Consider the following 72,089-nt stretch of genomic DNA (forward strand, 5'->3'; position numbering starts at 1 on the left):
TAGTGGTTGAATCTTGGAATTTTTTTGGTGTTTCTCTGATTAAATAGATACTTATGTATCTAGAAATGATTTTTGGAAAAAATAAATAGAAACTATGAGGCAGCTGCAGTTCAAATTTGACCCGCTTCCAGCTGAATCGGCGGAAATTTGTCTTTTTCACGAGAGGTGGATCAAAACTTTTTACACCCCAAGCATTTTGTCATTTGTGCATTAAATGTGGCCTAGTACTTGAGAAAAATTATTTGGTCCAATTTTGCAACAATTATTTTGGAGGTCCTTCACAAAAAAACCTCCTTTTGGGCACTCGAAAAATGGAAAATGGTTTTTTCGTCGAAAGAAAATGAAAACTTCCTTAGGCAACATTGTTTGCCATTCCAATATGCACCCTTGTGCACAATATAAGATCATTTGAACAAACTATGCCATGAATGTGGCCATAAGATTGATCATTTGGCTTGAAAGCCATTGATCTCCACACGTGATAGCTCGTTTTTGAGAACACTTTTTTAAAATAAATGCTTTATTACAAGTTTGTTATTTTTCCTGGGAACTTGGCCACATATAATGACACAATGCGAAGGTTTCCCAATTTTTTATTTTTTTTGAATTTTTAAGCCCGTTTCAAAATGCGGTTAAAACGACGGGTATGACCGTTCCTAGCTAGTGGTTGAATCTTGGAATTTTTTTGGTGTTTCTCTGATTAAATGGATACTTATGTACCTAGAAATGATTTTTGTTAAAATAAATAGCAAACTATGAGGCAGCTGCAGTTCAAATTTGACCCGCTTCCAACTGAATCGGCGAAAATTTGTCTTTTTCACGAGAGGTGGATCAAAACTTTTTACACCCAAACCATTTCGTCAATTGTGCATTAAATATGGCCTAGTATTTTCGAAAAATGATTTGGTCCAATTTTGCAACAATTATTTTGGAGGTCCTTCACAAAAAAACCTCCTTTTGGGCACTCCAGAAATGGAAAATGGTTTTTTCGTCCAAAGAAAATGAAAACTTCCTTAGGCAACATTGTTTGCCATTCCAATATGCACCCTTGTGCACAATATGAGATCATTTGAACAAACTATGCCATGAATGTGGCCATAAGATTGATCATTTAACTTGAAAGCCATTGATCTTCACACTTGATAGCTCGTTTCTGAGAACACTTTTTTAAAATAATTGCCGTATTACAAGTTTGTTATTTTTCCTGGGAACTTGGTCACATATGATGACGCAATGCGAAGGTTTCCCAATTTCTTAATTTTTTTTGAATTTGACCCGCTTCTAGCTGAATCGGCGAAAATTTGTCTTTTTCACGAGAGGTGGATCAAAACTTTTTACACCCAAACCATTTTGTCAATTGTGCATTAAATATGGCCTAGTATTTTAGAAAAATTATTTGGTCCAATTTTGCAACAATTATTTTGGAGGTCCTTCACAAAAAAACCTCCTTTTGGGCACTCGAAAAATGGAAAATGGTTTTTTCGTCCAAAGAAAATGAAAACTCCCTTAGGCAACATTGTTTGCCATTCCAATATGCACCCTTGTGCACAATATGAGATCATTTGAACAAACTATGCCATGAATGTGGCCATAAGATTGATCATTTGGCTTGAAAGCCATTGATCTTCACACTTGATAGCTCGTTTCTGAGAACACTTTTTTAAAATAATTGGCGTATTACAAGTTTGTTATTTTTCCTGGGAACTTGGCCACATATAATGACACAATGAAAAGGTTTCCCAATTTTTAATTTTTTTTGAATTTTTTAAGCCCGTTTCAAAATGCGGTAAAAATGGCGGGTATGGCCGTTCCTAGCTAGTGGTTGAATCTTGGAATTTTTTTGGTGTTTCTTTCATGAAAAGGATACTTATGTACCTAGAAATGATTTTTGGAAAAATAAATAGCAAACTATGAGGCAGCGGCAGTTCAAATTTGACCCGCTTCCAACTGAATCGGCGAAAATTTGTCTTTTTCACGAGAGGTGGATCAAAACTTTTTACACCCAAACCATTTCGTTAATTGTGCATTAAATATGGCCTAGTATTTTAGAAAAATGATTTGGTCCAATTTTGCAACAATTATTTTGGAGGTCCTTCACAAAAAAACCTCCTTTTGGGCACTCGAAAAATGGAAAATGGTTTTTCGTCCACAGAAAATGAAAACTTCCTTAGGCAACATTGTTTGCCATTCCAATATGCACCTTTGTGCACAATATGAGATCATTTGAACAAACTATGCCATGAATGTGGCCATAAGATTGATCATTTGGCTTGAAAACCATTGATCTCCACACGTGATAGCTCGTTTCTGAGAACACTTTTTTACAATAATTGTCGTATTACAAGTTTGTTATTTTTCCTGGGAACTTGGCCACATATAATGACACAATGAAAAGGTTTCCCAATTTTTAATTTTTTTTGAATTTTTTAAGCCCGTTTCAAAATGCGGTAAAAATGGCGGGTATGGCCGTTCCTAGCTAGTGGTTGAATCTTGGAATTTTTTTGGTGTTTCTTTCATGAAAAGGATACTTATGTACCTAGAAATGATTTTTGGAAAAATAAATAGCAAACTATGAGGCAGCGGCAGTTCAAATTTGACCCGCTTCCAACTGAATCGGCGAAAATTTGTCTTTTTCACGAGAGGTGGATCAAAACTTTTTACACCCAAACCATTTCGTTAATTGTGCATTAAATATGGCCTAGTATTTTAGAAAAATGATTTGGTCCAATTTTGCAACAATTATTTTGGAGGTCCTTCACAAAAAAACCTTCTTTTGGGCACTCCAAAAATGGAAAATGGTTTTTTCGTCCAACGAAAATGAAAACTTCCTTAGGCAACATTGTTTGCCATTCCAATATGCACCCTTGTGCACAATATGAGATCATTTAAACAAACTATGCCATGAATGTGGCCATAAGATTGATCATTTGGCTTGAAAGCCATTGATCTTCACACTTGATAGCTCGTTTCTGAGAACACTTTTTTTTAAAATAATTGCCGTATTACAAGTTTGTTATTTTTCCTGGGAACTTGGTCACATATGATGACGCAATGCGAAGGTTTCCCAATTTTTTAGTTTTTTTGAATTTTTTATGCCCGTTTCAAAATGCGGTCAAAACGGCGGGAATGACCGTTCCTAGCTAGTGGTTGAATCTTGGATTGTTTTGGTGTTTCTCTGATTAAATAGATACTTATGTACCTAGAAATGATTTTTGGAAAAATAAATAGCAAACTATGAGGCAGCTGCAGTTCAAATTTGACCCGCTTCCAACTGAATCGGCGGAAATTTGTCTTTTTCACGAGAGGTGGATCAAAACTTTTTACACCCCAAGCATTTTGTCATTTGTGCATTAAATATGGCCTAGTATTTTAGAAAAATGATTTGGTGCAATTGTGCAACAATTATTTTGGAGGTCCTTCAAAAAAAAACCTCCTTTTGGGCACTCGAAAAATGGAAAATGATTTTTTCGTCCACAAAAAATGAAAAGTATCTTAGGCAACATTGTTTGCCATTCCAATATGCACCCTTGTGCACAATATGAGATCATTTGAACAAACTATGCCATGAATGTGGCCATAAGATTGATCATTTGGCTTGAAAGCCATTGATCTCCACACGTGATAGCTCGTTTCTGAGAACACTTTTTTTACAATAATTGTCGTATTACAAGTTTGTTATTTTTCATGGGAACTTGGCCACATATAATGACACAATGAAAAGGTTTCCCAATTTTTTATTTTTTTTGAATTTTTTAAGCCCGTTTCAAAATGCGGTCAAAACGGCGGGAATGACCGTTCCTAGCTAGTGGTTGAATCTTGGGTTTTTTTGGTGTTTCTCTGATTAAATGGATACTTATGTACCTAGAAATGATTTTTGGAAAAATAAATAGCAAACTATGAGGCAGCTGCAGTTCAAATTTGACCCGCTTCCAACTGAATCGGCGGAAATTTGTCTTTTTCACGAGAGGTGGATCAAAACTTTTTACACCCCAAGCATTTTGTCATTTGTGCATTAAATATGGCCTAGTATTTTAGAAAAACGATTTGGTCCAATTTTGCAACAATTATTTTGGAGGTCCTTCACAAAAAAACCTCCTTTTGGGCACTCGAAAAATGGAAAATGGTTTTTTCGTCCACAGAAAATGAAAACTTCCTTAGGCAACATTGTTTGCCATTCCAATATGCACCCTTGTGCACAATATGATATCATTTGAACAAACTATGCCATTAATGTGGCCATAAGATTGATCATTTGGCTTGAAAGCCATTGATCTCCACACGTGATAGCTCGTTTCTGAGAACACTTTTTTAAAATAATTGCCGTATTACAAGTTTGTTATTTTTCCTGGGAACTTGGCCACATATAATGACACAATGCAAAGGTTTCCCATTTTTTTATTTTTTTGAATTTTTTAAGCCCGTTTCAAAATGCGGTAAAAACGGCGGGTATGACCGTTCCTAGCTAGTGGTTGAATCTTGGAATTTTTTTGGTGTTTCTCTAATTAAATGGATACTTATGTACCTAGAAATGATTTTTGGAAAAATAAATAGCAAACTATGAGGCAGCTGCAGTTCAAATTTGACCCACTTCCAATTGAATCGGCGAAAATTTGTCTTTTTCATGAGAGGTGGATCAAAACTTTTTACACCCAAACCATTTTGTCAATTGTGCATTAAATATGGCCTAGTATTTTAGAAAAAAATATTTGGTCCAATTTTGCAACAATTATTTGGGAGGTCCTTCACAAAAAAACCTCCTTTTGGGCACTCGAAAAATGGAAAATGGTTTTTCGTCCACAGAAAATGAAAACTTCCTTAGGCAACATTGTTTGCCATTCCAATATGCACCTTTGTGCACAATATGAGATCATTTGAACAAACTATGCCATGAATGTGGCCATAAGATTGATCATTTGGCTTGAAAACCATTGATCTCCACACGTGATAGCTCGTTTCTGAGAACACTTTTTTACAATAATTGCCGTATTACAAGTTTGTTATTTTTCCTGGGAACTTGGCCACATATAATGACACAATGAAAAGGTTTCCCAATTTTTAATTTTTTTTGAATTTTTTAAGCCCGTTTCAAAATGCGGTAAAAATGGCGGGTATGGCCGTTCCTAGCTAGTGGTTGAATCTTGGAATTTTTTTGGTGTTTCTTTCATGAAAAGGATACTTATGTACCTAGAAATGATTTTTGGAAAAATAAATAGCAAACTATGAGGCAGCGGCAGTTCAAATTTGACCCGCTTCCAACTGAATCGGCGAAAATTTGTCTTTTTCACGAGAGGTGGATCAAAACTTTTTACACCCAAACCATTTCGTTAATTGTGCATTAAATATGGCCTAGTATTTTAGAAAAATGATTTGGTCCAATTTTGCAACAATTATTTTGGAGGTCCTTCACAAAAAAACCTTCTTTTGGGCACTCCAAAAATGGAAAATGGTTTTTTCGTCCAACGAAAATGAAAACTTCCTTAGGCAACATTGTTTGCCATTCCAATATGCACCCTTGTGCACAATATGAGATCATTTAAACAAACTATGCCATGAATGTGGCCATAAGATTGATCATTTGGCTTGAAAGCCATTGATCTTCACACTTGATAGCTCGTTTCTGAGAACACTTTTTTTTAAAATAATTGCCGTATTACAAGTTTGTTATTTTTCCTGGGAACTTGGTCACATATGATGACGCAATGCGAAGGTTTCCCAATTTTTTAGTTTTTTTGAATTTTTTATGCCCGTTTCAAAATGCGGTCAAAACGGCGGGAATGACCGTTCCTAGCTAGTGGTTGAATCTTGGATTGTTTTGGTGTTTCTCTGATTAAATAGATACTTATGTACCTAGAAATGATTTTTGGAAAAATAAATAGCAAACTATGAGGCAGCTGCAGTTCAAATTTGACCCGCTTCCAACTGAATCGGCGGAAATTTGTCTTTTTCACGAGAGGTGGATCAAAACTTTTTACACCCCAAGCATTTTGTCATTTGTGCATTAAATATGGCCTAGTATTTTAGAAAAATGATTTGGTGCAATTGTGCAACAATTATTTTGGAGGTCCTTCACAAAAAAACCTCCTTTTGGGCACTCGAAAAATGGAAAATGATTTTTTCGTCCACAAAAAATGAAAAGTATCTTAGGCAACATTGTTTGCCATTCCAATATGCACCCTTGTGCACAATATGAGATCATTTGAACAAACTATGCCATGAATGTGGCCATAAGATTGATCATTTGGCTTGAAAGCCATTGATCTCCACACGTGATAGCTCGTTTCTGAGAACACTTTTTTTACAATAATTGTCGTATTACAAGTTTGTTATTTTTCATGGGAACTTGGCCACATATAATGACACAATGAAAAGGTTTCCCAATTTTTTATTTTTTTTGAATTTTTTAAGCCCGTTTCAAAATGCGGTCAAAACGGCGGGAATGACCGTTCCTAGCTAGTGGTTGAATCATGGGTTTTTTTGGTGTTTCTCTGATTAAATGGATACTTATGTACCTAGAAATGATTTTTGGAAAAATAAATAGCAAACTATGAGGCAGCTGCAGTTCAAATTTGACCCGCTTCCAACTGAATCGGCGGAAATTTGTCTTTTTCACGAGAGGTGGATCAAAACTTTTTACACCCCAAGCATTTTGTCATTTGTGCATTAAATATGGCCTAGTATTTTAGAAAAACAATTTGGTCCAATTTTGCAACAATTATTTTGGAGGTCCTTCACAAAAAAACCTCCTTTTGGGCACTCGAAAAATGGAAAATGGTTTTTTCGTCCACAGAAAATGAAAACTTCCTTAGGCAACATTGTTTGCCATTCCAATATGCACCCTTGTGCACAATATGATATCATTTGAACAAACTATGCCATTAATGTGGCCATAAGATTGATCATTTGGCTTGAAAGCCATTGATCTCCACACGTGATAGCTCGTTTCTGAGAACACTTTTTTAAAATAATTGCCGTATTACAAGTTTGTTATTTTTCCTGGGAACTTGGCCACATATAATGACACAATGCAAAGGTTTCCCATTTTTTTATTTTTTTGAATTTTTTAAGCCCGTTTCAAAATGCGGTAAAAACGGCGGGTATGACCATTCCTAGCTAGTGGTTGAATCTTGGAATTTTTTTGGTGTTTCTCTAATTAAATGGATACTTATGTACCTAGAAATGATTTTTGGAAAAATAAATAGCAAACTATGAGGCAGCTGCAGTTCAAATTTGACCCACTTCCAATTGAATCGGCGAAAATTTGTCTTTTTCATGAGAGGTGGATCAAAACTTTTTACACCCAAACCATTTTGTCAATTGTGCATTAAATATGGCCTAGTATTTTAGAAAAAAATATTTGGTCCAATTTTGCAACAATTATTTTGGAGGTCCTTCACAAAAAAACCTCCTTTTGGGCACTCAAAAAATGGAAAATGGTTTTTTCGTCCAAAGAAAATGAAAACTTCCTTAGGCAACATTGTTTGCCATTCCAATATGCACCCTTGTGCACAATATGAGATCATTTGAACAAACTATGCCATGAATGTGGCCATAAGATTGATCATTTGGCTTGAAAGCCATTGATCTTCACACTTGATAGCTCGTTTCTGAGAACACTTTTTTAAAATAATTGCCGTATGCAATGCGAATGTTTCCCAATTTTTTATTTTTTTTGAATTTTTTAAGCCCGTCTCAAAATGCGGTCAAAACGGCCGGTATGACCGTTCCAAGCTAGTGGTTGAATCTTGGAATTTTTTTGGTGTTTCTCTGATTAAATGGATACTTATGTACCTAGAAATGATTTTTCGAAAAATAAATAGCAAACTATGAGGCAGCTGCAGTTCAAATTTGACCCGCTTCCAACTGAATCGGCGGAAATTTGTCTTTTTCACGAGAGGTGGATCAAAACCTTTTACACCCCAAGCATTTTGTCATTTGTGCATTAAATATGGCCTAGTATTTTAGAAAAATGATTTGGTACAATTTTGCAACAATTATTTTGGAGGTCCTTCACAAAAAAACCTCCTTTTGGGCACTCGAAAAATGGAAAATGATTTTTTCGTCCAAAGAAAATGAAAACTTTCTTAGGCAACATTGTTTGCCATTCCAATATGCACCCTTGTGCACAATATGAGATCATTTGAACAAACTATGTCATGAATGTGGCCATAAGATTGATCATTTCGAATTTTTTATGCCCGTTTCAAAATGCGGTCAAAACGGCGGGCTTGACCGTTCCTAGCTAGTGGTTGAATCTTGTAATTTTTTTGGTGTTTCTATGATTAAATATATACTTATGTACCTAGAAATGTTTTTTGGAAAAAATAAAGAGAAAACTACGAGGTAGCTACAGTTCAAATTTGACCCGTTTCCAACTGAATCAGTGGAAATTTGTCTTTTTCACGAGATGTGGATCAAAACTTTTTACACCCAACCATTTGGTCAATTGTGCATTAAATATGGCCTAGTATTTTACAAAAATGATTTGGTCCAATTTTGCAAGAATTATTTGGTAGGTCCTTCACAAAAAAACCTCATTTGGGGCACTCGGAAAATGGAAAATGATTTTTCCGTGCACAGAAAATGAAAACTTCCTTAGGCAACATTTGGTGAACTGAACATTAAATATGACCTAAGATTTTATAAAATTGATGTGGCCCAAATTTGCAACAAATATTTGCTAGGTTCTTCATAAAAAAATCATTTTGGGCACTCGAAAAATAATTCTCTTACAGAAAACTTATTTCTGAGAACACTTTTTTATGATATTTGCATTATTCAAAGTTTGTTATTCTTACTGAAAAGTAGGTCACACTTGGTGACACAATGCAAGGTTTTTTGATTTCAATTTGTTTTTATAAATTTTCTAGGCCGTCAAATAGCAGACATGTTTTAACATCTTATTTTCAATCGATTATGACCAATTTAAATGGTCTTAAAATCATCAAAGGGGTACTGCGTTTTGATTGGTCCAAAACCATCTCACGCGGATCATGGATTAGCACCGTCGGATGCGCCCGGATCCAACTGCAGCCCACACACCCCCCTAGTCGCTCTCCCCCTCCCTCTCACCCTCATCCACCCACGAAAACCCTAGCTCACTTATCCCCATCGCCGCTGCCGCTCCCGCTCCCTTTTCCCCCGCCGCCGCTTGTCTTCTTCCATCGTACTCCTCCTCCCTCGTCCTTATCTCGTCGCCGCCGCCACCTCCTCCCTGTCCCCGGCCTCCTTTCCTCCCCGTCCCCGGCCTCCTCCCGCGGCGCGCGATCCCCTCTCCCCTCCCCTCCCCTCCCGATCCCACCTGCCGAACCGATCCCGACCGGATCTGCCACCGGCCTACGCCCCCCTCCCACATCGCCGCTGCCGCCACACACCGCCGATCCCCTCACATCCGGCCGGTGGCCATGGCCTCCCATATCTCGCCGACAGCCACCACTCCCGTACCCTCTCCAGACCCATCCCCTCCCCTTCCCTCACCAGAAGAGGAAGATAAGAGGTAGGGAGACCGAGCGGCCGCCATGGCGCGACCAGATCCGCCACGGTTGCCCATGGTTTCTTCGACCTGGGCCTCGATGGAGGTCGCCATGGCCTGCTCCATGCCGATCCTCTCTTCCTCACCTCACATCAGGCGGCGGCCAGATCGAGGCGGATTCGCGCCATCGTCAATGGTCTCGACGGAGGTGCTCGCGTGCCGGCTTCTTCCTCCTGCTTCTGCTCGGCCGTTGCCGACGACACGGAGCTTCCTAGCCTACCAGGAAGGGGGAAGAAGAGACAACGGCATGGAAGGAAGGAGGCAGCCGGGGATCGACATGTTGTACTCGATGGAGATAGCTGACGCCTGGGTAACCCCATCCTCCCAAGGTAACCCCTTCCTCTTCTCCTCCGGTCCATTCCCCTGCATTGCAACCTATCGCTAGCACTATTAGATTAATCAACACTGTTAGATTAATTACGGATTTGCTTGGGTGACGTATGACGCCCATGACTATGTGTTTCATAGTCTGTTTGTGTAATACAGAGGTCTGCTCTGCCGCTCATAGTTATACCTTACCATCTCTTTTAGATTAACTCTGTAAGTGGACAAACGACCATGGGTTATGGATGGGATCTTGTTTGTACCCTCGCCTCCCATCCATGGCAGCCTCTTTCTCCTAACACAACTAGTATTTGTCTATTATTTACAATTCTAAATGGCTTCTTGTGGCATTGTTTGTTGAATAAGGGATTGCCGATCTGTCGATGACTCAACTGAGTTGGGCTTTGGTTTGTGTGTCCCTTTCAGGTGGCTCGATTAGTATTGCTGCAAGTCATCCAGTTTCTGTGTGATGGATGGTGGCGACGTTATCTATGCTGTTGTAGAGTTGTTTATAGGGTTGAAAATTTAGGAACGAAAGATTCATTTAATTTGGTAGTACCAGTAAGTATTGTTATTAAAATACCTGGGAATTTCTAGGTTCTGTAAACTGACGCATGTGAGATATTACGGTATTTATGACGTGAACTTGTAAAATCTCAACTTATTTGTTATTTCTCGTGAGTAGTTGGCAGATGAATACATATGTGGGAATGTGAGTCTTCTTACAAATAGTTCTCTACCATGCCAGAATAGTGGTACTGAGGCCTGTTCATTTAGGGATATTTGCTGTTTTGAATAGAAACTCATTTCCACATATGTTTTGTATGTTTATTATGTTCTGATTCTTGTTGATCCGACCATGAGCTTGAATGGTCTAGTAGCAGAACAACATCAAGTTAATTTGTAGCAGCGAGGTCATGGAATTGTTTTCTATGCCATGGTACAATTATGATTGGAATGAGCCACTTTACAGAATGCACAAGTTTATTACATTCTATCTAGGTTTGTCAGCAATGGATGATTGGCACTGATGATCGTTTACATTTGAAAGATATATGGCATGTTCCTAGTTCTCACCTTTGTTGCGCCTGAGTGATTGGAACCAAATCTGAACCTCTTGGTCTAAAGAGCCACATCTCACTTTTTTCTTTCTTTCACCGTAGCTTGCATTGACCATAGAGGCGCCCCACAGAATCCAGCCAGGACCTACATCCTTGAATCAGAAGGTGAAGCCATACACGTAAGTTTGGCCGCGGCCATACAATATCTACAGCACATGATCATGCATTACTATTCTCTAGGAATGTTGCCATGGCTAGCAATGTGTGACCTTTCTGAGACTTGTTGCACCTTCAAATGTGCTCTTGTTTGCTTGAAGGAGTAATTAACTGAAACATTTTCAGTTAATTAAAATTTGGTGTATACTGCTTGCTTGCATCAATAGTGCACTACTCTTATTGCTTGCACTTGTTTATACTTGGAGCGCGCGCGCACACACACACACTTGGGCTAAATCTAGTAGCTTGGAATTAACCGGAACTCTTTTAAAACTAAATGAATCTTTTCATTTAAATGGAACCTTTTTCTTCAATTAATTTGTTTGGTTCCAGTAATTTAGTGTAGGACATCAATAGTATAGCACTTGCTGATGGTTGCATCAGTACAACTCTTTTTTGCACTATTAGTCTGCCTAGTGCATCGTTAAGATTATAAGCATCATTTTCATGGAATCCTGGTTACATATTTGTGTGTACTCAAGCTGAAAATGGGACTTGGAATAATATGCAAGTTTCATCTTTTTTATTGCAGCGAGTGTGTCAATTATGCACTGGCAACATCGTTGATACTAGCGGTGTGCGCGATGGTCCGGGCCAAGCAGAGAAAGATAGGTGAGATATGCAAGGCCTCTGCCACGATGACTACACGTTGTACAAGTGTGTGTCCTGATTTACATGCTCGCCATTGTACATGATGTAAGTGATACTGAGATGCTCATGGGAGTGGTGGTTCTTAATCTGTCAATGGTGTGACTATGTGTTTACGTTGTATCCTGGTAGAATTATTATGTTTAGCTCTCTACTCTAGTATAGTGCTGCCTGTAGAGGCCACCGTGATTTTGTTATACACATGATGATGATGCAAGTATGGACTGCTGGTTGTTTCATATGTAGTTATGTACTGCCATCATATAAATGCCTGCCATGTTCTTCATCTCCCCTCCCTCTGATTCCTCCTGCGTGCGTTTTGTTTTGTGTCTCGGATCTATAGAAGCTGCCACCACCACCGTTGCCGCTATTGCAGGTGGAACAGGAAGAAGCCCTCATGGCTGCTGCACATCCGAAGTGGTGAGCGCCACCCCATATTTTTGGTACTGTGAAGTGTTAGTTGGTACTATGAAGTGTTAGTTGATGATCGATTAGTCTATTAATCCAAGTATTCTTACATGCTGTGAATATATACGGCAATCCTATTTTTTGTGTGAAAAATGTACTAGTTATCTGCAATACAAGCTAGACATGAACCAACTCTTGCTACTAAAGGAACATAGTCTACTAAACTGGTGTAGCTAGCTGGACTATGCAGCCATGAATCAGGAAGTACCATATTCAGTTTTGCTAATAGAAAATAAATGTATTAAAAACTTTAAAAACTGCATAATAAGTGCTTGTTCATGTTTGGTTTTCTCTAAACTTTGTTTGTATGATTGAGGGCAAATTTACTTGGTTCTTTTCTCTAAACTGTGCTTGGAACATTCGTTTTTATGATATAAAACTGCCTTCCTGTGATGATGCATGTGCCCAGTTTGTGCTCGCTACCGAAGGAGCTCCATGTTGAAGAAGATTGAAGACACTTGTAGAGCTACAAGGTTAACACCAGGGCACCGTATCACGTGTAGAGCTTGTAGAGCTTGTATATGTTAGAGCTTATTATGTGTAGAGCTTGTAAAGTATATGTTATTTGTACAATAGGAGCTCTGTACTGAATCTGGCTGATAATATTTCGAGTATTATGTGTGTGTTTTGTTTGTGCAAATTTATATACTGGTTATTTATTTACTGTTAAATTGAAATATGAATAATATGAACTTGCTAGCTGGGACCCACGTACCTGAACCTGACATCTGGGACCCATTTGGCTAGTGGACCATTTTTATATTACAAAAAAACTAAAACTTTCTAGCGGAAAAGGCCACGGCCTAAAAATGAGAAGGCTTAATTGTTGGGCTTGGCCCATCTACCTAGCCAAAATTAATATGAGAAAAAAACACTAATAGGCTGAATTAATGGGCTCGGCCCATGTAGAATACCGAATTGGACCGGGCTGAATCTTGTGCCACATCAGCTTGCCACATTGGATGCCTACGTGGCCTGGGGAGGTTGCTAGTGACCAAAACAAAATAGTAGGCATATTTTGGTCGTAAACGTCCACGACCTTCTCACAGAGAAGGTCGTTAATTTCAGTTTACGACCGCCAGCTTTTGACCTTCTGTTTTTGGTCAAAAATGGTCGCAAATGAAAAACAAAGACCTTTCAGTGACCAATAGTCAAGGTCACAAGTTGACATATTTCTTGTAGTGTGGCGATGTGGGTTCCAATGCTTCCTCCTCGAGGTGAGGTAGCAACCTGCACTTTGGGTAACTCTTGGAGGGGTGCTCGAGTTTGTATTCCTCGGCCGCAAGGGCTTCGGTCCATCTGTCTGCTAGCAAGTCTTGGTCAGCTTGAAGCTATTGTTGCTTTTTCTTCAAGCTATTTGCTGTGGCCATAAGCCGGCGCTTGAAGCGCTCCTGCTCGACGGGATCCTCAGGTACGATAAATTCTTCGTCGCCGAGGCTCACCTCCGCTGTCTCCTCGCGTTCCTCGTCATCGTTTTCTTTGGGTGTATCCAGCATGTATATGTCATGTGATGAAGAGGCTGTCCAGTGTCCTGTGGCACCAGTTCTTGTTCCTCTCCTGCATCATCGTCCATGCCGTCGACGTTTGCGGAGTCAAAATCGAGCATGTCGGTTAAATCATCAACAAAGGATACTAAATGGGTGGTGGGTGGGCAGCGAGTTTCTTTGTCGTCTGCATCCCATTCTAGCCGGACATAGTTCGGCCAAGGTTCCCTTGTCAAGGAGAGAGACTTTAATGAATTTAGCACATCGCTGAAAGGCGAGTGCTGAAAGATATCAACTCCATGATCGGTGCCCAATTAGATTCGATGGGCACGGATGCAGGCGGCTCGGAGTCCGTGGCCGAAGACGAATCCAGTGGTTCGGCAACACGGCTCTCGTAAGGGGTGAAGTCAGTATCTGGCTCCATTGCCACTGAGAATGCGGCCTCCATGGCGGGGTCTATCCCTCCATCGTTGGATGGCGCAATTCGCTCCGGATTGAAGGCCGGAGTAGTTGCAGATGGGATGTCCCGAACACTGTCCGACGGCAGAGTTTCGTCATGCTTGTCGTGATTGTGCGGCGCACCTGACATGGGCTCGAATCCGTCGGAGATCAAGTCTCCGCGGATGTCGGCGGTATAGTTTAAGTTTCCGAACCTGACCTTATGGCCAGGGGCATAGCTCTCGATCTTTTCCAGATGGCCAAGCGGATTGGCCCGTAGTGCGAAGCCGCCGAATACGAAGATCTGTCCTGGGAGGAAAACCTCACCCTGGACCGCATCGTTACCGATGATCGAAGGGACCATCGAGCCTTATGGTGATGGCATAGTGGAACTCTCAATGAAAGCACCAATGTCAGTGTCAAAACCGGCGGATCTCGGGTAGGGGGTCCCGAACTGTGCGTCTAAGGCGGATGGTAACAGGAGGCAGGGGACACGATGTTTACCCAAGTTCGGGCCCTGTTGATGGAGGTAATACCCTATGTCCTGCTTGATTGTTCTTGATGATATGAGTATTAAAAGAGTAGATCTACCACGAGATCGTAGAGGCTAAACCCTAAAAGCTAGTCTATGGTATGATTGTATATGTTGTCCTACGGACTAAACCCTCCGGTTTATATAGACACTGGAGGGGGCTAGGGTTACACAAATTCGGTTACAAGGGAGGAGATCTACATATCCGTATTGCCAAGCTTGATTTCCACGCCAAGGAGAGTCCCATCCGGACACGGGACGAAGTCTTCAATCCTGTATCTTCATAGTCCAACAGTCCAGCCAAAGGATATAGTCCGACTGTCCGGAGACCCCCTAATCCAGGACTCCCTCACATGTCAACAAGCAACCATGTCTTTAAAAATATCAACACTAAAGGAAGTTATCCCTAGCCCATCATGCTCACTCATTGATCCATTCATGAAACACACTCGAATATTAGCTACATCCAATGCACAAGTTATTGGGGAACAAAGCGTGAAAATCAAAAAATCCCTACAGAAACCCAAGATTTAATATAGGGTATGTATAACAGCGAGAGGGGAGTGGTGTCTGCATACCCTTGTAGACCGAAAGCGTTAACGATCTAGAGACCATAGTTGGCGTAGTCATACTTGTGTCGCAATCCAATCCGATCCAAGTACCGCACGTGCAACACCTCCGAGTTTAGCACACGTACGGCTCGATGGCGTCCTCCCATTCTTGATCCAGCAAGTAAGGGAGAGGAAGTAGATGATATCTTAACCAACATGGCGGTGTGGTGGTGGTGGCAGCGGAACTCCGAAAGGGCTTCGCCAAGCCTGTACCGGTGAAACGTGGGAGGAGTTTGGAGAGGTAACGGGCAAGGGTCGAAGGGGGGCTGCCCCCATTGCCTCCCCACCTTTATATTAGCATGGAGGGGGCTGGTGGCTTGCCCTCCAAGGACCTAGGATCGTTGGTCAAAGGGGGGAAGGAAATCCCTCCTTTCCTTCCCCATAGATCGTTGTCCCCCTTTTTAGGGATCCTGATCTTATCCCTTCGGGATATGATACTATTCCTTTTAAAGGAGGATCCTGGTGCGCCTAGACCAAGGTTGTGCGGACTTTCCCCACTACCCACGTTCATGTGGGTTCCACAAAGTAGGTGGGCCCCACTCCGGGACCTTCTAGAACCTTCCTAGTACAATACTGAAAAAACTCGAACTTTTTCTGGAACCCCAATAACAACTTTCCATATATATGAATCTTTACCTCCGGACCATTCCAGAGCTCCTCGCGATGTCCTAGATCCCATCCGGGACTCCGAACAACAATCGGACCTTCCACTATTAATATATCAACATTACCCTAGCGCTACCGAACGTTAAGCGCGCGACCCTATGGGTTTGAGAATCATGCAAACATGACCGAGACTTCTCTCCGGTCAATAACCAATAGCGGGACCTAGATGCCCATATTGATTACTACATATTCAACGAAGATCTTTGTCGGTTGAACCATGATGTCAAGGATTCATACAATCATGTATGCAATTCCCTTTGTCTGGTGATAAGTTACTTGTCCGAGATTCTATCGTCGGTATCTCCATACCTAGATCAATCTCATTACTGACAAGTCTCTTTACTCATTTCGTAATACAATATCTCGTGACTAAACTCATTAGTCACATGAAGCTTCTTATGATGTTGTATTACCGAGCGGGCCCAGAGATATCTCTCTGTCACACAGAGCGACAAATCCCAGTCTTGATCCACACAACCCAACAGATACCTTCGGAGATACCTGTAGACCACATTTATGATCACCCAGTTACAAAGTGATGTTTGATAGAACACAAGGAATTCCTTCTGTATCCGGGAGTAGCATGATTTCATGGTCGAAGGAATAGATACCTGACATGAAGGAAGCTATAGCAAATAACTAAACGATCTAATGCTAAGCTTATAGTTGGGTCTGTCCATCACATCATTCTCCTAATGATGTGATCCCGTTATCAAATGACTACTCATGTCCATGGTTAGGAAATCTTAACCATCTTTGATCAATGAGCTAGTCTAGTAGAGGCTTACTAGAGACATGGTGCAGTTTATGTATTCACACATGTATTTAAGTTTCCGGTCAATACAATTCTAGCATGAATAATAAACATTTATCATGAATGGGAAATATGATAATAACCATTTTATTATTACTCTAGGGAAATTTTCCAATAGTCTCCCACTTGCACCAGAGTCAATACTATAGTTCACATCTCCATGTGATTAACACCCAATCAGTTCTGGGTTTGATCATGTTTTGCTTGTGAGAGAGGTTTTAGTCAACTGGCCTGCAACATTTAGATCCGTGTGTACTTTGCAAATATCTATGTCATACTATAGATGCTACTACCACGCTCCACTTGGAGCTATTCCAAATGACTGCTCCACTATACGTGTCCGGTTCTTAACTCAGATTCATCCGGATTGGTGTCAAAGCTTGCATCGATGTAACCCTTTACGACAAACTCTTTATCACCTCCATAACCGAGAAACATTTCCTTACTCCTCTTTGGGAACCTAAGGATAATTTTGACCGTTGTCCGGTGATCTACTCTTGGATCACTCTTGTACGCCCTTGCCAGACTCATGGCTAGGCACACATCAGGTATGGTATACAGCATGGCATACATTATAGAGCCTATGACTGAAGAATAGGGGATGACTTTCATCCTTTCTCTTTCCTCAGGTATGGTATACAACATGACTATCCCCTCCAAGACGCCGTCAAAATAGAGCTCGGGTCGACGATGCTCCTTGCCCTCTGGTGGCCCCTCGGTCATCAGCTTCTTGGCATCCAGCTTTGCCCAATGCGTCTTGACGCGGGCAAAGGCCTTATGCGCACCTTCAATGCAGACTGACCGCTTCACGGTTTCAAGCCGCGGACATGTGTTAACAAGCTGCTTTACAAGTCCGAAAGAGCTACTAGGTACAGGCTCGGCAGGCCACAGCCGGACTATCAGGTCCTTCATGGCTAGCTCCGCCGACTTGTGCAGCTCGGCCAACTGCTTCAGCTGGTCAATGAAGGGCAACAGATGTTCGGGTCCAAGATACTGGGACCAGAATAGCTTCTCCATAGACATTCCTTCTTCGGCTCTATAATACTCAACAGCATCCGATATACTACGCGGAAGATCTGTAAACGCCCCTGGAAAACCCAAATTTGGATAAGTACAAGGAACGTTTCTTACACAAACTTGCTATGCAGGGCGAAGATTTACCCGCCGTAATCTTCTTAACCGCCTGAATCTCCTGGAGAGTGTCCTGGGCTTCGGCTCGTGCATCCTATGCGCTCCGGCGGGCCTCCGCCAGTTCGGCCTCCTGCGCCTTACAATCACGCTCCAAGGACTCAAATCTCTCAATCACGCCCTGGAGCTGTTGCTGCGCCTCGGCAACCTGGGCCTCGTGATTCTCACGTGCGGTGCGTTCCATGGCCGCTTTGTCCTCGGCCTCGGCTAACGCCTTCTTAAGTGCTGCCACCTCGGTCGTCGCCACTAATAAAGTTTATGACACTTTAGTCCAGCTGGACGGCTCATTTTTTCGAAACATACCCATAGGTTACTGCATACCTTGGCTATCTTCCAGCTGCTTCTTCATGAGGCCGAGCTCCTCCTCGGCCCGCTCCAGCTTCCGCTTTAGTCCGGAAACTTCTGCAACATGAGCAGTGGCAGCCTGCAGCGATACCTGCTTATTCACATAGACAACTCATGTTAGACTCCTGCTATATTTATTCTCGATCCTCTATTTGGCTTTTCCTCCTGAACACCAAACAGAGCATCATGGGTACTGTCTATACGACGATATTTTTCCTACAATCACATTACTCACCTCAAAGCCCGTAAGAAGGCTGGTGCAGGCTTCGGTCAGTCCGCTTTTGACAAACCGAACCTTCTCTATTACCGTGTCCATAAGAACACGATGCTCATCCACGATAGAGGCGCCTTGTAGCGCCTCCAGCAGATTATCCGGTGCCTCTGGTTGGACAGAGGTCACCGGTGGAACAGGCACATTCCCTCCTTGGGGGAATGCCATTCGCTGGACCCCGGAGCCATGTAGATCTCCTGAATGGTATCCGGCTGAGGCCCGAAGGGAACTCGGGCCCCGTCACCAGTCCCCGTGGAGACTTTTTTCCCCGTATGTCTGGCGGCCGAGGAGCCATCCTGGGGCGTCACCCCGATGGTCTCCGGAATCTCCCCCCGGCTTGGGAAAGTCTTTTTGGACACCACCTCGTCGTCGCCCTTGGGTGAGATGGAATGAGTAGGCGGCGGAGACATGCTAGCCATCTCCTTTGAATCCAGCGAATCCTCTATAGAGGATCGCGGGGAGCCATCGCGTGCCGGACTGCAACGAGAAGGTTTAATATGCGTCAATATTGCAAAACGAGAAGGCTAGATGATTTTGATTCTGGTACTCATGAGGCGGCCCGAGGCTTGGTCCGACGAGGTCGCTCCGGACTGCTGTCAACATCCCGCGCGGAGTTATCCGCGAAGGAGCCTCTCCCCCTCTTGGGTGCCTCCGCCTCCAAACTCGAGGAGGCCTCCCTTTTCTCCCTTCCTCTCGCAGGGGGGGGGGAGTCGCCTCCCTCCTCGCTGTCGTCTTCGGCGGCTGAGGGGTCTGTCAAATCGTCAAACGAGACGACCAAGGTGCTCCGTCGGCGAAGCTCACGCCTGGTCCCCTTGACCGTGGTTTTGACCTTCTTCTCCGGCACGTCGTAAGGCGCCGGAAATAGCATCTTGGTAAGAAGTGGGGTTTCTTCATCTTCAGGCAGCCGAGCCGGACTATTAATCCATCCCGCTAGATCGACGCAGGCCTGAAAAAGAAATTGATAAGAAGGCTTAGTATCCTCCCTAGAAATGTGTCCTTAAAGACTACACCTTGACGGCTTACCGAATTGGCCTGACGCTGAAAGTTGAGCCCGCGATCTTTGGTCAAGGGTGGCGGCGTCTCGCTGCCCTTGAAGAGCACCTTCCAGATATCTTCATGCATCGTGCCGAAGAGCCTTAGCAGCGTCTGGTGCTCGGCTGGATTGAACTCCCACAAATAACAGGTCTGGCACTGACATGGAAGGATCCGGCGTACAAGCATGACCTGGATCACATCAACTAGCTTGATCTTCTGAGTTATCATATTCTGGAGGCATGTTTGGAGCCCCGTGATATCTTCCAGAGATCCCTAGGTCAGGCCCTTCTCTTGCCAGGAGGTAAGCCACATCGGGACTCCGGATCGGAATTTGGGAGCCGCCGACCAGGTGGCGTTGCATGGCTCAGTGATATAGAACCACCCCGATTGCCATCCCTTCACTCTCTCTATGAAGGAGCCTTCGAGCCAGGTGGTATTGGGCATCCTACCCACCATGGCACCTCCGCACTCGGCCTGTTGGCCGCGCACCACCTTTGGCTTTACATTAAAGTCTTCAGCCATAGGCCAAAGTGAGGTGGGATGCGGAGAAAGGCCTCGCACACAACTATGAATGCAGAGATATTGAGGATAAAATTGGGGGCCAGATCGTGAAAGTCCAACCCATAGTAAAACATCAATCCACGGACAAATGGATGAAGAGGGAATCCCAGCCCATGAATGAAGTGTGTGAGAAACACAACCCACTTGTGGGGATCGGGGGTAGGGACGATCTGCCCTTTTTCTGGGAGTCGGTGAGCAATCTCCTTGGCCAGATAGCCGGCCTCCCGGAGCTCCGTGATGTTCTTCTCCTTAACGAAGGAGGCCATCAACTTGCCTCCAGCCCCGGATCCAGACATGGTTGGAATGTCTTCTCGAACAAGGAAAAGCCAAAAGCTTGGGCGCTAGAGCTCAAGGACGGAGGGACTGGAGATGAAGAAGGATGTGGGTAAAGGAAGAGTGTCCTTATCCCCTTATAATGACCGCGAATATCAAGTGCCTCCTCACTCGCCTATTCCCGAGAGCCATGCAAAATGGCACGGTTGGGTTACCCATGCCCGTATTGATGAGAATCCCGTAATAAGGGGGGAATAATCTTTGCTTAGACAAGACGTGCCAATGACAACCGCGTCTCGCAACGTGGAGCGGTAGATGAAAAGCAGTTCGAAATTACGACCGGAAAAACGCGATGTCATGTTGTAAAAGCTGTCAGCGGATTAGACTCGTGTAAGAATATATATTCTCTCTATGGTTATATATGGTATGTGTGACAGGTCCGGATACAATCATCGCATTCGAAGACTATCTTGAAGTTCGGAAAGAACGGAACCCGCCTTGCAATGCCAAAGACAAATCTGCGCGCTGGACTCCTCGTCATTGAAGCCAGGTTCAGGGGCTACTGAGGGAGTCCTAGACTAAGGGGTCCTCGGGCATCCGGCCTGTTATCCTTTGGGCCGGACTGATGGGCTGTGAAGACATGAAGGCCGAAGAAATGCACCGTGTCCGGATTAGACTCTACTTGGCGTGGAAGGCAAGCTTGGCAACCGAAGATTCCTTCTTATGTAATCGACTCCATGTAAACCCTAGATCCCTTCGGTGTCTATATAAACCGAAGGGGATAGTCCGGAAAGGACATCATATATATACTCATTACCATACCCACCTAGGCTAGACTTCTAGGGTTTAGCCATTACAATCTCGTGGTAGATCCACTCTTGTAACACTCATATTCATCAATATCAATCAAGCAGGACGTAGGGTTTTACCTCCGTAGAGAGGGCCCGAACCTGGGTAAACATTGTGTCCCCCGCCTCCTGTTACCATCGATCCTAGACGCACAGTTCGGGACCCCCTACCCGAGATCCGCCGGTTTTGATACCGACAGTCGAGCCTTGAGTCTTACTATACTTCACACCTTACATTACAGGAAATAACTCCTTCTTTGACTAATCCATTTTGAACTCCTTCAAAATATTGTCAAGGTATGTGCTCTGTGAAAGTCTTATCGGGCGTCTTGATCTATCTCTATAGATCTTCATGCCCAATATGTAAGCAGCTTTGCCCATGTCTTCCTTTGAAAAACTCCTTTCAACCAACCCTTTATGCTTTCCAGAAATTATACATCATTTTCAATCAACAATATGTCATCCACATATACTATCAGAAATGCTATAGAGCTCCCACTCACTTTCGTATAAATACAAGTTTCTTCATAAACTTTGTATGATCCAAAAGATTTGATCACCTTATCAAAGTGTATATTCCAACTCTGAGATGCTTGCACTAGTCCATAGATGGATCGCTAGAGCTTGCATACCCTTATTATCATCCTTAGGATCCACAAAGACTTTAGGTTGCATCATATACAACTCTTCCTTAAGGAAAGCGGTTTTCACATCCATCTGCCAGATTTCATAATTGAAAAATGCAACAATTGCTAACATAATTCTAATAGACTTAAACATCGCTACGGGTGAGAAAATCTCATCGTAGTCAACCCCTTGAGTTTGTCAAAAACCTTTTGCGACAATCGAGCTTCATAGACGGTGACATTACCATCAGCGCGTGTCTTCTTCTTAAAGATCCATTTATTCTCAATGGCTTGTCGGTCAACGGGCAAGTCCACCAAAGTCCATACTTTGTTCTCACTAGCAAAAATGCCCGTGCGTTGCAACGGGTATAAAATAAATCTGAGAGTTTATATGGTATTTGAGTGTTGCTTGTCATGACGAATAATAAGATTTTTCAATTAAATTGGTTTCAAGACTCATAAGGATCCACTTTATGAAGATCTCATTGTATTTCAAAAGCTTGCAATCTTTTTCTCTACTAATAAAACCTATTTCTTCAACTTGCTCTAAAGAAATTAAATTATGTGATAAGATATTGTTATTTAACAACCCTGTGTAAAAATAATTAAAAAATCTAAACATTTATCGATCCGCTAGATCAGCGGCTACTCCTTCGACGCGAAAGTAATTTTGCATCATTCACATACCTGTAACAATTTCGAACAGATCATATATTAATTCATATATCTCATAATCCCTATTAACATTAATTCATATTTATGCTTTCCCACTTAAAAATATGATGGCTAGAAAGTAAAGAATTTACAATGTTTGGCGTTCTTTTGTTGACACGTTGCGCCAACAGTGGAGCACACTCTTCACGCCAAGATGACCACCAACATGACCACTTCCATGTACATTATCATTGGGCCTCGATGAGGATCAAGATTAGCGTACGCAGAGTTGCGGGGCAAATGCTACAACGTAGGGTAGTGCTCCCTTTCCTAGCTGTCGTGTGGGTCGAAACAGGGCATGAGCAAGATGCATCGTTGTTGCACTCTCCCTATTCTTCAACCCTCGCTCTCTCCCTCCCTATCTCACCGACGACATCGATGACATCCGAGGAATATCTTGATGGGTAGCAAGTACCGGTGAGCTTCAAATATCTTCTTTGCTATTTTTTTCAATATTTCACTCATTTTTAATTAGTATACTCTCTCCATCCCAAAATAAGTGTTTTAACTTTATATTATGTATAAAGTTTTACTAAAGTTGAAAGACAAAGAAACATCAAGTAATAGTCGCGCTCTTCTAATAAAAAAATTGGTGCTAGCACGCATGAATCCAGTAGCTTCTAGCCTGTACATACCGACCAATTTCATCTCATTTCATTAAAGAAAAGCACCGACCGAGTGCACACTGCATGCCTCTTATCCCATCGCCACCCCTCTGCTTCTCTTATCCAAATCGCCATTTCTCCTCTATCTAGCGCTGGTTCTCTTCCTATTCTCCATCCAACGCAGCCAAAGCAGACGCACGTGCGCGGGGCCGTGATGGCTAGCCAGAGCCAGGGCAGCACACGGCGATGAACCTAGAGGGCGCCTTGGAGCTCCTCTGCCGTTAGCCTAATCTGGCCGTCCGCCCCAGTCGCCGGCGCCGTGCTTCTGATCCGGCCAGCCTCGTCTCCTACTCGATTCTGATTGCCCAGCCTTCGCCACCTGCGCCACGCCCCAGAGGTCCGATCGATCCCACGGCGCTCATTCTTGCGTCTTCCTCTGCTCGCAGCTCGCGTTGGCTGCGAGATGCCACATGCCTGGTCTAGGTGCATCCCCTCACGGCCTTGCTCCTCCACCACCACTCACTCCTCTCCATTCTTTCTCCCCTTGCCAGCCAGGGCACTCTCCCTCTCCTGTCTCCCTTCGCCGCAGGACTCCATGAGGAGTGCACGGCTGTGCGTGTCTGGCCAGCAGCAACAGCGACGACAGTTCCGCGCCGGGAGAAGCTGCGCGCTGGGCGATGTGGAGGACGACGACCTGCTGCATCCTCACTCGCGCGCCCTCCTCGTCCCAAAGAGGCGTCGCTGGTGGTGTCCTCCGCCGGATGCAGGTTGTGCTCGAGCCAAGGCTCTTCTCTTTCATCAATTCCAGCACAAATGTTGGAGGCCCACACGTCATCCCCATCTGTCTCCTGGACATGTGACGGATGGAAGGCTGCCAGAGAAATCGAGGCTCGAGGGAGAGGGAGGAGCTGGAGAGATGGAGACCGCTTCTCCCGGTGTGGAATTCGGCCGCGAACTCCGCGAGGAAGGCGGCGGTGCCGCCGGGGAGGTCGAGGCTCGAGGGAGAGGGAGGAGTTGGAGAGATGGAGACCGCTACTCCCGGCGTGGAATTTGTCCGCGCACTACGTGAGGAAGGCGGCGGTGCCGGCGCTGGCGCCGGGGGTGCGCCCGCTCGTGTGTTGGGGAGGGATGAAGGGGATCGTGCGTGAGGCCTTTTTTAAAGGACTGCGGGTTGAATTTCCCAAACTATAGGGACTTTTTTGCGAAAACCAAGCGTTTTCTCATATTCCCATTTAAAAAGGGACTGCGGGCTTAATTTCAAAAAAGCACAGGGACTATTTTGAAAAAGAGCGCGACGGTGAACCCGGAGACTCAATCTGTGCTTTATTATTAGGGAGAGATTCATGGATCCTATCTTGGATTTCATGGCCTCAAGCCATTTGTCGGAATCCAGGCTCATCGGTGCATCTTCATAGTTTGTAGGTTCACCATTGTTTAACAACATGACTTCCAGGACGGGATTATTGTACCATTCTGGTGCGAAACGTGTCCTGGTCGACCTAAGAAGTCAGTAGTAACTTGATTTGAAGTTTCATGATCATAATCATTAGCTTCCTCTTCGGTTGGTGTAGGCATCACGAGAACTGCTTTCTATGATGTGCTACTTTCCAATTCGAGAGAAGGTACAATTACCTCATCAAGTTCTACTTTCCTCCCACTCACTTCTTTCGAGATAAACTCCTTCTCTAGAAAGGACCCATTCTTAGCAACAAAAATCTTGCCCTCAGATCTGTGATAGAAGGTATACCCAATGGTCTCTTTAGGGTATCCTATGAAGATTCATTTCTCCTCTTTGGGTTCGAGCTGATCAGGCTGAAGCCTCTTGACATAAGCATCACATCCCCAAACTTTAAGAAATGACAACTTAGGTTTATTGCAAACCATAATTTATAGTGTGTCGTCTCAACGAATTTAGACGGTGCCCTATTTAAAGTGAATGCAGACGTCTCTAATGCATAACCCCAAAACGATAGTGGCAGATTGATACGTCCATTTTGCATCAAGTTTTCTTACTGTTATTTATTATTTTTTATCCATAATAATGCTTTTTGGAGTAATTATAATGCCCTTTCTCTCACAATATGCAAGGTATACACAAAGAGGGAGAATTCCGACAGCTGGAAATCTGGACCTGGAAAAGGTACGACAGGCTCCCTATTCTGCACACAACTCCAAACAAGCTGAAACTTCACGGAAATTTTTGGTGGAATATTATACGTTCAGATCCAATATGCTATTTAATACCCCTCTGATCATGAGCATGATCATCATTTGTGAGTAGTTACTTTTGTTCTTGAGGTCATGGGAGAAATCATGTTGCAAGTAATCATGTGAACTGGATATGTGTTCGATATTTTGATAGTATGTATGTTGTGATTCCATTAGTGGTGTCATGTGAACATCGACTACATGATACTTCATCATATTTGGGCCTAAGGGAATTCATTGTGGAGTAGCAATTAGATGATGGGTTGCGAGAGTGACAGAAGGTTAAACCCCAGTTTATGCGCTACTCCGCAAGGGACCGATTGGATCCAAAAGATTAATGCTATGGTTAGAATTTATTCTTAATACTTTTCTCGTAGTTGCCTATGCTTGCGGGAGGGTTAATCATAAGTAGGAGGTTTGTTCAAGTAAGAACAGCACCTAAGCACCGATCCACCCACATATCAAATTATCAAAGAACCGAACACGAATTAAGCCAACATGATGAAAGTGACTAGATGAAATTCCCGTGTACCCTCAAGAACGCTTTGCTTATCATAAGAGACCGTTTTGGCCTTTCCTTTGCCTCAAAAGGATTGGGCTACCTTGCTGCACTTTTGTTACTACTATCGTTACTAGCTCGTTACAAATTACCTTGCTATCAAACTACTTTGCTACTGACAATTTCAGCACTTGCAGACATTACCTTGCTAAAAACCACTTGTCATTTCCTTCTGATCCTCATTTGGTTCAACACTCTTACTTATCGAAAAGAGCTACAATTGATCCCATATACTTGTGGGTCATCGAAGCTATTTTCTGGCACCGTTGTCGGGGAGTGAAGCGCCTTTGGTAAGTGGAATTTGGTAAGGAAACATTTATATAGTGTGCTGAAATTTATTGTCACTTTCTACTATAGAAAACAATCCTTTGAGGGGTTTGTTCGGGGTATCTTCACCTCGACCGGAACCACAATTAGTTACCCCTCAACCTTCTGCACCTACTGAAAATATTGAATATGAAATTCCTTCGGGTATGATAGAACAACTGGTAGCTAATCCTTGTGCAGGAGATAGAACCGAACATCCTGATATGCACTTGATATATGTAGAACAAATTTGTGGATTGTTCATGCTTGCATGTTCACCCGGAGATGAAGTTATAAAGAAGGTTTTCCCTTTATATTTGAAGGAAAATCATTGGCATGGTATAGGCTATGCGATGATATTGGATCCTGGAATTGGAATCGATTAAAATTGGAGTTCCACCAAAAAAATTATCCTATGCATCTAGTTCATCATGATCGGAATTATATATATAATTTTTGGCCTCGTGAAGGAGAAAGTATCACTCTAGCTTGGGGGAGGCTTAAGTAAGTGTTATATCCATGCCCCAATCATGAGCTCTCAAGAGAAATTATTATCCAGAACTTTTATGCTCGGCTTTCTCGTAATGATCAAACCATGCTTGATACTTCTTGTGCTGGTTCTTTTATGAAGAAGACTATTGAATTCCGATGGGATCTTTTTAAAAGAATTAAACACAACTCTGAAGATTGGGAACTCGTCAAAGGTAAAGAGTCAGGTATTAAACTTAAGTATGATTGTGTTAAATCTTTTATGGATACCAATGCTTTTCAAAAGTTTAGCACTAAATATGGACTTGACTCTGAGATAGTAGCCTCCTTTTGTGAATCATTGCTACTCATGTTGATCTCCCTAAAGAGAAGTGGTTTAAATATCACCCACCTATTAAATAAGAAATCAAATAACTGGTACCAGTTAAAGAAGAAACTATGCTTTACAATGTTGATCCAATTGTTCCTTCTACTTATATTGAGAAACCACCTTTCCCGATTAGGATGAAGGAACATGCTAAAGTTTCAACTATGGTTAACAAAAGCTATATTAGAACACCTAAACCTGATGAACAAATCAAAGTAGAACCTAGTATTGCTATGGTTAAAGATCTCTTGGAAGAAGATATGGATGGCCATGTTATTTACTTCTGTGAAGAAGCTGCTAGAATTGCAAAACCTGATAAAAAGGATAAACATAGACATGTTGTTGGCATGCCTATTGTCTCAATTAAAATAGGAGATCACTGTTATCATGGTTTATGTGACATAGGTGCTAGTGTGAGTGCTATTCCTTACACCTTATATCAAGAAATTATGAATGACATAGCACCCGCAGAGATAGAAGACATAGATGTTACTATTAAACTTGCTAATAGAGACACTATATCACATATTGGGATTGTTAGAGATGTTGAAGTCTTGTGTGGGAAAATAAAATACCGTACTGATTTTCTTGTTCTTGGTTCCCCACAATATGACTTTGTCCCATTATCTTTGGCGTACCTTTCTTGAACACCGCTAATGCTAGAATAGATTGTGAGAAACAAACTGTCGGTGTTAGTTTTGGTGATGAGTCTCATGAATTTAATTTTTCCAAGTTTAGTAGAAAGCTTCATAAAAAGAATTGCCTAGTAAGGATGAATTAATTGGTCTTGCTTCTATTGCTGTACCACCTACTGATCCTTTAGAACAATATTTGCTAGACCATGAAAATTATTTACATATGCACGAAAGGAATGAAATAGATAAGATTTTCTTTGAACAACGTCCTCTACTTAAACACAACTTGCCTATTGAAACTCTAGGGGGTCCTCCTCCACCTAAAGGTGATCCTATGTTTGAATTAAAACAATTGCCAGACACTTTGAAATATGCTTATCTTGATGAAAAGAAGATATATCCTGCTATTATTAGTGCAAACCTTTCAGAACATGAAGAAGAAAGATTATTGAAAGTTCTAAGGAAGCACCGAGCTTCTATGGGATATACTCTTGATGATTTAAAGGGCATTAGTACCACTCTATGTCAGCACAAAATTAATATGGAACCTGATGCTAAACCCGTTGTTGATCACCAACGTCGGTAAATCCGAAGATGAAAGAAGTGGTAAGAACGAAAATCTTAAAGCTTCTGGAAGCAGGTACAACTTATCCTATAGCTGATAGTAGATGGGTAAGTCTTGTTCATTGTGTCCCTAAGAAGGGAGGTATAACTATTGTTCCTAATGATAAGAATGAACTTATTCCACAAAGAATTGTTACAGGCTATAGAATGGTAATTGATTTTAGAAAATTAAATAAAGCAACTAGAAAAGATCATTACCCTCTGCCTTTTATTGATCAAATGCTTGAAAGATTATCTAAGCACAGACACTTTTGCTTCCTTGATGGATATTCTGGTTTTTAACAAATACCTGTTTCTCAACCTGATCAGGAAAAGACCACTTTTACTTATCCCTTTGGAACCTATGCTTATAGACATATGCCTTTCGATTTATGTAATGCACCTGCTACCTTTCAAAGATGCATGACTGCTATATTCTTTGACTTTTGTGAAAAGATTGTTGAGGTTTTCATGGATGACTTCTCCATTTATGGGAAGTCTTTTGATGATTGTTTAAGCAATCTTGAGCGAGTTTTGCAGAGATGTGAACAAACAAATCTTGTCTTGAATTGGGAGAAGTGTCACTTATGGTTAATGAAGGCATTGTCTTGGGTCATAAAATTTCTAAAAGAGGTATTGAAGTGGACCAAGCTAAGGTTGATGCTATTGAGAAAATGCCATGTCCTAAAGATATAAAAGGTATTTGTAGTTTCTTAGGTCATGTTGGTTTCTATAGGAGATTTATTAAAGACTTCTCTAAAATTTCTAAGCCTCTCACGAATCTTTTGCAAAAGGATATTCCTTTTGTTTTTTATCGTGATTGTCTAGAAGGCTTTGAAACACTCACGAAAGCCTTATTTTCTGCACCTAATTTTCAACCACCTGACTGGAACTTGCCTTTTGAAATTATGTGTGATGCTAGTGATTATGCTGTTGGTCCTGTTCTAGGACAAAGAGTTGATAAGAAACTGAATGTTATTCATTATGCTAGTAACACTCTAGACAGTGCTCAACGAAATTATGCTACTGCTGAAAAAGAATTATTAGCAGTGGTGTTTGCTTGTGATAAATTTAGACCTTATATTGTTGATTCCAAAGTAACTGTTCACACAGACCATGTTGCTATTAAATATATTATCGAGAAGAAGGATGCTAAACCTAGACTTATACGATGGGTTCTCCTGTTACAAGAATTTGATTTACATATCATTGATAGAAAAGGAGCTGAAATCCAGTAGCTGATAATTTGTCTAGGCTCAAAAATTTGCTTGATGACCCACTACCTATTGATGATAGTTTTCCTGATGAGCAGTTAGCCGCAATAAATGTTGCTCATAATACTCCTTGGTATGCTGATTATGCTAATTACATTGTTGCTAAATATTTACCACCTAGTTTTACATACTAATAAAAGAAAAAAATTCTTCTACGATTTAAGACATTACTTTTGGTATGACCCACATCTTTATAAAGGAGTAGATGGTATTATTAGATGTTGTGTACCTGAGCATGAGCAGGGACAAATCCTATGGAAATGTCACTCCGAAGCCTATGAAGGGCATCATGCTGGAGATAGAACTACTCACAAGGTATTGCAATCTGGATTTTATTGGCCTACTCTCTTCAAGGATGCCCGTAAGTTCGTCTTATCTTGTGATGAATGTCAAAGAATAGGTCATATCGGTAAGCGTCAAGAAATTCCTATGAATTATCCACTTGTTGTTGGACCACTTGATGTTTGGGGATTTGATTACATGGGACCTTTTCCTTCCTCTAATGGGTATACACATGTTTTGGTTGCTATTGATTATGTTACTAAATGGGTAGAAGCTATTCCAACCAGTAGTGTTGATCACAACACCTCTATTAAAATGCTTAAGGAAGTTATTTTCCCAAGGTTTGGAGTCCCTAGATATTTAATGAATGATGGTGGTTCACACTTTATTCATGGTGCTTTTTGTAAAATGCTTGCCAAGTATGATGTTAACCATAGAATTGCATCACCTTATCATCCTCGGTCTAGTGGGAAAGTTGAACTTAGCAATAGGGAAATAAAATTAATTTTGCAAGAGACTGTTAATAGGTCCAGGAAGAATTGGTCTAAGAAATTAGATGATGCACTTTGGGCTTATAGAACAGCTTATAAAAATCCTATGGGTATGTGTCCATATAAAATGGTTTATGGAAAAGCTTGTCATTTGCCTCTTGAGTTAGAACATAAAGCATACTGGGCCATCAAAGAGCTCAACTATGATTTCAAACTTGCTGGTGAAAAGAGGTTATTTGATATTAGTTCTTTAGACGAATGGAGAACCCAAGCTTATGAAAATGCAAAATTATTCAAAGAAAAAGAAAAGATGGCATGACAAAAGAATCCAAAAGCGTGAGTTTAAATTCTGATAATTTGTTCTTTTGTACAACTCTCGTTTCAGATTCTTTGCAGGAAAACTCCTCTCAAAATGGGAAGGCCCCTACGTTATCGAGGAGGTTTATCGGTCTGGAGCCATCAAAATAAATAATTCCGAAGGTACTAACCCGAAGGTTGTCAATGGGCAACAAATAAAGCATTATATCTCAGGTACACCCATTAACGTTGAAAGTGATATTATCCAAACTTTGACACCGAAAGAACACATAAACGAGTCCTCCCGGGACACTCCAGAATCATGAAAATAAGGAGGTACGTGATATGGTAATTAAACGGGCTCTGAAAAATCCACAAAAATATTTTTTGTCAGTTTTGGAATATTTAGAAAATTCAGAAATAAAGAAGCTTCGAGCAAGCCTGGTGCTCCCAGGTGGGTTGTGCCCACTTGGGACACCTTCCAGACTCCATTTTTCTCCTGTATGCTTGTCCTCCAAGATAAAAAATCTATATATACTTCCCGAACCTATTGATCGCCGTATCACAGAGAAATCCTCTATTTTCTTTTCTTGTTGTTTTCTACGTAGTGTTGGAAATATGTCGTCCCAAGACTCCGACGGAGAGAGCTATGTCTCACATCTCATTGCTGACCCAAAGACCTATGGGGAGCTATCTCCTTATGGTCGAACTACTGATTACGAGGAGGATGCTCACTTGATGAGGATCGATGATTCAAGCTCGGAGGAGGAGGATGTCCCTCTACCTCAACCTGGGGATATGCACGTAGAGTTCAAGAAGTCAAGTCTCCCTAAGAGAGCTAACCGGTCTAAAACCGATCTATTCCTCTTTGTTTCTCACAGAAAAGCAAAGGAGATTTATGTGACAAGATCTTGAAGCTGGAGCTGGAAGTCGACGATTTGAAAGAGGAAGTTGCTCTCCTCAACTATAATATGAAAAAGTTGAAGGCACAAATATCTTCACCATCACCACCAAAAGAGAACTGAGTATCGGGTATGGGAACTCCCCTTGGCTTCCGCCAAGCTTGGGGGAGGTGCCCCGGTATCATATCGTCCCACTATCTTTTTGCCTTTACTTATTTTAGTTCGATCTTTTGCCTTAGATGAATAAAAGTTTAGTTTGATCATTTCTTCTTTGAGAGTTTGCTTAGTGATCTATCTGTGTAATCGTGTGCAAGTTATATAATGAAGTTTAGTTTGAGTTTTAGCTTTCTTTACTTTCATGTTGGAAATAAAGAAAAGAAATAAAGAAAGGAAAAGATAAAGGAAATAAATAAAAGAAAGGAAATAAATAAAGACAAGATCATATACTAATCTTATGGTTGGTGATGACACCACATAAGGAAAAGTATAAGTAGAAAATTTTATTAGAGATTGACAAACATAGCATTAGTCAATGATGCAACTCATGAAATAATTAATAAGGTAAGAGAAAATTCACATATAAATATACTATCATAGAAATCTTTTGTGATTGTGAGCCCTCATCAAAATATTATATGCCAAAATTGTTCACGTTGGACAAGGATGACAAATTAATGGTTTATGTTTGTTTATATTCACATAGAAGTCATATTGTCATAGATCCTTTAACATGTGGTGCTTGCCCCCTATCTTTGCTAGCCAAAAATTCTGCACTAAGTAGAGATACTACTTGTGCATCCAAAAACCCTTAAACCCAAATCCTATTTTCAAGTGTCCACCATACCTACCTAGGGATTGAGCAAGATCCCTCAAGTAAGTTTTCATTGGTGCAACAAGGCAATAAAAATTGCTTCCAAATGTGTAAGATCATTTAGTGTAAGAGAAAATTGAGCGTTCCACGAACTTGTGATGGTGAAGAATAAAAGCGACAGACTGCATAATAAAGGTCGCTATCATAAGGGGCAATGTAACATGACGTTCTTTTGCACTAAGGGGTTGATCATACAAACAAATAAGTGCATGGAAACCTCTGCTTCCCTCTGCGAAGGTCTTATCTTTTACTTTTATGTATTTACTTCTATGCAAATAGTCAAAGGTTTCCTTCTATTCCTTCTATTTTTCTCCTTTGGCAAGCATCATGTGGTGAGGAAAGATCTAGGCACATATGTCCAGCTGAATATAGATAGCATGAGTTATTATTGTTGACATCGCCCTTGAAGTGAATACGTTGGGAGGAAAAACTATAAGCCCCTATCTTTCTATGTGCCCGGTTGAAACGTTTTGATCATGTGTACGCGGTGAGTGTTAGCAATCATAGAAGACTATATGATGGTTGAGTATGTGGACTTTCCTAAAGGCTCTGACATGTGACCCTTCCTGAAAAGATGATGAATTGTAGTTGCAAAGTTGACTGAGAACATAGTTTGTTGGTTTCTAATAAAGTTTTTGCTTCATACTTCGATTGTGTGATGAATTGTTACTTATTCATGAGAAGTATATGATAGAAGTTCTATGATAAAAGTCTTATGTTTAATTTTTTTGTTGTTATAGTAATCAACACGATGCTTCTATGTCCGTATTTTGTTTTTATCGACAACTATCTCTCAAAGCATGTGGACATGTTTTTCGATTTCGGTTTTCGCTTGAGGACACGCGAGGTCTAAGCTTGGGGGAGTTGATACGTCCATTCTGCAACATGTTCTCTTACTGTTATTTATAATGTTTTTATCCATAATAATGATTTTTGGAGTAATTCTAATGCCTTTTCTATCATAATATGCAAGGTATACACAAAGAGTGAGAATTCCGGCAGCTGAATCTGGACCTGGAAAAGCTACATCAGGCTACCTATTCTGCACAACTCCAAACAAGATGAAACATCACGAAGATTTTTTATGGAATATTTGAGGAATATTGGAGCAAATAACTACCATAGGGGGCCCACCAAGTGGGCACAACCCACGTGGGCGCGCTAGGGAGCCCAGGTGCGCCCTGGTGGGTTGTGCTCACCCAGGCCCACCTCCGGTGCCCATCTTCTGGTATATAAGTCATTTTGATCTATAAAAAAAGGAGAAGACTTTCGGGATGGAGCGCTGCCGCCTCGAGGCGGAACTTGGGCAGAAGCACTTTTGCCCTCTGGCGGAGCGATTCCACTGGGGGAACTTCCCTCCAAGACGGGGAAATCATCGTCATCATCATGACCAACAACTCTCCCATCTTGGGGAGGGCAATCTCCATCAACATCTTCAACAACACCATCTCCTCTCAAACCCTAGTTCATCTCTTGTGTTCAATCTTGTTACCAGAACTATAGATTGGTGCTTGTGGGTGACTAGTAGTGTTGATTACATCTTGTAGTTGATTACTATATGGTTTATTTGGTGGAAGATTATATGCTCAGATCCAATATGCTATTTAATACCCCTCTGATCATGAGCATGCTTATCATTTGTGAGTAGTTACTTTTGTTCTTGAGGTCATGGGAGAAATCATGTTGCAAGTAATCATGTGAACTTGATATGTGTTTGATATTTTGATAGTATGTATGTTGTGATTCCATTAGTGGTGTCATGTGAAGATCGACTACATGATACTTCATCATATTTGGGCCTAAGGGAATGCATTGTGGAGTAGCAATTAGATGATGGGTTGCGAGAGTGACAGAAGCTTAAACCCCAGTTTATGCGCTATTCCGTAAGGGACAGATTGGATCCAAAAGTTTAATGCTATGGTTAGAATTTATTCTTAATACTTTTCTCGTAGTTGCTGATTCTTGCGGGAGGGTTAATCATAAGTAGGAGGTTTTTTCAAGTAAGAACATCACCTAAGCACCGGTCCACCCACATATCAAATTATCCAAGTACCGAACATGAACTAAGCCAACATGATGAAAGTGGCTAGATGAAATTCCCGTGTACCCTCAAGAACGCTTTTCTTATCATAAGAGACCATTTTGTCCTATCCTTTGACTCAACAGGATTGGGCTACCTTGATGCACTTTTGTTACTACTATCGTTACTTGCTCTTTACAAATTACCTTGCTATCAAACTACTCTGCTACTTACAATTTCAGCACTTGCAAACATTACCTTGCTGAAAACCACTTGTCATTTCCTTCTGCTCCTCATTGGGTTCGACACTCTTACTTATCGAAAAGAGCTAAAATTGATCCCATATACTTGTGGGTCATCACAAATCGGTAAGATACATCATAGAACGCACCATATCCAATAGAGTATGATTACGACATTTGGATACACCATTACGCTGTGGTGTTCCGTGTGGCATGAGCTGTGAAATAATTCCACATTGTCTTAAATGCATACCAAACTCGTAACTCAAAATATTCACCTCCACGATCATATCATAGACATTTTATCTTCTTGTCATGATGATCTTCAACTTCACTCTGAAATTGCTTGAACTTTTCAAAAATTTCAGACTTGTGTTTCATCAAGTAAATATACCTGTAACTACTCAAATCATCTGTAAAGGTATGATAATAATGATATCCACCATGTGCTTCAATACTTATTAGATCACATACATCAGTATGTATTATTCCCAATAAGTCAATAGCCCGCTCCATTGTTCCGGAAAACGGGGTTTTAGTCATCTTGCCCATAAGGCATGGTTCACATGTCTCAAGTGATTCATAATGAAGAGATTCCAAAAGTCCATCATCATGGAGTTTCTTCATGCGCTTTACACCAATATGACCTAAGCGGCAGTGCCACAAATGTGTGGTACTATCATCATTAACTTTGCATTTTTTGGCATCAATATATGAATATGTGTATCACTACGATTGCCATTCAACAAGAATAAACCATTCACAAGGGGTGCATGACCATGAAAGATATTACTCATAGAAATATAACAACCATTATTCTCCGACTTAAATGAATAATTGTCTCGCAATAAACAAGATCCAAATATAATGTTCATGCTCAATGCAGGCACCAAATAACAATTATTTAGGTTCATTACTAATCCCGAAGGTATTACGAGCATGTCGATGGTGATCATACCAACCTTGGAGACACTTCCAACACTCATCGTCACCTTGCCCTTAGCTAATCTCCTTTTACTCCATAGCTTCTGTTTCATGTTACGAACAAGAGCAACTGAACCAGTTGAGGGAGTCATGGACAAAGGGGTCCTCGGGCGTCCAGCCTGTTGGACATGGGCCGGACTAATGGGCTGTGAAGAAACAAGACCGAAGACTCTCTCCTATGTCCGGACGGGACTCTCCTTGGCATGGAAGGCAAGCTTGGCGACCCAATATGAAGATTCCTTTCTCTATAACCGACCTTTTACAACCCTAGTCCCCTCCAGTGTCTATATAAACCGGAAGGCTTAGTCCGGATAGGTATAAAATCATAAGCATAGTCATACAGGCTAGACTTCTAGGGTTTAGCTATTATGATCTCGTGGTAGATCAACTCTTGTAATACTCATATTCATCAAGATCAATCAAGCAGGAAGTAGGGTATTACCTCCATAGAGAGGGCCCGAACTTGGGTAAACATTGTGTCCTCTGTCTCCTATTACCATCGACCTTAGACGCATAGTTCGGGACCCCCTACCCGAGATCCGCCGGTTTTGACACCGACATTGGTGCTTTCATTGAGAGTTCCACTATGCCATCCTCAAAAGGTTTGATGGCTCCTTCAATCATCTACAATGATGTTTTCCAAGGGGAAGACTTCCTCCTTGGACAGATCTTTGTGTTCAGCGGCTTCGCACTGCGGGCCAACTCACTTGGCCATCTGGAGCAGATGGACAGCTACACCCCTGGCCGTCAGGTCAGCTTCGGGAGCTTGAACTACGTCGCTGATATCCGCGGAGACTTGATCTTCGACGGATTCGAGACCACAGCAGTCGCTCCCCATCACCTCGATGAACATGACTTAGATCTCTCATCGGGTCATACACAGGAAATTGCACCTGTAACCGCTCTGGCCTTAGATCCGGAGCAGGTCGCGCCATCCGAGGATAGAAAACTCAACCCCGCCACGGAAGCCGCAAACTCCACGACATTGGAGCGCACACGGACCTGACTTCCGGTAATGCCTGTGTCACCGGAACCCCAGACTCGTTTCTGGTTATAAGTTCCGAACTATGTGTGTCCATGCATGTCGAGCATGATCGGTCATCGATCGCCGAATTCAGCGCCGCTGACATCTTCCGACACTCACCTATGGGCGATGTGCTGAACTCATTAAAAAATATATCCTTAGCGGGGGATTCATAGCCGAACTATATCCATTTCGAACTAGAAGCTGATGTTGGGAAATTTTGCTCCCCACCCGCCACCCACTTTATAGCCATTGTCGAAGACTTAACAAACATGCTCGATTACGGCTCCGAAGACATCGACGGTATGGACGACGATGCAGAGGAGGAGCATGGCCAAAACCCGCCGTTTACCAGACGCTGGACGGACACTTCTTCATACTATGTATACATGGTGGATATGCCTAAAGAATCTAACGACGACGACAAAAAAGATTCAGTCGAAGACAAACCTCCTGGGACACAGCCTAATCGCCAACGTCAGTGGCGCCGCTCCAAGTCACGTCATGCACAAGATAGCAATACCGGCACAGGAGAAGATAATACTCCTGACGGTATCGACGATAATGAAGACCCCGTTGAAACAATATCCGTACAAGAAGAATGGGAATATCGGAAAGTTAGCCCCGACGAACAGGCCATAAACGAAGACTCGGAGGACAGTAATTATCTTCCGCTCTCCGAGGATGAGGTGAGCCTCGGCAACGAGGATTTCATTGTGCCTGAAGAACCTCTCGAGCAGGAGCGCTTCAAGTGCCAGCTAATGGCCACTGCAAGAAGCCTGGAAAAGAAGCAGCAACAACTTCAAGCTGATCAAGATCTGCTAAATGATAGATGGACTGATGTCCTAGCAGCCAAAGAATACGGCCTTAAGCGCCGAGCCAAAAGTTACTCGAAGCGCAAATCGCTACCACCGTTCGATGATGAGGCGCTGGAGCCCATACCATCACCACGCAATGGGGCTGACCGATTACCACGTGGTCGGGATACAGTGGCAACTCAAGCCGAACACGAGACCGGCCCGTCTCATTATAAAGGCAAAGATAAAATAGCTTGTGGTCACACATATGACCTCCAGCAGGACCTGAACAACAGAGCAGGGCATACCAGATCGATCTACGGATCACGAGGACGTACCTCGACACCTATCGACGGCTATCTATTCGGACGTGACAAGCCTAGTCATGCATGAGCCGAACACCACAGACGGACTCCATCGGAGCTATGTCGTGATGCAGCCCGATATAGAGGCGCCGCACACCCTATTTGCTTCACTGACAAAGTAATGGATCACGAATTCCTAGAAGGGTTTAAACTCGTAAATATCGAATCATACGATGGAACAACTGACCCCGCGGTGTGGATCGAGGACTTTATTCTCCGCATTAATATGGCTCGTGGCGATGACCTCCACACCATCAAATACCTCCCTTTAAAACTCAAAGGGCCATCTCGGCACTGGCTAAACAGTCTGCCCAAAAATTCTATTGGCAGCTGGGAGGACTTGGAAGAGGCCTTCCTTGACAACTTCCAAGGTACATATGTCCGGCCACCAGATGTCGGTGACTTAATTCACATTGTCCAGCAACCCGGAGAGTCAGCCAAGAAGCTCTGGACTAGGTTCTTAGTTAAAAAGAACCAAATCGTCGATTGTCCGGACGCGGAAGCCCTAGCGGCCTTCAAACACAGCGTCCGGGACGAGTGGCTCGCTCGCCACCTCGGTCAAGAAAAACCAAAATCCATGCTAGCCCTTACCGCTCTGATGACCCATTTTTGTGCGGGAGAAGATAGCTGGCTCGCTCGTAGAAGCAATAGCGCCAGCGATCCGAGCACTTCCGAAGTCTGGGACAGCAATGGCAAACCATGACGCAGTAAATACAAACGCCGCAATGATAACGAAAGAACGCATGACATAGTTGTTAACGCCGGATTCAGCGGCCCCAAATCCGGTCAACAAAAGAAGCCATTCAAGGCAAACAGAGATAGACCATCCAATTTGGACAAGATATTGGACCGGCCCTGCCAGATTCATGGCCACCCCGACAAACCAGCTAATCATACCAATAGAAGTTGTTGGGTCTTCAAGCAGGCCGGCAAGCTCAACGCCGAACACAAGGGGAGGAGGCCGCCCGGCGATAGCGACGACGAAGAGGCTCACCAACCAAATACCGGGGGTCAGAAGCAATTTCCCCCCGAAGTGAAAATAGTGAACATGGTACATGTGACACAGAACTCTATAGGGGAGCAGGAGAAACACTCCCTCCAGACTGAGGATCACACTACGACAACCTCAGCCAAAGTACAAAGCGGTCTCATTAAACCGCATAGCTTGTTGGCCATTAAGCCACCGGTCTCCATTCAACAGGATCGACCAAGTTTGGAGCAGGACTAGCAGTTCGGCTTCCGCTGTCTGCCTCATATACCTGCGAAATCTGTACCGCGCATACATAACTACACAGTTCAAATAGCCTGGGCATCGGCGGAAGCACAACACGGACGGGTCTACATGTACTCCCATAAACTACTTCCTTTTTCCCTTTTTTATTACTCTTTCTTTTTCCATCATCCTTCGCCACAGGTAGCGCAAAGGCCCGTCATCTCATGGACTGTACCAGAGTCCGGGTTCATAAATTCACCCAAAGGCTACTCCTATTAAGGAGCCCCTCCACCGAGGAAAGGCGGCGCAAACGTGCGATAGGAGGTCCAAAATAACTTTTGTAGACCGCACTCCCTATTTTTCGAGCCTGTAAAGTGCCTGTTTCCTCAGCCGCCGACCCCGGGCATGTCAAATAGCCGGGGTTGTGCCGTTATTATCTATAAAATGACAATTGGCATGTCAGTTAGGTTCTAGTGAATATACTCCATATCCAGTATTCACTTTTCTATAAAGAACCGAATTTTGCTCCTTTTGGTTGTTTCACACACCCACCCGGCATACCTTGCCAGGGGCTTGACATAGGAACAAAATGAGTTGCCAACAAAGTCTGAACAGCTTCATAGCATACTTTGGCGTCGCAAGTTCGGCCTTATATGCATCAGCTCCGAATCATGCCTTGGGTCAATAGTTGGGTTGCCCGGCTCCTGTGCTTGCTACCTTACGTTCCGCTCTATCGGATAGGGTAGTAAAGGGAGAACTACTGCAATTGTGTTTCCGGTTCACCTGGTCAAACACCTCAGTAGAGAAAGCCAAAAATTGACTGTCATGATGCGGCGAGAGCTGGTCAATCGCTCGACGACTTAACGGGATCTTTTGCGATTCCCCCGTATTACACGAAGGACCTTCTTTCGGGTCGTACATGTAACGCACCTCATTGGGATAACCGCGTACACAACAAGGTCTATATCATAGATCCACCATAAAACTCCTATGGCTAAGTGAAAGTGTTAACGCCCTATAGTCCGATTGCCTAGTTCACCACATTGACACCTCCTTTTTGGACCAAGACTTTCGGTGGAAACGACACCTATGGGGTCACTGGGATCCCTTCTACGGTTGGCGAGCGCGAGGTTGTGCAAAGAGCGGGTCTGACAGGAAGCACACGGATCGTTTACCCAGGTTCTGGCCGCGAAGATGCGTAATACCCTAGTCCTGCTTTGGTGGATGTATTTCAGTGTTCTTGTGTTCTTGAGCTAGCTACGGGGTGCAACTTGCCCAAAAGAGCCGAATCCCTCTCCTGGTCGCCTCGGGCCTCCTTTTATAGGAAAAAGGGGTTGCCACAATGGCACACAAGAGGTTGAAAGGTCTACAGTCGATAAGCCTATCCTCTGGGACCGTCGGACAAATGCATTTAATGCGCTGCCGATGTGCCCCCCTTGCTTTATCGGGGACGCCAGGGAAGCACGTCCCAGCCGTCGCCGCCTGGCCTCGATACGCGTTCGAGCTGATGAGGCATCACGGCGCCACATTGGCTGGCTGCTGGGCTGGCACGGTGGTGGAGCCTTCATGAAGGGTCGCATGACGCCATGCAGGTGCTTGCTGAGTCGGTGTATAGGCCACCCGTCACCACACAGGTGCCTGCCCAGCTGGTTGAGCAAGCAGCTGCTTGGGGACGGTGGTGGAGTCTAGGCTGGCGCGGGCCTGGTAGTGGCCCTGCTGATGCCCTCGGCAAGGGTCTTGCCGGGGGGTGGCAAGGGTCTTACCGTGGCATTGCAGTCATCCCCGGCAAGGGTCTTGCCGGGGGTCTTGTGGATTTCCTCGGCTAGGATCCTGCCGAGGGTCGCCGTCTTCTGGTCCTCATCTGATCTCACATGTTTATGATCTTGACGAAGATTTGCATGCCACCATAGAGGCGCCTCCCGAGCCTTGGTTCCAATGTAGTTGGTTGGGTTGGAGCCTGCGGGCTCAACGGTGGCTCGCTCTGCTGGTGTTGGGCAAGTTGCCCTGGCAAGGCTCTTGCCGGGGCCGCGGAGGTTGTCCCGGCAAGGGTCTTGCCAGGGGAGTCCACCTTGCTCCTTTGTTCTTCAGTGTTTCTGGCCTTGGCGTTGCCTTGGTTGTCTCGTGCTTCAGCTTCTCTCCAGCTTCCCTCCTCTGCCCTACTAAGTGTGGCCGTGGCGCGCGACTCTGACTGCCCGTGCACAAGTAAAGGGGTCAAAAGAAGAGCCCCTACTTTTGTACACCGACAAAGACGTTGGGTTATCAATTGCTTTTCCGAACACCCCCGTATTTCCTACGAGGGGGCTGAAACCGATGACTGGAAATCTTTCAGATTATATAAAAAATGGCCACACAGGAGGATTCAAAGCTTTTAAGCAACTCTTCAATAAACTTTAATATTTAATAATATTGTCTTTCACAATGTCAATACATCTCACTCGAATATCATATCTTTCGAGCACTAACCCTCTATCAGCCGGGCAGCCTCTAAGACATCTTCAAAATAATGCTCTGGCACGTGATGGTCCTTGCCCTTGGGTGGACTCTTCGCTGCAACATCGATGGCCTACATCTTCGCCCAGTATGTTTTCACATGGGCAAAGGCCATATGTGCACCTTCAATGCATGCTGATCGCTTAATGGCGTCGATACGCGGCACCATGTCAGCAAGTCGCCGCACCAAACCAAAATAACTATTCGGAATTGGCTCGGTCGGCCACAGCCGGAGTACGGCATCTTTCATGGCAGCGCCAGATATTCGGTGCAGTTCTGCCCATTGCGTCATCTGTTCGCTTAGCAACAATGGGCGCTTTGACGCACCAAATTGCGACCAGAAAAGCTTCTCCGTTGCGTACCCTTCTTGCGCTTGGTAAAACTGTGCCACATCGGAAGCACTCTTCGGCAAATCCAATAAAGCATCTGGAGAACTCCACACTTGATTAAGTGGGGCATAATTCGGATCACCGAACTGAGTTAGTAATAAAAAGGGCTTACCAACCGTGATCTCCCCAGCTTGCCGGATCTCCTCCCAGGCCGCTCAAGATTCGGACTGGCTTCTCTTGCCTCTTGTAAGGCCTTGTCAAGATCAGCCGTTTTGGCTTTACTATCCCTCTCGAGAAATCCACAGCGGCTAGCGGCCTCCTTTAGTTCAAGCGTCACCGAGGATATCTTCTCCTCGTATTGGTACCGAGCAGCTTGTTCGGCCTTTAACTCGGCAGATGCCTTTTCAGAAGCTGCATTACTAATCCAGGCATGTTCCTTGGCCCGGGCTAGCTCAGCTCAAAGGATCTCGACTGCGGCAGCACCATCTGCAGATATATACATCTTATTACACAATATTTCGCATCATACTTATATCGTAAACACATGCATAGTATGACTACCCCAAAAAACATACCTTGTGCCTTGTCAAGTCGCTTGTTGATAAGCGCGATATCATTATCTGCCTCATCAATCTTGTGTTGCAAATCCGCAACTTCTGTAGTCTGGGCAGTTACCAGAGAGGTCACAGCCTGTGTTCGAATTAATCAGATTATTTCCTGGGCATATCTTTTCATTCTCTGATCGCCTCCCTCGGGAAGCCAATCAGAGTCTCTAGGGATACTATCTACACACAGGTGTATTTTGTGAATAAAACACAATCGAACATATTACAGTACAAACCTCGAAGCCTCTTAGTAGGCTCACGAAGGCCTCATTCAATCCACTTTTCGCGGACAGGGCCTTTTCAACCACTGTGCCCATCAAGGTATGATGTTCTCTGAGACGGACGCCTGCCGCGGCATGTTCGTCAATATATCCAGTGCCTCCGGGTCTCCGGAAGCTGCTGAAGGAGTACAGCCTCCCTTTGAAGGAATCCGTTTATTCGTATCCGGTTGTAGACCGAACTGCTTGGGACCTCCATTATTGGTCCCCGGACCCTGGGCAACCGAAGTATCACCTTTGGGTAGTGTCTTCATCATCCCTTGCACCACTTGTTGATCGGGGGAGACCCTCCGCGACGATACCTCGAAGTCATCCGCCCTATTGGGAGAGGAGACCGGTGGAGGCATCTCGCTTTCCATCATCTCTGGGAGAAGGTCACCCAAGGAAGACGACTGTTGAAGAAGATTGCGTGCCGAACTGCAAAAAAACATATATTCTAGACGGAACAAGAAAGGAACATGACATGTTTAAAACATCCTTGTTCACTTACGATTTGGCCTAAGGCTTGTCCTCATTGTGGGACTGCGCGATGATGTCGTCCTCCAAGCCCGAGCCACCTGTCAGAGGCATCTTGCCTCGCTTAGGAGCCTTTTCCTCCCAATCTTCGGAGGCGGCCCTTTTCTTTCCATGGGGGGAAGAGACGTTGACTTCCCCTTCATTTTTGTCTTCGGACGATGGAATCTTGATTCCCCCGGACACAATGTGCGATATACCTTCGGGATGGAGGCCATCTTTGGTCCTCCCACTCTCCGCTTTGCTCTCCTTCACGAGCATCTGGTATGGTGCCGGGGCCAACATTCTTGTTAATACGGGATCCGCTGAGCCTTCCGGAAGGGGGGACGAACACCTAATTAGTTCCGCTTTCTTTATCCAGCCCTAGAATAAGATAGTTTGCTCAGTAAAGTATTACGGCATACTTAACTACAAATTGTTCGGAAGTCAAGTCCTTACCGGGGTATTTGGACGGTTGCAGTCAAGGCTGGCGTCCTCGGTGGTGTCCGGCCAATGTTTTCGTTTCTCGAAAAACAACTTCCACATCCCTTTGTGCGTAATGCCGAAGAAGTGTTGGAGGGTTCGTGGTCCTTCCGGATTAAACTCCCACAGGCGAGAGGCCTACACTGGCATGGCAGAGTTCGGCGGACTAGCATTACTTGAATCACATCGACAAGATCGATGTCCTTCTCAAGGAGGGTTCGGATGCGGCTCAGTAGAATCTGCACTTCATCAGCTGATCCCCAGTCCAGCCTGTCGGTGTCAAAACCGGCGGATCTCGGGTAGGGGGGTCCCGAACTGTGCATCGAAGGCGGATGGTAACATGAGGCAGGGGACATGATGTTTACCCAGGTTCGGGCCCTCTTGATGGAGGTAATACCCTATGTCCTGCTTGATTGTTCTTGATGATATGAGTATTACAAAAGGTGATCTACCACGAGATCGTAGAGGCTAAACCCTAGAAGCTTGCCTATGGTATGATTGTATGTTGTCCTACGGACTAAACCCTCTGGTTTATATAGACACCGGAGGGGGCTAGGTTTACACAGAGTCAGTTACAAGGAAGGAGATCTACATATCCGTATTTCCTAGCTTGCCTTCCACACCAAGGAGAGTCCCATCCAGACACGGGACAAAGTCTTCAATCTTGTATCTTCATAGTCCAACAGTCCGGCCAAAGGATATAGTCCGGCTGTCCGGAGACCCCCTAATCCAGGACTCCCTCAGTAGCCCCTGAACCAGGCTTCAATGACGATGAGTCTGGTGCGCAGTATTTGTCTTCGGCATTGGAAGGCGGGTTCCTTCTACGAATACTCCATGGAAGATTTTGAACAGAAGGATAGTGTCCGGCTCTGCAAAACAATTTCCACATACCACCGTAAAGAGAATAATATTTCCACAAATCTAATCTGCTGACGTGTTTTGACAGCACGACGTCAAGTCATGGCCCGGTCATCATCCGAACCGTTTTTCCCCAACCAGCACTGCACATATTGCGAGGCGGTTTTCTTGAGACGTCTTGTCGAAGCAGAGATCGTGTCCCCCTTATTACGGGATTCTCATCAATACGGACGTGGGTAACCCACTAGTGCCCATTGGTATGACTCCTCGATTTTAGGTGAGTCCAAAACGGCCACGAGGAGGACGCTTGACATTCACCCTCTTTATAAAGAGGCCAAGATCCGTCCTTTTTTCCTCTCGCGCTTAATCAAAACCTTCCCCCACCTCGAGTTCCAACACCCTAGGCTCAGGTCAGGCGCTTCGGACCTTCAACCATGTCCGGATCCAACCTCCAAGGTTGATGGATGCCTTCCTCTATCACAGAGGAGGACATCAAGAAGCTAAGAGAGGCCGGATATCTGACCGCCAAAATTTCGCACAGGCTACCCGCCCGAGGGCAGGTCATCCCCACTCCTGAACCCAACGAGAGTGTTGTGTTCATCTCTCACTTCCTTCGAGGACTAGACCTTGCTCTGGATCCCTTTGTTAGGGGGATCATGTTCTATTATGGGCTGGATTTCCACGATCTGGCCCCAGATTCCCTCCTTCACATCTCGTCGTTCATCGTCGTATGTGAGGCCTTCCTCCACATTACCCCTCACTTCGGCCTGTGGCTCAAGACCTTCAATGTGAAGCCGAAGATGATTGAGGGGCGGCACGCAGAGTGCGGACGCGCCATAATAAGCAAAAGCGTTGATGCTCCATGGCCAGAGGGTTCCTTCCCAAAGGTGTCCAGTTTGTGGCAGTGGGAGTGGTTTTATATCACAGCTCCCCGAAGTGCCAAGTGGGTAGCCGCCCCTGCCTTTCGCTCGGGCCCCCCACCACAACTAACGTCATGGATCAGCAGGGGGCTGAGCTGGGGTCCAGCAAAGGATGTGGTGATGTTGCAGAACCGCATCCGAGATCTCTTTGAGAGAGATTTCAGCCTGGTTATGGTAATGCAAGTTATGCTAGTTTGTCGAGTCCAGCCTTGCAAACATCGACCCCTCCGTATGTGGGAATTCAACCTGGAAGGACCGTGAACTATTCAGCACTTCCTCGGCATGACGCTCGAAGAGATGTATAAATTGTTCTTCGGACCCCAAATAGAGTGTCCGAACACCACCAAGGATGCGGGTCTGAGCTGCAACCGCCCTGATAACCAAGTAAGTAATCCCATGGATGAACACGCTGTCCTTTTATTTACCATGACATCATTCTGAAAAGTCGCTCTTTCACCAAGACTGGATAACAAAGGTGAAGATGATCAGGTGTTCGGCCCCCCTTCCCGAAGGCTTGGCCAATCCGGTACTAGACAGAATGCTCGAGCCGGCGCCTCATCAGGTGCCCTCAAAGGAAGATGAAGTGGGGATAAAGAGGCCGAAAGCGGGCCTCATTCGCTACTCGTCCCAACCGAGGGAATGAGCACCTCCGCAAGGGAGGATAACCAAGGAGAAGAATCCAACATTCCCTCTCCCCGAGGAAGGAAGAGGATCACCTCTGAAGATCCGAAAACCAAGGTTTCCAAATGGGAGAAGAAATCTTCACCAGAGGGTCCTGCCTCGGAGGGTATTCTTGCCGCACAATGTCCGCAAGGGAATCATCCCTCTACCGAGCTGTAAGTAATCGAAAAGTACTTAGTAGTGAAAATATCCTACCTTACTTCTGAAGACAATAACCGTAGCTCATATCTTGTAGTTCGGATCATAGCCCTTCTCGACAGAGTTTGTCTTAGGGGGATCTTCTTCCGGAGATGATGGAGAGTGAAACACCTCCCCCTGCCACCCCGCCTCATGAGGCGGGCGACTCTGAAGTGTCGTCGCGGAGGGTTTCTCCTAATCCGCCAAGGCCAGAGGGTAATCCCTTGGCCACCCGGAGTCCTCAGTATTCGGATCCTAAAGAGAGCACCAGAAAGAGTCTGGAACTGCACAGTGTGCGGTCGGACGCACTGAAGGATCTTCTGGAGCAAGCGGCCATCTCAGAAGCGCATCATACGCTAAATGGGTACGGTAATTGAAAGGATTTCATCCGCTGAAAGAGGATTGCATGAAGCTTTTATGAGTCTGCTGCGAGGCTTTGAGGTGCGTGAAATAGTGTATGTTTTTGATAGTACCGCACACGTTAGGTGTGCCCTATGCAGACAGTAGCCCGTGAGACTCTGGTTGTCGTCGAACACAGTGGCAAACAGAGGATCATAGTCCCAAGTAATAACCAGACCGCCTTGATGTCCAGGTGGCTGAAGCTCCGGTGGCCAGCCGGACTAATGGGTTTGCCGAGCTAAAGCGGCAACTTGATGCGGCAGATGCCGACATCGTGCTTGTCAACAAGCGGCTTGACAAGGCACAGGGTAAGTGATTTCTCCGGTGATCAACACATAGTAAGAGGAGCGGGATGCCAGTATCTTTAATATGTTGTGACTGCAGATGGAGCTGCCACCGTGGAGTCCCTTCGGGTGGAGCTTGCCCGAGCCAAAGAACAATCAAGGAATAGCGATGCGGCCACCCTAAAGGCGGTCGAAGAGCTGAGGGCCGAACAGGCCACGCATCGCTAGAGCAAGGAAAGAATAGCCAAGATGGCCATTGAGTTGAAGGATGCCGTTGACCGTTACCAGCTTCTTGAAAAAGAAAGCCGAGCGAAGGCGGAGGACCTGGAGAAGTCCACGGTAGCAGCCAAGGAAGCCCGCTCCAAAATCAGAGCGACGAAGGAGGAGCTGCGTCAAGCTGCGGATATCATGGCTAGGAAGCCCTTCTTGCTGCGGACTAAGTTCGGAGATCCAAAGTATGCTCCTCTTGTTCAACTATGGAGCTCTGTGGACGCCTACAAGGATTTGGCGGCAAGTGCTGCTGATGCGGCCGAGTACTTCAAGGATCAAAAAGACCGTGAAGTGGAAAAACTGTTCTGGTCACAGTTCCATGCTCCAGTGCGCCCGCTGCTGTTGAATGAGTGAATGCCCAAGTGGGCCGAGCTCCATAGGTTGTCCGGACTTGCCATGAGGTCTGTTGTGGATCATTTGTGGCCGGGAGGGCCAAGGCCGAATAGTTACTTTAGTTTAGTGCAACAATTCCTTGGTGCTATGTCACACATGATGCTATGAAGAGGTTGACGTGCATAGAGGGCGCACGGATGGCCTTTGCCCGTGTCAAGACATACTGGGCAGAGATGGAGGCCACCACTGTTGAAACACAGGGTTCGGCCGTGGGCCGAGTGGCCGCCGAGCACTACTTTGAAGAGGTCCTTGAAGGCGCTCGTTCGATAGAGGCTCAGTGCTCGAAGAATATCATGTTCTAGTTACATGTATTCCCATTGTAAAAACAACGTTTTTATTGAATTGTGAAGGCTATGTTTATATTTTTGCCTGGAAGTATAATGATGCCTCCTGTGCGGCCATTTATGTATAGATGTATATAACCTAAAAGTTTGCAGTCGTCGGCTTCCGCCCCCACGCATATAATGCGGGGGTGTTCGCAAAAAACGCTTGTTCACACTTTATCCAACGTCTTGGTCCATGAAGGAGGTGGTAGCGCAGCGAATGAGGCAATCGAACTATATTGCTTTAACACTTTTGCTTAGCCATAGGAGTTTGACGGTGGGACTACTATATAGCCCCTGGTACTTCTGCGCTCGTCCGAATACGGGGCGCGTACATACATGACCGGGAAACGGCCCTTCGTTAATGCGGAGGAATCCCGAAGATTCCGCTAAGTCATTGAGTGGTTGACCAGTCTCGCGCTTTATCATGACAGTCAGTTTTCGGCTTTCTCTACTGAGGTGCTTATCCGGATGAACCAGGGCACAATCGCAGTAGTTCTCCTAGTGCTACCTTAGCCGATATAACGGAACGTAAGGTACCAAAACATGGGAGCCGGGCAAACCCAACATTTGATCAAAGACATGATTCGGAGCGGATGCATATAGGGCCAAACTCGCGACACCGAACACTCCCTAAGGTATTCGGTCTTTATAACATATGCCGGGCTGAACAATGCCCTTAATAATAGACCCCGAGTGTCCAGGTACGTGCAATATCCTGACGTGGCCACATGCCAATAACGTCAGCATCCTTCTCGGTTGTATTGAATATCCGGAGGATCTGAGCAACAAGAGACACCAAAAAATGGTTTACGCAGGGTCTTAATCTGAAAAGAAACCTTTGAGTGGGTCCCTGCTGCACGTCTGCGCCTGCGTCTCCGTTGTGCCGTGTCCTGGACGGGTGTAGCACGATTGTCATCTATAAAAGAGAAGAACTTAGGTGAAAGTTGCCATGCCAGAAAATTGGTTATTATCAATAAACTATTAAAATTCAAGATAAGTCAAGTTCAGCCGGACTAGCCCTGATTACACGCGAGAAGCCCCTGGTACCGTTTAGGAGGGTTTGATTATCAAACCAATCTCATGTATATTTAATGGTGCACCGGACTCGTCTAACCGTGTCCGTGATCTTGACGACCTGTCATTTTTTCAGGTTGGTGAGGTCGTCTAGTGCTCGGCTGTTAAAGCCGCCGCACACTCTTCCGCGCGTAGAAAACACTCAGTATTTCCGCTAAATGTGATGGTGCCATGTGGATCGGTCATCTTAAGCTTGAGAGAAGCGTAATGCGGTATTTCATTAAACCGAGCGAAAGCCGCTCTCCCGAGTAGTGCCTGATAGCCACTTCGGAATGGAGCGATGTAGAAAGTTAACCTTTTGCTTCAGAAGTTATCGAGAGAGCCGAATACAACCTCTAGTAGTAGGAAGCCCGTACAGGGGGCCTCTAGGCCTGGTATTACTCCCTTGAAGGTAGTATTACTGTGGATTATTCTTGTCGGGTCTATCCCCATTTTCCGGACTGTGTCCTGATATATCAGATTTAGACCACTACCACCGTCCATGAGGACTCGTGTGAGATGGTATCCGTTTATTATTGGATCTAACACCAAGGCAGCCAATCCTTCAGACCGGATGCTTGTCGTGTGATCCCTGCGATCAAAGGTGATCGGGCAGGCTAACCAGGGGTTGAACCTAGGGGTGACGAGCTCTATGGCGCGTGTGTCTCGGAGTGCATGTTTGCTTCTCCTCTTCGTCACATGGATCATGTTTACTGTTTTAACCTTTGGTGGGAATTTTTTCTGTCCTCCAGTGCCTTGCTGGCGAGGCTCGTCTCGTCTTCGCTTGGTGTCTTCCCCCTTATGTTCGGCGTTTAGCTTACCGGCCTGCTTGAAGACCCAGCATTCTCTGTGGGTGTGATTTGCAGGTTTATCGGGGGTGCCATGAATCTGACATAGTTTGTCAAGAATCTTGTTCAGGCCAGACGGTCCATCTCTACTGCCTTTGAAAGGCTTTTTCCGCTGACCTGGTCGAGAGCCCCTGAATCCGGCGTTTACCACCGTATTATCTGGGCTATCTTCTTTATTTCGATGCTTTCTTTTATTGCGTCATGGTTTTCCATTGCCATCCCTGACTTCGGATGTGCTTGGGTCGTTGGTGCTACTGCGGGCTAACCAGCTGTCTTCGCCCACGCAAAAGCGGGTCATGAGGCTTGTTAGGGCTGCCATTGTTCTCGGTTTTTCTGGGCCGAGGTGTCTGGCGACCCATTCGTCTCAAATGCTATGTTTGAAAGATTCTAAGGCTTTGGCGTTCGGACAGTCGACGATTTGGTTCTTCTTGGTGAGAAACTTGTTCCAAAGCTTTCGGGCGGACTCTCCGGACTGTTGAATTATATGACTTAAATCGTCTGCATCCGGAGGTCGGACGTAGGTCCCTTGAAAATTAGCCCGGAAAGCGTCCTCGAGCTCCTCCCAACTTCCAATTGAGTTTTCGGGGAGGCTTTTCAGCCAGTGCCGAGCTGGTCCTTTAAGCTTGAGGGGCAAGTATTTAATGGCATGGAGATCGTCCCCGCGAGCCATATGGATATGGAGGATAAAGTCCTCAATCCAGACCCCAGGGTCTGTGGTCCTGTCGTACGCCTCTATGTTCATTGGTTTGAATCCTTCTGGGAATTCGTGGTCCAGCACCTCATTGGTGAAACATAGGGGGTGTGCGGCACCCATGTATTGGGATGTGCCATGGCGTTTGGATGGTTGTAGTATTCGGTTTTGATTTTGTGCCGGAGCGCGCTTCCTAGATCCATAGATGGATCTGGTTGTACCGGATTTTTGGCGCAAGTCCTCACATAGATCGTGTATTGACTTATGTGCGACTTTGTTAGCAGCTCTATCGCAGTCACAAGGTGGTGGATCCGGCCGGTTGGCCGTTTCATTTTTTGGCCGTGTGGGCTCTAAGGCCTCATTATCGAATTCAGGTAATAGCTTGCGCTTTGGATAGCTCTTTGTGTGGTAACTTCCACCATATTTTGTTTCATTGTCGAGCACTTTGTTCCACCTGCTGTTGAGCGTATTCTGTGTGGCTTTGAGCCTTTGCTTCTGCTTTTTCAGACTCCTCGCTGTGGCAATAAGCCTTCTGCGGAGGTTCCCTTGCTCCGAGTGTGTTTCCAGGATGATGTGTGCATCTTCGTCCAGACTATTTTCCTCCCCAAAGGGGGTTTGATGAGGTTTATCCTTGGCGTCACTGTGTTCGGACGTCGGATCCATACTATGTTCACCGCTTGCAGCTTCATTGTGCTCTGCCGCCAGGGAAATGTGGTCATCGTTTCCTCTAGAGTCGACTGGAGTATTATTTTCTCTTGCACTCTTATCGCTGTTTTTGCTATGGCGGGACTTAGAGCGGCGCCGCTGACGTCGCCGCTTGGGTTCCTTCTTGGAGGGGCCATCCTTCGCTGTCTCTTCGCCATTGCCTTCTCTGGGTGTATCCACCATGTATATGTCATGTGATGAAGTGGCTGTCCGGCGCCCTGTGGGCGTTGGTTCCTGTTCGTCTCCTGCATCTTCGTCCAAGCCGTCGATGTCTTCAGAGTCGAAGTTGAGCATGTCGGTTAAGTCGTCGACAGTGGCTACTAAGTGGGTGGTGGGTGGGCAGTGAATTCCTTCGTCGTCCGCATCCCATTCTAGCCAGACGTAGCTCGGCCAAGGTTCTCCTGACAAGGAGAGAGACCTTAATGAATTTAGCACATCACCGAAAGGCGAGTGCTGAAAGATATCCACGGAGGTGAACTCCATGATCGGCGCCCAGTCGGATTCGATAGGCACGTATGCAGGCGGCTCGGAGTCCATGGCCGGAGATGAATCCAGTGGTTCGGCGACACGGCTCTCGTAAGGGGTGAAGTCAGCATCCGGCTCCATCGCCATTGAGAGTGCGGCCTCCATGGCGGGGTCTATCCGTCCATCCTTGGATGGCGTGATTTGCTCCGGATTAAAAGCCGGAGTAGTTGCAGATGCGATCTCCCGAACATCGTCTGACGGCAGAGTTACGTCGTGCTCGTCGTGACTGTGTGGCGCACTTGACACGGGCTCGAATCCGTCGAAGATCAAGTCTCCGCGGATGTCGGCAGTGTAGTTTATGTTTCCGAATCTGACCTGATGGCCAGGGGCGTAGCTCTCGATCTGCTCCAGATGGCCAAGCGAATTGGCCCGCAGTACGAAGCCGCCGAATACAAAGATCTGTCTGGGGAGGAAAACCTCACCCTAGACCGCATCGCTACCGATGATCGAAAGAGCCATCAAGCCTTATGATGACGACACAGTGGAACTCTCAATGAAAGCACCAATGTCGGTGTCAAAACCGGCGGATCTCGGGTAGGGGGTTCCGAACTGTGCGTCTAAGGAAGATGGTAATAGGAGGCAGGGGACACGATGTTTACCCAGGTTCGGGCCCTCTTGATGGAGGTAATACCCTATGTCCTGCTTGATTGTTCTTGATGATATGAGTATTACAAGAGTTGATCTACCACGAGATAATAGAGGCTAAACCCTAGAAGCTAGCCTATGGTATGATTATATGTTGTCCTATGGACTAAAGCCTCCGGTTTATATAGACACCGGAGGGGGCTAGGGTTACACAGAGTCGGTTACAAGGAAGGAGATCTACATATCCATATTGCCTAGATTGCCTTCCACGCCAAGGAGAGTCCCATCAGGACACGTGATGAAGTCTTCAATCTTGTATCTTCATAGTCCAACAGTCCGGCAAAAGGATATAGTCCACTGTCCGGAGACCCCCTAATCCAGGAATCCCTCACAACCCCTTATTAATCCATGATGCAAGCTGTAATGGAGGGCCGGAACGGAACGTGGGTATAGCTGCCCACTTACTTCTACGGGGTTCCGTGAAGAAAAACCACTCTTGCTGCCATTGGTTGGAAGTTTCGGTGAAAGAGCCTTTTGGCCAGAGAGTGTTGCTAAGCTTTCTTACTATAGCACCGCCACACTCCGCCTATTCCCCGTCAACTACTTTCAGCTTCACACTAAAAGTCTTGAGCCATAGGCTGAAGTGTGGGGGGATTCGAAGGAAGGCCTCACACGTGATGATAAACACCGAGATGTGGAGGAAGGAATCCGGAGCTAGGTCGTGAAAATCTAGTCCGTAATATAACATTAACCCCCGGACGAAGGGGTGGAGAGCGAACCCTAGCCCTCGGAGGAAGTGAGAGATGAATACGACCCTCTCGCCGAATCTGGGGGTCGGAATAACCTGTCCTTGAGCAGGAAGCCTGTGGGGGATCTCCGCGGTCAGATATCTGGCTGACCAAAGCTTTGCAATATCCTCCTCTGTAACGGAGGAAGCCACCCATCGACCTTGAGGGCTGGGTCGGGACATGATGGGAAGCTTGGAGCAAATGAGTCGGACCTTGGGTGCTAGAACTCGAGGTTGGAAAGACCGAGGAGAGGTTTGGCGTAAAAAGATAGCCCTTGGTTCCTTTATAAAGGCACCGGGTATTGAACGCCCCCTCCTGAGCCTGAAAACCTACCTATTCCTAAGGAATCTTTCCAATAGAACGGTTGGGTTACCCACGCACATAATGATGGGAATCCTGCAATAAGGGGACACGATCTCTGCTTCGACAGAACGTGCCAATAACAACCACACCTCGAAACATGGAACGGTGGGATAGGAAACGGTTCGAAATAAATAATCAGGCGAGCGTGATGTTATGTTATAAAAATTATCGGCAGATTGGACTCGTGAAAAACTGTACTCTCTACGGCTGTGGTAGTTGTGTTGCAGGTCCGGACACTATTGTTTCGTCCGAAGACTATCCTGGAGTATTCGGAAGGGGGAACCCTCCTTGCAATGCCGAAGACAATCTGCATGCCGGACACCTCGTCATTGAAGCCTGGTTTAGGGGCTACTGAGGGAGTCATGGACTAAGGGGTCCTCGGGCGTCTGGCCTGTTGGACATGGGTCGGACTAATGGGCTGTGAAGAAACAAGACCGAAGACTCTCTCCTATGTCCGGATGGGACTCTCCTTGGCGTGGAAGGCAAGCTTGGCGACCCAATATGAATATTCCTTTCTCTGTAACCGACCTTGTACAACCCTAGTCCACTCCGGTGTCTATATAATCTGGAAGGCTTAGTCCGGATAGATATACAATCATAATCATAGTCATACAGGCTAGACTTCTAGGGTTTAGCTATTACGATCTTGTGGTAGATCAACTCTTGTAATACTCATATTCATCAAGATCAATCAAGCAAGAAGTAGGGTATTACCTCCATAGAGAGGGCCCGAACCTGGGTAAACATTGTGTGCCCTGTCCCCTGTCTCCTGTTACCATCGACCTTGGATGCACAGTTCGGGACCCCCTACCCGAGATCCGCCGGTTTTGACACCGACACCAGTATCAAATACTGAGGCACTACTACGAGTACTAGCAAGGTACACATCAATACCATGAATATCAAATATACCTTTGTTGACATTGTCAGCCTTCGTATCTGCCAAGCACTTAGGGTAATTCCGCTTCCAGCGACCATTCCCTTGTAATAGAAGTACTTAGTCCCAGGTTTGGGTCTAGCCTTGGGTTTCTTCACAAGAGCGGCAACTGTCTTGCCATTCTTCTTGAAGTTCCCTTTCTTTCCCTTGCCTTTCTTGAAACTAGTGGTCTTATTAACAGGTTCTTCTTCATGAGTGTCATTATTAGCAAAATCATCAAAGTTTCCCTCAAGATTATTACTACCTTTTTCAGAGATAACCTCCACAAATTCAGACATGATGGCAAAGCAAGCAATCTAGTACACAAGCAAACAAAAAGACAAACGAAAGAAGGCGAATAAAAAGGCAAGTATTTTTCTGTTTTTCTGAAAACATTTTACAAGTGGGGAGAGGAAAACGAGAGGCAAATGGCAAATAATGTAAGTGCAAGAGATGAGAGTTTATGATAGGTACTTGGTTGGCTTGATGTAGAACCTCCCCGGCAATGGCGCCAAAAATTCTTCCTGCTACTTCTTGAAGAGGAAAGGGTTATGCAGCAAAGTAGAGATAAGTATGTCCCTCAGTTAAGAACCAAGGTATCAATCCAGTAGGAGGCAGAAGCAAGTCTCCAAATATACACACCTGCACAAACTAACAAACACTTGCACATAATGCCAAAAAGGGGTTGTCAATCCCTTCACGGTCACTTGCAAGAGTGAGATCTAATAGAGATAGATGTAAAAGATAAATAAAAGGAAAACTAAAGTAAATATAAATAAATTGCAGCAAGGTATTTTGGGGTTTTGGGTTTTATAGATCTGAAAATATATGATGGAAAATAGATTCGGGGGTCATAGGTTTCACTAGAAGCTTCTCTCTCGAAGAAAGCATACGGTGGGTAAACAAATTACTCTTGAGAAATTGATAGAAAAGCGCATAGTTATGAAGACATATAAGGCAATGATCATGAATATAGGCATCATGTCCCTGAAGAGTAGACCGAAACAATTCTACATTTACTACTATTATTCTACACATCGACCGACTCCTGCCTGCATCTAGTGTATTAAGTTCAAAAGAACAGAGCAACGTGTTAAGAAAGATGGCATAATGTAGAGGGATAAACTCAAGCAATATGACATAAACTCCATCTTTTTATCCTTAATGTCAACAATACAATACATGCCTCGCTACCCCTACCATCACTGGATGAGGACACCGCAAGATTAAACCCATCACAAAGCACCTCTCCCATTGCAAGAAAAAAAATCTAATAGGCCAAACCAAATCAATAGATCAGAGAGAAATACAAAGCTATCTCAATCATGCATAAAATATTTCAGAGAAGACTCAAATAATATTCGTAGATAATTTGGTCATAAATCCACAATTCATCGGATCTCAACAAACGCACCGCAAAAGAAGATTACATCGAATAGATCTCCAAGAACATCGAGGAGAACATTGTATTGAAGATAAAAGAGAGAGAAGAAGCCATCTAGCTACTAGCTATGGACCCGTAGATCTGTGCTGAACTACTCACACATCATCGGAAGGGCAGCAAGGTTGGTGTAGAGGCCCTCCCGTGATTAAATCCCCCTCCGGCAAAGTGCCGTCAAAGGCCCTAAGATGGGATCTCACGGGAACGGAAGCTTGCGGCAGAGGAAACGCATTTTTGGTGTGCCCTCTCATATAGGGGGAATATTTGAGGATTTATAGTGCGAAGATTTGGGTTGAAAGGTCTCTGAGGGGCCCACAAGCCCTGGGGTGCCCCCCTTGGGGCACACCCCTATGGCTTGTGGCAGCCTCGTGGGTCTTCTGGCCTCCTCCCTAAGCTTCGTGGGTGTCTGTCGTCCAAGAAAAATCATCGTAAAGTTTTATTCCGTTTGTACTCTGTTTGGTATTGATTTTTTTTGTAAAAGTCAAAAACAAGGAAAAAACAGAAACTGGCATTGGGCAGTAGGTTAATAGGTTAGTCCCAAAAATAATATAAAATATCATATAAATGCATATAAAACATCCAAGGTAGATAATATAATAGCATGGAACAATAAAAAATTAGATATGTTGGAGATGTATCAACAAACACTTTCCAAGGAATTTATTATTTGACATAAAGTAAATTTCTTTTTCATTTCGGGATTGGGCATCCCTATTACCACCACACTCTCGTGCAATGACAAGTGAATAAACACTCATCTTGAGAATAACACATCTAGCGTGGAAAAAATATTAGCCACCCCTGTCGCTTCATGAGCAGTACGGGCATACAAAAAGGAAATTCATTTTGAAAATTAGAGTTGGCTATTCGGAATAGATGGACCCCATCTTTTTATCCTTAATGGCAATGATACATGTGTGTCATGTCTCCTTTTGTCACTGAGAATAAGCACCGCAAGATCGAACCCATCACAAAGCACCTCTTCCCATTGCAAGAAAAATCAATCTAGTTGGCCACACCAAACCAAAGTTTCGGAGAAGAAATATGAGGCTATAAAGATCATGCATATAAAAGTTCAAAGAATACCCAAATAATATTCATAGATAGATCTGATCATAAACTCGCAATTCATTGGGTCCCAACAAACACACGGCAAAAAGTCATTACATCAAATAGATCTCCAAGAACATCAAGAAGAACATTGTATTGAGAATAAAAAAGAGAGAAGAAGCCATTTAGCTACTGCCTACGGACCCGTAGGTCTGTGGTAAACTAGTCATGCATCATTAGAGGATCACCGATGAGGATGATGCACCCCTCTGTGGTCGTTTCCCCCACCGGCAAGGAGCCGGAAAAGGGCTCCAGATTGGATCTCGTGGTTCTAGAACTTGCGGCAACTGGAATTGTTTTTCCTCGACTCCCCTAGGGTTTTTGGAATATTTGGGTATTTATAGAGCTCAGAGGCAGTGGAGAGGACACCCGTGGGCTCCACTACCCACCAGGGTGCGCCAGGGGCCTCTAGCGCGCCCAGGTGCCTTATGGACCCCACAGGCCTCCCCTCCTGCACTTCCTTGGCTTCCAAGTTGTCTTCTGGGCAGAAAAAAATCTCCGAAAAGTTTCGCTGCATTTGGACTCTGTTTGATATGGATATTCTACAAAGTAAAAGACAAGCAAAAAAACAAAAACTAGCACTGGCACTGGGCACTATGTCAATAGGTTAGTCCCAAAAAATGATATAAAGTTTCTATAAAATGAATATAAACATCTAAGAATGATAATATAACATCATCGAACAATCAAAAATTATAGATACGTTGGAGACGTATCAGCATCCCCAAGCTTAATTCCTGCTCGTCCTCTAGTAGGTAAATGATAAAAACATAATTTTTTTATGTGGAATGCTGCCTAACATGTTCATCACATATTCTTTTCTTTTGTAGCATGGACATTTGGACTTTTAGATGATTCAAAGCAATAGTCTATAATTGACATGAAGACATCAATACTCAAGCATATCAGCAAGCAACCATGTATTTCAAAATATCAACACTAAAGGAAGCTATCCCTAGCCCATTATGCTCAATCATTGATCCATTCATGAAACACACTCGAATATTAGCTACATCCAATGCACAAGTATGATCATAGTGCTCCCCAGTTGGTGCTTTTATAAGAGAAGATGGAGACTCAAATATTTTTTTGCATAAAGTAAATAGATAGGCCCTTCATAGAGGGAAGCAGAGATTTGTAGAGGTGCCAGAGCTCAGAGCTTAAATTGAGAGATAAAAATATTTTGGGAAGCATACTTTTCTCGTCAACGAAAACGACCAAGTAATTCCCAATACTTTCCATGCTAGATACATCATAGGCGGTTCCCAAATATAAAATAAAGTTTATTCCCTTTTCCACCATTCTTTCACAATCCATGGCTAGCCGTATCCATGAGTGCCTTCCATACCAACACTTTTCAAGGAATTTATTATTTTACAACATAAAGTAAATTTCCTTTTCATTTCGGGACTGGGCATCCCTATTACCACCACACTCTCGTGCAATCACAAGTGAATAAACACTCATATTGAGAATAACACATCTAGCATGGAAAAATATTGGTCGCCCTCTGCCGCTTCATGAGCAGTACGGGCACATAAAAAGGAAATTCATTTTGAAAATTAGAGTTGGCACATGCAAATTTACTTGGAACGACATGGAAATACCGCATATAGGTAGGTATGGTGCACTCATTTGGCACAACTTGGTTTAAGGATTTTGGATGCACAAGTAGTATTCCCGCTTAGTACAAGGAAAGGGTAGCAAATAGATTGAGAAGCAACCAACCAAAAAGTGAAAATGATCATAAACGAGCATTAAGCATAACTAACACCGAGTAATGCACCACAAGTAGGATGTAATAGTATTGCATAACTATGGACTTTTGTGCTTGCATAGGGAATCACAAACCTTAACACCAATATTCCTACTAAAGCATAATTACTCATCAACGTGGCTCACATATTACTATCTCCATACCTCAAAACTATTGCAAGGAATCAAGTTTATAATATCCAATGATCTTCATGAAAGTTTTTATTATAGTGATGACCCACAAGTATAGGGGATCAATTGTAGCTCTTTTCGATAAGTAAGAGTGTCGAACCCAGCGAGGAGTGGAAGGAAATGACAAGTGGTTTTCAGCAAGGTAATGTTTGCAAGTGCTGAAATTGTAAGTAACAGAGTAGTTTGATAGGAAGATAATTTGTAACGAGCAAGTAACGATAGTAGTAACAAAAGTGCAGCAAGGTAGCCCAATCCTTTTGAGGCAAAGGACAGACAAAATGGTCCCTTATAATAAGCAAAGCGTTCGTGAGGGTACACGGGAATTTCATCTAGTCACTTTCACCATGTTGGTTCAATTCGTATTCGCTACTTTGATAATTTGATATATGGGTGGACCAGTGCTTAGGTGTTGTTCTTACTTTAACAAACCTCCTACTTATGATTAACCCTCCCGCAAGCATCCGCAACTACGAGAAAAGTATTAAGTGAAGGAAATATGCCCTAGAGGCAATAATAAAGTTGTTATTTATATTTCCTTATATCATGATAAATGTTTATTATTCATGGTAGAAATTGTATTAACAAGAAACTTAGTACATGTGTGAATACAGTCGGATTTCGGGTTCCGGCAGACCCTTGGGGTTCGAACACTGGGGTGCACACGGAGATTTCGCCTCCTACCTACCTGCACCCCTCCGCCTTGCTAGGATCTAAACTATGGCAAAAACAACACAAGAGACGCAGGGTTTATACTGGTTCGGGCCACCGTTGTGGTGTAATACCGTACTCCAGTGTGTGGTGTGGTGGATTGCCTCTTGGGCTGATGATGATGAACAATACAAGGAAGAACTGCCTCGCGAGGGTCTGTTCTTGGCTAGGGCGATGAACTACTGGGAGGAGCTCAGTCACCTTTCTCTCTCTCTTTCTCCGTTTGTCCTCCCTCCCCTATCTAGCGGGTGGCTGATCCTATTTATAGGGGCCCTGGTCCTCTTCCCAAATATCGAGCGGGAAGGGAGCCAACAACGGTGGGCTAATTTGAAGGGGGAAAGCTAGTATCAACTATCCTGACAAAAGTAGTATTCGCCTGCGCAAAGCTCTGGTGATGACGCCGTCTTGGGCTCCACGGTGACCTCCGTCTTGTAGTCCTCCTGGACTTGGTCTCGTTGCACCGAAATGGCAACCTTTGCCTGTTGCCTCGGTAGTCCGCGGCTGCGCTTGCCCCATTTGCACCAAAGAGGAAGGGAGGACGCTGCACGGGCTGGCACCCGCCTGGCGCCCTCGGTCGTCATGGCTTGCGTCACGGGCACCTCGTGAGGTACCCCGCCTTGATCTCTCCGCCTCCTCGTGAGCCAGCCTGACGAGGCCGTGGCTCCGGAAGCTCCGCGTCGTCCGCCTCGCGAGGCTTGGCCCCTCGTGAGGGTCTTGGGTTTGTGTTGGTGAAGATGGGCCGCGCTGGGCCCCTTTTTGAGCCACGCCGCAGGCCGCAGGCAGGCAAGTCTGGGGACCCCCGTTCCCAGAACGCCGACAGTAGCCCCCGGGCCCAAGGCGCGCCCGGACTTGGCCGTGCAGGGAGGCGGAAGGGCAAGAGCGAAGCGCCGCGGGCCCTAACAGCCTGCGGCCTTGGGTGCCGCGTGGCGGTTGATTGGACGTGGGCGTCTCCACTTCCCCATGGTGCCTCGGCAACTGCACGGATTGGACAAGTCCCTGCATGCAAAGCGGGTCATAATTGCCTGTGATCGTGGGGGCCGTTGGTTGGCCATCGCCAGTTATAAGTATAGGCCGGCGCGCGCCCTTCCAGTTCATCCCTCCTTGCTTCTCCCTTTCTTCATGGCCCCGTCAAGGAGGTTCTCGGCCGCAGAGAAGGGGAAGGCTCACCAGGTTGAGTCCGCCTCTTCCCCGCTCAAGCGCGGCCGAGGGCGCCCTCGCAAACATCCCGTGGCCACCACGGTGGCTCCTCGCGGCCGCGGAGGCAATCTTCAGTACAGCGACGGGCGGATTGCTGCGGCCGGGGGGCGTGCTCAGGCTGCGCGTCCCCCTAGGCCGCGCTCTCGCGCTGCCGAGGTGCTGCCGGAGTTCATCGTGTGGTCGACGGAGCCGACTAGCACCCGGCTTCCACTTCCTCGCTTCCTCCTTGGCGAGCTCCCGGCCGGCGCCCCATGTAGCCTCTGGCTCCAGGCCGACGGCTGCTGCAGCCGGGCCTCATGGGTCTCACTGGAGGTCTCCGCGGCCGGGGGCCTGTCCCTGGCCCGCGGTTGGCAGACGTTTGTCCGCGCGCGTGGCCTGAGCCGTCGGTGCACCCTTCACAGGCATTCGCCTTCTTCACACGCTCCGTGCCTTTTCCAAAACGTGATAGCTTCACAGGCATTCGCCTTCTTCATAGGCTCTAGGCCTTTTTAAGGGTAGAACCTCCGGAGATGCTGGATGTTCCATGCATTCTGGACTGGCACCCCCTCCTGGGTCTCCAAGCGCGCGGAGCCGGGCCTGGAAACATGAACAACTTTGAACGGGCCCTCCCACATGGGAGAGAGCTTGTGCAGCCCCTCCCTGGAGAGAACCCGCCTGAGCACGAGGTCTCCTACCTCGAGAGTTCTGGGGCGGATGTTGCGGCGGTGATATCGCCGCAGTGCTTGTTGGTACCTCGCCGCTCATAGCGCGGCTTCTCGGTGACGTTCCTCCCCCAGCACGAGGTCCATCCCCCGCATGGCATCCTGCTGCGCCTCGTCAAACGCCAAGACCCGCGTGGAGCGACGTCTAACCTCGTGAGGGAGGACCGCTTCGGCTCCGTAGACCAGGAAGAACGGGGTCTCCCCAGTCGGCTTGGTCGCGGTTGTGCGGATGGACCACAACACGGACTGAAGCTCGTCGTACCAACCTCTGCCGCAGGCCTCCAGCTTCTTCTTGAACGTCCTGGTCTTGAGGCCCCTCAAGACCTCCGCATTGGCTCGCTCGGCCTGGCCGTTGCTTCGAGGGTGCGCGACCGAAGCGTAGCATATCTGCGTTCCAAGGTTAGCACAGTATGTTTTGAAGAGGTTACTGGTGAACTGCGAACCATTGTCCGTGATGATGCGATTCGGCACCCCGATTCGGCTCACGATGCCCTTGATGAACTCGACCGCGGAACCCGCGGGAATGGTGCGGACAGCCTCTACTTCAGCCCACTTGGTGAACTTGTCTACGACGACGTAGAGGTAGCGGTAGCCCCCAGGCGCCCGAGGAAATGGGCCCAAGATATCCAGCCCCCAGACTGCGAAGCGCCACGAAAGGGGTATAGTCTGCAAGCCTCATGTTGGCTGATGGATCTGCTTGGCGTGGAACTGGCAGGACTCACAAGCTTTCACTAGTTCAACGGCGTCATTGAGCGCGGTGGGCCAATAAAACCCACTGCGGAACGCCTTGCCGACGAGGGTCCGTGATGATGAATGATGTCCACAATCTCCACCGTGTATATCTTCCAGCAGTTCCTTCCCTTGCTCCCTGGAGATGCAGCGCAGGGATACGTCATTTGGCCGCTTCCGGTAGAGCTCTCCATCCTTGATGCAGTATGCCGTGGCCTGGCGTGCCACTCGCTCCGCTTCCTCCTCCTTCTCCGGCAGGGTCCCTTGCGTTAGGTAACTCCGGAGCTCCGCGATCCAACATCCCTCCTGAGATTCCATCGTCAGGAGCAGACGCGCTCCTGAGGCCGGGCCACAGGCCGGAGCCCCTGAGGCAGGTGGCTGGGGGAGCTCCTCCCGGGGCTGAGCCGTGTTCGATAATGACGGCAGTGCTGATGGCTTGAAGAGCCGCTCCTCGAAAACGCCAGGCTCCTGAGGTAACCGCCTGGACGCCCGTTTGGCGATGTTGTCGGCCTCCTGATTGGTGCCACGGGGCACATGCTGCAACTCCAACCCCCAGAACTGCTTCTCCATCTTGCGGACCTCCGCTAGGTAGGCTTCCATGTGCTCATCCTTCGGCTCGTACACCTTATTGGAGAAATTGACAAGGAGCTGCGAATCGCCCTTGATGATGAGGCATTTCACCCCTAGGGAAGCCGCGGCCTTCAAGCCCGCTATTAAACCTTCATACTCTGCTATGTTGTCGGAGACCTTTTCACCTTGCTGGAAACAGAGCTGCACGGCGTAGTAGAGCTTGTCCTGAGCAGGCGATATAAGCACCGCTCCAGCCCCAGCGCCATGCCTGGAGAACGCCCCATCGAAGTACATGACCCAGCCTTCTGGCGCCTCGCTTACCGGGGACAGGGACCGATCCTCGTCGGCCTTGAGGCCTGGCGCCTTCGTCTATTCTGCCACAAAATCCGCCAGCGCTGCTCCCTTGATGACTCTGGTCATGCTGAATTCGAGCTGAAATGCTTGCAGTTCTATGTTCCACTCAGCGAGCCTTCCAGCTGAATTAGGGCTCCTGAGTACTCTCTCCAGGGGGTATGACGAGACGACCTTGATGGGGTGACCCTGAAAATAGTGCCACAGCTTGCGCGAGGCCATCAGTAGCGCGAGGAGGAGTTTCTGAGGCATGGGGTACCGTGCCCTTGCATCCCGCAGCACCGTGCTGACGAAGTACACTGGGTGCTTAACGAGGTGGAGTGCGTCAGTGCTGGTGGCTCCCTTTGGAGACCATGGCGCCTCTTGAGGCAATGAGGCCTCCTGAGGCTGGCCATCTGGAAGAGGGGCCTCTTCCGCCTCCGGTGCGCCCCTCTGCGGCGGCTGATCCTCCTCAGCCGCGATGGCGGTTTCTGTAGGCCTTCCTTGTCCCTGTTCTGCCTTGTCCCGGGCTGCTGCCGCGGTTTTGATTCGGCGCTCCTCTCTGACTGCCACTAAGGCTGCGCTGGCGGAGTAGGGAGTGGCGGCGAGGTAAAGCACCAGGGGCTCTTGAGGGCGCGGAGCCACCATGACCGGTGGGCTGGTCAGGTATCTCTTGAGATCCTGGAACGCCTTGTCGGCCTCTTCGGTCCACTCGAAGGGCCCCTTTTTCTTCATTAGCTGGAAGAAGGGTAGTGCTCGTTCCCCCAACTTTGAGATGAAGCGCCCTAGCGTGGTCACGCGCCCCGTGAGCCTCTGCATTTCTCTGAGGGTCTTTGGCGGGCTCATGTCTTCCACCGCCTTGACCTTCTCTGGGTTAGCCTCGATGCCTCGGTGGGACACGAGGAAACCCAAGAGCTTGCCCGAGGGGACTCCGAACACACACTTCTCTGGGTTAAGCTGTAGGTTCACTGCGTTGAGGCTCGCGAAGGTTTCCTCCAAGTCTTGTATCAAGGTCCTGGCCTCCCGAGACTTTACCACAATGTCATCGACGTAAGCTTCAACATTCTTCCCGAGCTGCGGGCCCAAGGTGATGTGCATCAGCCGCTGGAAGGTCGCCCCTGTGTTACGCAGCCCGAATGGCATGCATGTGTAGCAGTACACCCCACACGGGGTTAGGAAGGCTGTCTTCTCGACGTCTTCTACCGCCATCTTGATCTGGTGATACCCAGAGAATGCTTCCAAGAAGCATAACAGGTCGCGTTCCGTAGTGGAATCGATGATCTGGTCGATGCGGGGGAGCGGGAACGGATCTTGCGGGCATGCTTTGTTGAGGTTGGTGAAGTCGACACACATGTGCTCCTTCCCTCCCTTCTTTGGCACAACGACAGGGTTGGCCAACCAATCCGGGTATCGGACCTCGCGAATGACCCTAGCGGCTTCTAACTTGCGGGTCTCTTGGACGATGAAGGCCTGCTTTTCTGTGGACTGCCGCCTGGCCTTCTGCTTCACAGGGCACACATTGGGGCATACGTTGAGGTGATGCTCGATTACACCTTCTTGTTTGCGCGCAAGAGCCCGACCAGGGCCTTCTCCTGCTCGGGTTCGAGGTGGGCGCCTATGGTGAAGGTGGCGTTGGTGGACCCGTCCTCATCGACGGGTATCTGCTTGGTTTCTGCCTTGTCTTGGGTGAACAACGGTTTCTTCTTGGCGGGTGCAGCCCCCTTGGGCCCGGGGGTCTCCAAGTCGGCGGGGCGTGCCAACGCCGCCGTCTTGAAGGCGAGCTTGAGCGCCCGCAGCGCGTCTCCGGTGTCCCCGTGCACAGTGAGGACACGGCTGCTCCCGGGCATCTTCAAGAGGTTGTACGCCGGGTGCGTCGCGGCCATGAACTGGGCCAGCGCAGGGTAGCCGAGGATGGCGTTGTAGGGGAGGCCGATGGGGGTGATGTCGAAGTCGACCAGCTCCGTGCGGAAGTTGTCGTAGGTGCCAAAGGTTACTGGGAGCCGGATCTGTCCCAAGGAGCTGGACGACTCGCCCCCAACACCTGAGAAGGGCCGGCTGGGTTGTAGCCGTTCCAGGGGTATGCAGAGGAGGTTGAAGGCCTCAACCGAGAGCATGCTGAGGCCCGCGCCGCCATCAATGAGGGTCCTGGTGATGGCCACCTAGCAGATGGTGGGGGTGCACAGCATGGGGAGCGCACCTGAGCAGGCCGAGTTGGAGGGGTGGTCCTCCGAGCTGAAGGTCAGGCCGGTCTCGGGCGCCGCCTGGCCCAAGGGAGCCCCCTGCCGCGTGGAAGCGGCGCTGACCCGATGGATGAACGGCTTGATGTGGTGACTTGTAGGCGGCGCCTGCGAGCCGCCCAAGAGGGCCGCGATGACCGGGGGTGTTGGTGCAGCGCGATGGGCGAGGGAGAGGTTGCCAGGCTCTATGGGCGCGCGGAGCGCGCGGGACGAAGAACCAGCTGGGGTGAGCGAGGGAGTTGCGGTGCGGCCGCCTCGCCGCACGGACAGATGCTGGGACGATGCTTGCCGCTCATCCCCCGCTGGGCCGATGGCGGCGTTGACGGCAGGCGATGGGGAATGGTGAGGACGCCCGCCGACAGGGGCCCTCTGGGTGACGCGGGAAGCGAGCGTGGCCCGGCGCTCGGCGCGGGCCCGTCGAGCATCAGGCATGGGCGTGATGGTCGGAGGAGAACGGGGTGGTGGAAGACGAATCCCGGCGCACCCCTACCTGGCGCGCCAAATGTCAGATTTCGGGTTCCGGCAGACCCTTGGGGTTCGAACACTGGGGTGCGCACGGATATTTCGCCTCCTATCTACCTGCACCCCTGCCCCTTGCTAGGATCTAAACTATGGCAAAAACAACACAAGAGACGCAGGGTTTATACTGGTTCGGGCCACCGTTGTGGTGTAATACCCTACTCCAGTGTGTGGTGTGGTGGATTGCCTCTTGGGCTGATGATGATGAACAATACAAGGAAGAACTGCCTCGCGAGGGTCTGTTCTTGGCTGGGGCGATGAACTGCTGGGAGGAGCTCAGTCACCTTTCTCTCTCTCTCTTTCTCCGTCTGTCCTCCCTCCCCTGTCTAGCGGGTTGCTGATCCTATTTATAGGGGCCCTAGTCCTCTTCCCAAATATCGAGCGGGAAGGGAGCCAACAACTGCGGGCTAATTTGAAGGGGGACAGCTAGTATCAACTATCCTGACAAAAGTAGTCTTTGCCTGCGCAAAGCTCTGGTGATGACGTCGTCTTGGGCTCCACGGTGACCTCCATCTCGTAGTCCTCCTGGACTTGGTCTCGTTGCACCAAAATGGCAACCTTTGCCTGATGCCTCGGTACTCCGCGGCTGCGCTTGCCCCCTTTGCACCAAAGAGGAAGGGAGGACGCTGCGCGGGCTGGCACCCGCCTGGCGCCCTCGGTCGTCATGGCTTGCGTCATGGGCACCTCGTGAGGTACCCCGCCTTGATCTCTCCGCCTCCTCGTGAGCCAGCCTGACGAGGCCGTGCCTGAGGAAGCTCCGCGTCGTCCGCCCCGCGAGGCTTGGCCCCTTGCGAGGGTCTTCGGTTTGTGTTGGTGAAGATGGGCCGCGCTGGGCCCCTTTTTGAGCCACGCCACAGGCCGCAGGCAGGCAAGTCTGGGGACCCCCGTTCCCAGATCGCCGACAAATACATAGACAAACAGAGTGTCACTAGTATGCCTCTACTTGACTAGCTCGTTAATCAATTATGGTTAAGTTTCCTAACCATAGACATGAGCTGTCATTTAATAAACGGGATCACATCATTAGAGAATGATGTGATGGACATGACCTATCCGTTAGCTTAGCACTATGATCGTTGAGTTTAATTGCTATTGCTTTCTCCATAACTTATACATGTTCCTATGACTATGAGATTATGCAACTCCCGAACACCGGAGGAACACTTAGTGTGGTATCAAACGTCACAACGTAACTGGGTGATTATAAAGATGCTCTATAGGTGTCTCCGATGGTGTTTGTTGAGTTGGCATAGATCGAGATTAGGATTTGTCACTCTGATTGTCGGAGAGGTATCTCTGGGCCCTCTCGGTAATGCACATCACTATAAGCCTTGCAAGCAATGTGACTAATGAGTTAGTTACGGGATGATGCATTACGGAACGAGTAAAGAGACTTGTTGGTAACGAGATTGAACTAGGTATGTTGATACCGACTATCGAATCTCGGGCAAGTAACATATCGGTGACAAAGGGAACAACGCATGTTGTTATCCGGTTTAACCGATAAAGATCTTCGTAGAATATGTAGGAGCCAATATGAGAATCCAGGTTCCGCTATTGGTTATTGACCAGAGATGAGTCTCGATCATGTCTACATAGTTCTCGAACCCATAGGGTCCGCACGCTTAACGTTTGATGAAGATCGGTAATATGAGTTTATGTGTTTTGATGTACTAAAGATAGTTCGGAGTCCTGGATGAGATCATGGACATGACGAGGAGTCTCGAAATGGTCAATACATAAAGATTGATATATTGGGTGACTATATTCGGACACTGGAATGGTTCCGAAGTGTATCGAGTATTTACCAGAGTACCAGGGGGTTATCGGAACCCCCCGGGGGGTTATTGGGCCTCATGGGCCTAGTAGTGGAAGAGAGGAGGAAGGCCAAGAGGTGGCACGCCCCCTAGCCCAAACCGAATTGGACTAGGGGGCTGGCCCCCCTTTCCTTCTCTCCTCCCTCTCCTCCCCCCTTGATACGTCTCCAACGTATCTACTTTTCCAAACACTTTTGCCCTTGTTTTGGACTCTAACTTGCATGATTTGAATGGAACTAACCTGGAATGATGCTGTTTTTAGCAGAATTGCCATGGTGTTATTTTTTTGCAGAAATAAAAGTTCTCGACGGAGAATATGTTTGCAATATATAAAAAATACTGGTGAAAGAATCAAGGCCAGGGGGCCCACACCCTGTCCACGAGGGTGGGGGCGCGCCTACCCCCCTAGGCACGCCCCCTACCTCGTGGGCACCTTGGGCTCCACCGACCTCAACTCCAACTCTATATATTCACGTTCAGGGAGAAAAAATTAGAGAGAACGCGTTTTATGATACGGAGCCGCCGCCAAGCCCTAATATCTCTCGGGAGGGCTGATCTGTAATCCGTTCGAGGCTCCGGAGAGGGGAATCCATCGACATCGTCATCATCAACCTTCCTCCATCACCAATTTGATGATGCTCACCGCCGTGCATGAGTAATTCCATCGTAGGCTTGCTGCACGGTAATGGGTTGGATGAGATTTATCATGTAATCGAGTTAGTTTTGTTAGGGTTTGATCCCTAGTATCCATTATGTTCTGAGATTGATGTTGATATGACTGTGCTATGCTTAATGCTTGTCACTAGGGCCCGAGTGCCATGATTTCAGATCTGAACCTATTATGTTTTCATGAATATATGTGAGTTCTTGATCCTATCTTGCAAGTCTATAGTGACCTATTATGTGTTATGATTCGTTAACCCCGAAATGACAATAATCGGGATACTTACCGGTGATGACCGTAGTTTGAGGAGTTCATGTATTCACTAAGTGTTAATGCTTTGGTCCGGTACTCTATTAAAAGGAGGCCTTAATATCCCTTAGTTTCCAATAGGACCCCGCTGCCACGGGAGGGTAGGACAAAAGACGTCATGCAAGTTATTTTCCATAAGCATGTATGACTATATTCGGAATACATGCCTACATTATATTGATGAACTGGAGCTAGTTCTGCGTCACCCTATGTTATAACTGTTGCATGAGGAATCGCATCTGACATAATTATCCATCACTGGTCCATTGCCTACGAGCTTTTGACATATTGATCTTTGCTTAGCTATTTTCCCGTTGCTACTATTACAATCACTGCAAAACCAATACTGTTACTTTTGCCACCATTACTTCCATACTACTTTGCTACTAAATACTTTGCTACAGATATTAAGTTTTCCAGGTGTGGTTGAATTGACAACTCAGCTGCTAATACTTGAGAATATTCTTTGGCTCCCCTTGTGTCGAATCAATAAATTTGGGTCGAAGACTCTACCCTCGAAAACTGTTGCGATCCCCTATACTTGTGGGTTATCAAGACTATTTTCTGGTGCCGTTGCTGGGGAGCATAGCTCTATTCTTTGAGTCACTTGGGATTTATATCTGTTGATCACTATGAAGAACTTGAAAGATAAAAGAACCAAGATTTTTCCCTCAACTACGAGGGGAGGTAAGGAACTGCCATCTAGTTCTGCACTTGATTCACCTTCTGTTTTGAGTAAACTTGTGACACCTACACCTGCTATTCATTCTGATATGTCGCATGTTATTGATGATGCTACTTCCTCTTTGCATGATGCTTATGATGAGACTACTTCTATGCTAGATAATACTGTGCCACTAGGTAAATTTCTTGATGAACAACTTGCTAGGGTTAGAGAGAATGAAATTATTGAAACTGATAATATTGATGAAAGTGATGATGAAGATTCTCCCCCTAGATATGAATTGCTTGTTCTGCCTGAGGGTTATGTTATGGATGAAGAAACTGCTAGAGACTTTTTAGCTTGCAATAATAGATATGATCTTAAGAAATTATTAGCTAAGCTTAAAGGAAAGTCTTTGAATGCTAGAATGAAATATGACCCTGCTTTTGCTACTTCACCTATCTGTATTTCCGATAAGGATTATGATTTCTCTGTCGACCCTGAGTTAATTACTTTGGTTGAATCTGATCCTTTTTATGGCTATGAATCTGAAACTGTTGTGGCACATCTTACTAAATTAAATGATATAGCCACCCTATTCACTAATGATGAGAAAACTTGCTATTGCTTTATCCTTAAGTTATTCCCGCTCTCATTAAAGGGTGATGCTAAAATATGGTTTAATTCTCTTGATCCTGGTTGTGTGCGTAGTCCCCAGGATATGATTTATTATTTCTCTGCTAAATATTTCCCCGCTCATAAGAAACAAGCTGCTTTAAGGGAAATATATAATTTTGTGCAAATTAAAGAAGAGAGTCTCCAACAAGCTTGGGGGAGGCTTCTCCGATTACTTAATGCTTTGCCTGATCATCCTCTCAAGAAAAATGAAATACTTGATATCTTTTATAATGGACTAACTGATGCTTCCAGAGACCACCTGGATAGTTGTGTTGGTTATGTTTTCAGGGAAAGAATTGTTGATCAAGCTGAATTGCTATTGAATAATATATTGACTAATGAAAATGATTGGACACTTCCTGAACCAACTCCTAAGCCAACTCTGAAGAAAAGGGGTATTCTATTTCTCAGTCCTGAAGATATGCAAGAGGCAAAGAAATCTATGAAAGAAAAGGGTATTAAAGATGAAGATGTTAAGAATTTAGCACCTATTGAAGAAATACATGGTCTTGATAACCCGACACAGGTAGTAAAGGTAAATTTTCTTTATAGATTTGATGAAGGTGATATCCCTCGTAATAAGTCTGCTAGACAATGCTTGGATGAGTTTGATAATTTTATTCTTAAACAAGAAAACTTCAATGCTTATTATGTTGGTAGACAATTGAAACATAATGCTTATATGATTGAACACTTGAGTGATTATATGTCTAGAGTTAAAGGTGAACTTAAACTTATTAGTAAACATGCTTCTATGGTTACCACTCAAGTAGAACAAGTGCTTAAGGCTCAAAATGATTTGATTAATGAATTAAATGATAAGAAAAATGATAATGTTGTTAGAGTTATGACTAGAGGGGGTAAATGACTCAGTAACCTTTGTATCCTGAGGGCCACCCTAAGAGAATTGAGCAATATTCTCAGAGAACTAATGTTGATGCACCTAGTCCTTCTAAAAGGAAGAAAAAGAAAAATGATAGGACTTTGCATGCTTCTAGAGAACCTGTTGTTGACACACCTGAGAATCCCAATGATATTTCTATTTCTGATGCTGAAACACAATCTGGCAATGAACATGAACCTAGTGATAATGTTAATGATGATGTTCATGTTGATGCTCAGCCTAGCAATGACAATGATGTAGAGATTGAACCTGCTGTTGATCTTGATAACCCACAATCAAAGAATCAATGTTATGATAAGAGAGACTTTGTTGCTAGGAAGCACGGTAAATAAAGAGAACCATGGGTTCAGAAACCCATGCCTTTTCCTCCTAAATCATCCAAGAAAAAGGATGATGAGGATTTTGAGCACTTTGCTGAAATGATTAGACCTATCTTTTTGGGCATGCGGTTGACTGATATGCTTAAAATGAATCCTTATGCTAAGTATATGAAAGATATTGTTACAAATAAAAGAAAGATACCAGAAGCTGAAATTTCCACCATGCTTGCTAATTATACTTTTAAGGGTGAAATACCAAAGAAACTAGGAGATCCAGGAGTACCAACTATACCATGCTCCATTAAAAGAAACTATGTTAAAACTGCTTTATGTGATCTTGGAGCTGGTGTTAGTGTTATGCCTCTCTCTTTATATCGTAGACAGGATTTGAATAAGTTGACACCTACTGAAATATCTTTGCAAGTGGCTGATAAATCAACTACTACACCTGTCGGTATTTGTGAGGATGTGCCTGTTGTGGTTGCAAACGTTACCATTTTAACGGACTTTGTTATTCTTGATATTCCCGAGGATCATAGTATGTCGATTATCCTTGGTAGACCCTTTTTGAATACTGCAGGGGCTGTTATTGATTGCAA

The 72,089-nt window shown here is 45.6% G+C and overlaps 1 pseudogene across 1 annotated transcript; it reads left to right on the forward strand.

Annotated features, from left to right (window-relative positions):
- The first annotated feature begins 23,343 nt into the window (after positions 1–23,343).
- Positions 23,344–34,225, forward strand: LOC147985975 (uncharacterized; annotated as a pseudogene). Its single transcript, XR_015616964.1, has 2 exons — positions 23,344–24,024; positions 25,346–34,225. The product of XR_015616964.1 is annotated as an uncharacterized LOC147985975 (transcript).
- Positions 34,226–72,089: the final 37,864 nt, after the last annotated feature.

Source organism: Triticum urartu, chromosome 2A (genome assembly GCF_056163025.1).
Source record: "Triticum urartu cultivar PI428250 chromosome 2A, HENAU_Tu73, whole genome shotgun sequence".
NCBI lineage: Eukaryota > Viridiplantae > Streptophyta > Magnoliopsida > Poales > Poaceae > Triticum > Triticum urartu.